This window comes from Rhinopithecus roxellana, chromosome 16, assembly GCF_007565055.1.
Source record: "Rhinopithecus roxellana isolate Shanxi Qingling chromosome 16, ASM756505v1, whole genome shotgun sequence".
Classification (NCBI taxonomy): Eukaryota; Metazoa; Chordata; class Mammalia; order Primates; family Cercopithecidae; genus Rhinopithecus; species Rhinopithecus roxellana.
Genome location: NC_044564.1, coordinates 12912436 through 12983162, shown reverse-complemented (window position 1 = coordinate 12983162; position 70727 = coordinate 12912436). Strand labels below are relative to the sequence as shown.

The window sequence follows — 70727 nt, the reverse complement described above, 5'->3', positions numbered from 1 at the left end:
CCTGAAGCCTGAGACCCGGGCACCCCGGCCTTTGCCCCACGGAGACTGGGGACAGAAAGGCTTTCTCCAGGCTTCGCAGGAGATGAGCAAAACGTCCACAGAGCCAGTGACTGCGGGACCCACGACAAACTCGGGTCACTCCTGCAGGGAGGAGCAGCACCTGGACCTGAGCCCGGGGACGGGCAAGGGAACGCAGCTAGCGAGCGGCCCACAGAGCGGAAACCAGAGCGCCGCGACGGCAACGGAGGCCACCGCGGGCGCCAAACGCGCCCCTTGAGGACAGGCGGCCACGGCGCAAAAGCAGACTGGGCTCGGAAACACGTGCTTTACAAACGGGGAAATGAGTGAGACCGTGCAGGAAAGACCGCAGCTAGACAGAAGGTGAAGGCCACTGCGAAGAGGAAGCTGCACCCAGAGCTGAGTGAGAGCCCGCGAGCGGGAGGGGGCAGGGCGCGCGGGAGCCTTCCCTGCAAACCCCGGGCGTCCCAGGAGCAGCGAGGCGCACGGGTGGAGGACAGGAGACCAAGAATGGCATAACATTTCCCCGGGCAGAAGGAACGCGCAAGTGCTCACACATTCAGGCAAGGCAGGTGAGGAGAGACACAGGCCTGAGCATCCTGGAAAGCTCTTGGACTAAAAAGATGAAAATAAATGATCCTGGAAAGATCTCGAAAGATCAAGAATATAAAGCGTTTTTTTAAATGGTTTTTTTGTTTTGTTTTGTTTTTAAATAAAACGAACTTCTAAATGCTGCCAGAAAGGAAGAACAAGCATCCATGAATTGTTCGGAAAAAAAGGCTGATACCCAAGAGTGCGGCACTGGGCCAGGAACAGAACAAAGCGAAGTGACCTAGGGGGAGACAAGCACTCATCCAAGGAGAGGCGCTCACCAGGAAGTGGATGGGCAGGGACTTGGCACTGAGCACAGTCAGGTCCAAGGGAAGACGCATAGGAGTGATCCTGCAGAGATGGCAGCGAGTGGCAACGGAATCCTCTGCATTGAGAGAATAAACTTCCCGGCTCTGGTTCTGTTTTGAGTCTGTTGGTGGGGTTAGGGGTGAGTTAGGGGAGGGCACTGCCACCATCCTTTGGGTATATTTCTCCTGCTGTTCACTTAATAGACAAACACCAACAAGAAGAGAAGAGGCCAGGCACAGTTGGTGGCTCATACCTGGAATTCCAGCACTTTGGGAGGCCAAGGCGGGAGGATCATCTGAGCCTAGGAGTTTGAGACCAACCTGGGCAACATAGGGAGTTTCTGTCTCTCAACAAAACAAACAAAAAATTACCTGGGCATGATGGTGCACGTCTGTGGTGGCAGCTACTCAGGAGGCTGAGGTGGGATTGCCTGAGCCTGAGATATCAAGGCTACAGTGAGCTGTGATTGCACTACTGCACTCCAGCCTGGGCAACAGAGAAGGACAGTGTCTCATAAAAGAAAAAAAAAAAAAAAAAAAAAAAGGAGAAGAAAAGCTTCCCGGACCTGCCCACACCATGGTGTCCAACAGGTGACTGGGACCCCATGTCCTCTGGCCGGTTCTCACCAGGGCCTCATGGGACTTTCCTGCTGGGGCCTGATCTGAAATGCACCGCTTCTTCAGACAGCTGAGGGTTTCTGCCCACTGAACCTTTGGCAATGCCAGGCGAGACGGGCAGCTCCAGCCCCACCATCACTGGCATCCTCTGGGCAGGTGCTCAGTGTTCCCCAGGGCCCAGGAGCGAGCCAGATGCCACCTTTACTTTTGTAGGTAAATTAGAACTCTTTTAACTTCTGCCCATCTCTCTTTTGTCCGTACAGTGTGATAGTCTTGCTAACCTACTGCCGGATGAGTGAGTCTGGCTGTCACCAAGCAGCAGGTGCACCATCCCATGGGAGGGGCAGAGGGTGGAGGCAAAGAACTCCGGGGTTCTCTGGGCACCCTCTAGTGCTTCCAGGCCTGTGAAGTGGCACAGCAGGAACACAGATCTCCAAGGTGCACAGCCGGGGGCTCAGAACCCTGAAGGTCGGTGCTATCCCACCAGAGAAGCAACCTAGTCCAGCTGAACCCCTGGCCAGCGGCGAGGAGGAAATGATGGACATCAGCCACGCCTGACACCGACTACCACAGCCGGAGCCTCGCCCAGCCCAGGAATGTTTCTGTTCTAAGACTTCTGTCTTTTTTGTTTTTTTAGAAATTATCACAGGCAAATGTCACCTTGAAGACTCGGTGGCAGCTAAGTGTGAGCTCAGTGTGGGGCATGTGTGTTCTGAAGCTGCCAGGGGTGGACTGCAGTGGGTGCCATGGGGTCCCGCTCTCAAATAATATAAACATTTAACACAATTTCTGTCAAAATTCCAGAAGGAATTTTTGTAGATATAGACAAGATTATTCTAACATTTATATGGAAAGGCAAAGGAACTAGAATAACTAAAACTTTTTTTTTTTTTAGAATAAAGTGGGAGGAATCCAGCCTCTTCCTCCTCCTCCTCCTCCTCCTCCTCCTCCTCCTCCTCCTCCTTCTCCTAACACAGTCTTACTCTGTCGCCCAGGCTGGAGTGCAGTAGCACAATCTCGACTCATTGCAACCTCCACCTCCCAAGTTCAAGCGATTCTCCTGTCTCTGCCTCCTGAGTAGCTGGGATTACAGGTGCACACCACCATACCCTGCTACAGGCTACCCTTTCAAGACTCATTATATAGCTAGCAGATGGACAGATGCATAGATCAATGGGACAGACAATAAAGAATCCTCAAACAGACCTGCACACATATACTCAATTAAGTTTTTACAAAGATGCAAAAACAATTCAATGAAAGATAGCTTTTGTTGGAAGCTAATGGTCTGGAGCAACTGGACATCCACAGACAAAACCACCAAACAAAAAGAAGACCCACAACCTAGGTCTCACACCTTGTATGAAAATTAACTCAAAATGGATCATAGACTTAAACATAAAACTGAAAACTATAAAAGCTTTAGAAAACAAAAAGAAAACCTTTGGGATATGGAGCTGGGTCAGGAGGTTTTAGATTTGTCACCAAAAATATGATCCATAAAAGGAAAAATTGTTAAAATAGACTTCATCAAAATAAAAACCTTTTGCTCTGTAACAGACCCTGTTAAGAGAATAAAAGAGAAGCTAAAGACTGAAAGAAAATATTGACAAACTACATATTCAACAAAGAATTCGTTTCTATACTTTATAAATAATTTTTCAAAACTCAACAGTTTCAAAAATAGAATGTAGACAAAAGATGTGAAGGGACACTTGACTAGAGAGGACTTACAGATGGCAAATAAACACATGAAAAGATGCTTAACACCATTAGTCATCAGTGAAACGCAAATAAAAGCCATGATATATCAGTACCTATCAAGGTGGCTGAGATAAGATCATAGTGATCACACTGAAGCTGGTGAGGATGCATGGAAACTGGACAGCTTCTGAAAAATGGTTTGACAGGTTAAAACAAAACAAAACAAAAACAAGCTAACCCTGCAACAAGCATAGAACCCAGCAATAGAACCCCTGGGACTTTGTCCCAGATAAATGAAAACCGATGTCAATGCAAAAACCTGTACATGTGTCATAGCCCAAATCTATAAACACAGACGTCCTCCAACAGGTGAATGGTTAAACAGACTGTGGTACATCCATACCATGGAGCACTACTCAGAAGTAAAAAGGGATAAACTACTGATAAATGCAACAATGGGATGACTCTCCAGAGAATGATGCTGCTGCATGGGAAAAAAAAAAAAAAGCCAATCCCACAATTTTATGATTGCAATAGATGACATTCTTGAAATGAGCAGATTGCAGTAGTGGATAACAGGTCTGTCATTGCTGGGGTTGGGGCTGGAGCAAGCCAGGTGAAGATACACATGATAGCTCTGTGTGGCTTTTTACAACTGCCTGGGAATCTACAGTGTCTCAAGATTAAATGTTTATTTTAAAAACCACAATGAGCATAAACGCTTTAAAAAAAAAAAAAGAAAAACTTAGAGCCAAAGACTCAGCAGCTCCACTCAGAAGCATCATTTCAACAGATGCACTCCCACATACGAATCAGTAGATGGGTTCAATCTTTACTTACAAATCTTGGAAATGCCTCAAATATCCATCAAAATAACAATGATAAAGGTTCATTTTTATGTTTTATTTTTGCAGACTTTCTAGATACCTCTTATTCTTTGGGCACAAGGAATACACAGCAAATAAAACAAATGTCCTGCACTCGTGGGGCTCATATTCTAGGTGCAGGGGACATAAAATGAACAAAATAAATAAGTGAATTGTGGTGCCAGCTATCAATGTCTTGCCTCCAGCTCCACATGCACCCTTCATGGCCGGTTCCAAGGTAATGGAGCTGGAGCCAGCAGGCGCTTCTCTTGTGCACCTGGCGTGATGCTAAGCTTTGTTAGTAGAGGCGTAGGGGAAAGTGCCTCCCAGGCTGGGTCCAGGATGCCTGGTTCTAGGATGCTTCCATTTCTCTCTTTTTCTTTCTCTTACTATACAGATGGCAGTGGCACAAATCAGGAACATCTGGCGGCACTCACCACATTGAATTCAGGGGACCCCCCAAATGGCTTCTTATGGAGATTCAGTGGCATCCGCACATGTGGGCTCCCAGTGACTTTTGTAGGCTTCCCAGCCCCAGCCCACCTGCCTTGGGAGGGAAAAGAGGCTTCCTGCTTGCCAGACGCAGACTGCATTTCCCTGCTTGCTGGCGTCTGCCCTGACCATGGGCCAGCTGTGGCCGGGGCAACCCAGCAAACTTCTCTAGCATCCCTTGGGAGAACCACACTTTTTCCCATGAGATCTGAACCCAGCCTTGTGGAAAGGATCCCCGCCCCCATTTATGTCTTCCTTAGCTGCCCTCCTGCAATCCTGAGCCATTCTTTGTGGTTCTCTTTAAACCTCTATAGCTGATTGTTCATTGTGCAAGCAATCCCTGTTCAATCTATTGTCTCTGGATCCTATGGGTCACTGGTTCATATAATTATATATTACTTTAAATGGTGATCAGTGTTATGGAAAAAGCAAAGTGGACAAGTTGGACAGGGGGTGCCAGGACAAGGGGTTATTTGTCCTTTAAATGAAATAATGAGGAACAGCCTTGCCAAGGTGGCATTCAAACATCGAATTTAAGACATGAAGGAATCAAATTACGAGCTCGTCAGCTGGAAGAGGAGTTTGGGTGGCAGGAGCATCCAGTGCCAGCCTGGAGGTGGGAGAGCACTGGCAGTTTCCAGGAACACAAGGCAGAGCGGCCACAGCAAACGATCCAGGGAGACTGGCCATACGTGAGCCTGGGGAGAGGGCGGAACTGCCGTGAAGGGCATGAGGACCACGACGAGGACTTCAGCTTCTGCTCTGAGTGAAGGACCCTGGGGAGCTCCGACAAAGGCAAAGCTGTGACTTCCGTATCTAAGGGGTCTCTTCAGTTGCTGCACTGAGCACAGATTTGGGGGCCGAATATAGAAGCAGAGAAAGCAGTTAGAAAAGATGCGGCAATAACCCAAGATATTTGGGGGACGAATACAGAAGCAAAGAAAGCAGTCAGAAAGATGCGGCAATAACCCAGGAGGGCGCATTGATTTCTACCTGGGCATCCAGGAGAACAGGGGATGGACCTAACTGTCCCACCACAAACAGAGGGAAACTGGCCCCCAGGTGTGAAACGCTTGTGTTCAGACACTGGACGTAGACAGCACAGGCTGTGATCCCTGAGAGTGGGAGCTAACGACCTCAGCTGGATCATGGCAGCTTTACGCCTGGAGGGAATTTCAAGCCACCAGAGAGAGAGGAACCCAACAGAGCAAGGAGTCAGACGGCGTGGGCAGGATGCAGGTTCGACTCTGGGTATCGCAGACGACTAGAATGTGGGAGACAAGGAAGCAAACAGGAGAGCGCTGTGCAGAGGAAGAGCTCCCGAAGGGGAATCGCAACACCCCTTCACCCCTGCACAAAGTAACACGGAACCACTCTGTCCCTGGCTCTCAGAAGTTGCTGAATAAAACCGGTCCTCACTGCTTTAACTAGCGTCCAGTTTGGCTCGCTGGTGACCATGTATCCAAAATGCTGTATTTCACACATTGACTCGAGCAGGAGAGCAGCTCTCACGATAGCTTCCAGGACTGGCTGAGCTGGCGTTGTGGCCTCATTCACAGGGGCTGGAAAGCCAGGATGGCCCCACATAATACTGAGAAAGGACTCTGTGCTGCAGGCTGGTGGGGGGAGACACAGTCATAGAAATGACTGCGGGACGGAGGCTTATTATACTCAGACCCCCTAGAAACAGGAGGGGCGGGGCCTCACGGAAGCACCAGGGCCTGTCTGGAGGCTCCGGGAGCAGGAGGAGAGTGCGGGCGGAGCCTGCACTGCGGTTCCCACATTTCCCACGGGAAGGAACGGAGGGAGCAGAGTAAACAGGCTCAGGACGGGCTGGTTTCAATAATGTCCCGGGCCCTGGGGTGTGGGGGCTGGCTGTCCCTAGCTGTCTGTTACCTGCCCTGGGGAGGGTGTGGGCTCTGAACTGGTTGGTTTGCATATGGAAGGCACACTTACAGACAAGTCATCTGCTATTTCTAGAAATTAGCCAACTCCAGAAGAAGCACTTCCTCCAGGATTAGCAAGGCCCCAGATATCAGCGTGTCCAAATTCAGAAAGTAAAGGCCGTGGTTGACACAGAGAGGGTGTCGGAGACAGGTCGCACAGTCATTTGAAAGGCAAATTACTGCAAAGAATTCCCAACTGGTAACAGGAGAGGGGCTACCAACGGGTAAAGAGGACTCTAAAACCACAAAAATAACAGAAATGTTATTTCTACCAGTTCTACCCCAGGGCTGAGGCTGAGCACTGGGGTAGGAGTAACCTGGAAGGCGCTGAGGCCTCCCTGGAGAGGGTGTGTCTGTGGTCCTGGGATGGCAGAGAAGTTCGCTGACTTTGGGTACCCAAGAACTCACCCAAAGCCACCCAAGGGTCTGCTGCTGACTTCACTGGGGCTGAGCTCCACCTGGCATCCTGCTTGCCAGCCAAGCCCCTCAGGACAGAGAATGAAGTCTCCTGAATCTAAAGGGAAGCCCCTTCCTCCCTTGACCCCTGTGCCCTCTGTTAACAAGGCCTAACAGTGCACCAGCTATGATGGAGAAACGTCGACAGGGTCCAGCTTCAGTCACACGCAGGATAATTAAGAGCAAATTTGGAACTGAGGGGCAATAAACCCATAGCTGGCATAGAACCCAAATGGCCAAGGATTCAGAATGTGGGGGTGCACACGCGCCCACCACACCTGCTTCCCCCATTGTCAATTTCTTCTCTTTATCATTTCCTTTCTTCTACTTTCTTTAGGCATGATGTGATCATTTCTTCTTAAGGTGGAGGCTTGGGCCATTGACTTAAGCATTTATTTTTCCTCCTAGAACCATTTAAAGCTATAAACTTGCCATCCCTGCAGTCTTAGGTCATGTAAGATTAGAGTGTTAGATTACCAAGAGGGAAAGCTCTGCTACCAGGAAGCAGAGTGAGTGCCCCAGGAAACTGCTGTGATGGTTCCACCAGGCCATGCTGGGATCCTCATGCCCGCAGATGAGCAGGTAACGCCTGTTGTCCCAGCTACTCGGGAGGCTGAGGCAGGAGAATGGCGTGAACCCGGGAGGCGGAGCTTGCAGTGAGCTGAGATCCAGCCACTGCACTCCAGCCTGGGTGACAGAGCGAGACTCCGTCTCAAAAAAAAAAAAAAAAAAAAGAACGGAGTTACTGTATACTATACTGATTACATATATTGGTGGGTAATTGACCCTGATTATGTATTATTGGTGAACAGCTGACCCTGATCATGTATATTAGTGGGTAATTGACCCTGATTATGCCTATTGGTGGGTAATTGGCCCTGATTATGTACATTGGTGGGTAATTGACACTGATCATGTATATTGGTGTGTAATTGACTCTGATTATGTATATTGATCAGTAGTTGACCCTGATTAGGAATATTGCTGGATATTTTACGCTGATTATGTATTTTGGTGGGTAGTTGACCATGATTACGTATATTGGTGGGTAATTGACCCTGATTATGTAGATTGATGGGTAATTATTAACCCTGATTATGCATATTAGTGGGGAATTATTGACCCTGATTGATTATGTATATTAGTGGGTAACTGACCATGATTATGTATATTTATGGGTAGTTGACTCTGAGTATGTATATTGGCGGGTAATTATTGACCCTGATTGTATATATTGCTGGGTAATTATTGACCCTGATTGTATATATTGTTGGGTAATTATTGACCCTGATTATATATAGGTGAGTAATTATTGACCCTGATTGTATATATTGCTGGGTAATTATTGACCCTGATTGTGTATATTGGTGGGTAGTTGACCCTGATTATTGTGAGCTGGTGAAGTGGCTCCTACTTAGGATGAGCAGAGAGGAGCGTGTCTAAAATTCAGGAGATTCAGGGAAGCACCCATGGGTGCCTCCCTGCCCAGTGGTGACCATGACAAAGCCACTACAGTGACCAGAGCCTGACGAGAGCTCTGACTCAGGTCTCAGACACCTTGGAGATGAATGTGCAGCTTCCCCACTGGGCAAACAATCCAGACGGTGAAGGGAGCCCAGAAATGCAATGGCCAATGAAGCTTCAGTGACGGTCCCATGGGGCTGCGTATATCTGTGCGACTTGAGGGGTGGAGGACAGACAGTCATGTGAGACCCCAACCGTGTCCTCCCAGGCGCATCCTCCTCATGTGCACAGGCAGCTCTCGGTTGCATGTCCCATGACTCCTCGCTTGAAGGTTTTCTCTGGATGCTGAAGCGTGCCCAGCCCACACCAGGCAGATTGCATTGCAGGCTGGTAATGTCCCTGTTGTGGCCCTCAACCCAGCACAGCCAGATTGGAGGGCAGAGCAATCTGAGTGTGCTCTACACAGGGCCGAGGGAGACCCCACCTGAGACCCTCACCTCATGTGTTCTCTTTATAGTGACTCTATACACATGATGGTACCTTTTCCCAGTCAAGATAAGCTGAGTAAAAGTTTCCTGCAATGGTAGTAACAAGTGACTCTGCCTGCAGAGTGGGAGACATCGGTAACTTAGGCCATTACTTAGCTCAAGCGTGCCCTCTCCTATCGGGATTGTGAAATGCATTTCTTTTGCTAAATGGTGAGTTCCACTTCCCATTGTGGCAAGGAGCTCCCATCTGACCAAGCCTCCCTCAAGTAGCAATGATTAACTCTGGACAAAATGCAGAAACCACTCTCCCAGGGCAAACAGACACTGCAGGTCGGTCAGCACCTGGAAGAAGGTGACGGCACGGGATGAGTTTCCCATTCTCACTGCTTTTATCTGGAGGGCAGGCCCTGTCTGCACCACATGGAGAAGATCAAACTCTGGTAGACACCCTGCAATTTTGCTGGCTTGAAGAACCAGAGGACAGAGTCCTAGGCAATGATAGCTGCTGGAAAGTGAAGAGAGAAATTCAAGAAAGAAGAGAGCCAAAGAAAGAGCCCCAAGTTCTATGCAGAAACCGTCCAAATCTCAGGCTAACCCCTAAAAAATGAACACACAGGTAAGACATGAAGCGGCCCAGCAAAGGCTAGAAGAACTGACTGAAATGTGAACTGAATTGCTGTGCACCACAGAGGAGGCAGAGCTTACAGCTGGAGGTGAAATAACTTCCTGCTTCAAAACAAAAACCACACCAGGTGTGGTGGTTCACTTTGGGAAGCCCAGCACTTTGGGAGGCCGAGGCGGGCAGATCACCTGAGGTCAGGAGTTTGAGACCTGAAGGGGACCAGCTCCTCCACATCTGTGAGTGTTTCTCTTCAGGTGGGACGAGAGACTGAGAAAAGATATAAGACACAGAGACAAAGTATAGAGAAAGAACAGTGGGCTCAGGGGACCGGCACTCAGCATACAGAGGACCCGCACCGGCACTGGTCTCTGAGTTTCCTCAGTATTTATTGGTCACTATCTCTACTATCTCAGTGAGGGGGATGTGGCAGGACTACAGGGTAATGGTGGGGAGAGGGTCAGCAAGAAAACATGTGAGCAAAGATCTCTGTGTCATAAATAAGTTTAAGGAAAGGTGCTGTGCCTTGGTGTGCACGTAGGCCAGATTTATGTTTGACTTTACACAAACCTCTCAGTGCATTAAAGAGCAGTATTGCCGCCAGCACATCTCACCTCCAGCCACAGAGAGGTTTTCTCCTATCTCAGTAAATAGAATGTACGATCGGGTTTTACACCGAGACATTCCATTCCCAGGGACGAGCAGGAGACAGATGCTTTCCTCTTATCTCAAGTGCAAAGAGGACTTCCTCTTTCACGAATCCTCCTCAGCACAGACCCTTTATAGGTGTCGGCTGGGGAGACGGTCAGGTCTTTCCCTTCCCACCAGGCCATATCTCAGGCTGTCTCAGTGGGGAGAAACCTTGGACAATACCCAGGCTTTCTTGGGCAGAGGTCCCGGCGGCCTTCCGCAGTGCATTGTGTCCCTGGGTACTTGAGACTGGAGAATGGCGATGACTTTTATCAAGCATGCTGCCTGCAAACAGTTCTTTAACAAAGCACATCCTGCACAGCCCTAAATCCATTAAACCTTGAGTCAACACAGCATATGTTTCTGTGAGCACAGGGTTGGAGCTAGGGTTACAGATTAACAGCATCTCAAGGCAGAAGAATTTTTCTTAGAACAGCACAAAATGGAGTTTCTTATGTCTTCTTCTTTATACGTAGACATGGTAACAGTCTGATCTCTCTTTCCTTCCCCCATGGAGACCAGCCAGGCCAACATGGCAAAACCTCGTCTCTACTAAACATACAAAATTTAGCCAGGCCTGGTGGCGGGCACCTGTAATCCCAGCTACTCGGGAGGCTGAGGCAGGAGAATCGCTTGAACCCGGGAGGTGGAGCTTGCAGTGAGCCGAGATTGTGCCAGTGCACTCCAACCTGGGTGACAAGAGCAAAACTCCATCTAAAAAAAAAAAAACAAAAACAAAACCCAGCACTTTTTACAGGGATCTAACAAAACCCAGAGTTTATACATCATTCAAACTGTTCTGGAAACAATCCAAAATTATTATACACATGAAGAAAGGAAAATATGACCATTTTTAAGAGAACTGGCTTTGAGCCAACCTGGAGGCAGCTGACTGGGACATGCCAAAGAAGTGACCACAATACTGAAGCATGTGGGGGAAATAAATGTGCTCAGAATGAACGAAAAGACAGGTGCTCTCAGCAGAGAAACAGCAACTGCAAACAGTAACCAAGTGGAAATTCCAAAATTAAAAATCACAACATATGGAATGAAAATTCACCAGGTACAGCTAAGAGAAGAACTGAGACACCTCCATCAACAGGAAGATATGTTAATAGAAATAATCCAGCCCTATGAATAAATGGAACAAATATTGAAAACAAAAAGAGGTTGAGCTCAGGAGTTCGAGGCTGTAATGAGCTATGATTGTGCCACTGCACTCTGGCCTGGGCAACAGAGCAAGACCCTGTCTCAAAAAAAAAAAAAAAAAAAAATAGAAAGAGAGAGAGAGAATCTCAGAGACTAAGAGACAATATTCAAAGGACTAACACCCATGTAATTGAGTCCCAGAGGAGTGGAGAGCAATCATGGGCAGAAGAATCACTGAATCATTTGAGGAAATAATGGATAGAAATCTACCAAGTTTTGGGCCGGGCGTGGTGGCTCACGCCTGTAATCCCAGCACTTTGGGAGGCCGAGATGGGCGGATCACGAGGTCAGGAGATCGAGACCATCCTGGCTAACACGGTGAAACCCCGTCTCTACTAAAAATACAAAAAACTAGCCGGGCGAGGTGGCGGGTGCCTGTCGTCCCAGCTACTCGGGAGGCTGAGGCAGGAGAATGGTGTAAACCCGGGAGGCGGAGCTTGCAGTGAGCTGAGATCCGGCCACTGCACTCCAGCCTGGGCAGCAGAGCGAGACGCCGTCTCAAAAAAAAAAAAAAAAAAAAATCTACCAAGTTTTATGAAATTACAGAAACCTTAGAAAACCCCATGCAGGATAAACAGAAAGAAAATACATTAGGTACATCAAAGTCAAAGTGTCAAAAACCAAATTTAAAGAGCCAAAAACCAAATTTAAAGACAGAATTTTAAAGCAACCAGAGAAAAAAGATACATTACATACAGCAGAAGAATGAGCTGACTAAGCATTGAGATTTCACTGGAAACAGGCAGGCCAGAGACAGGGAAACCGCATCTATAAACTGTGGAAGGAAAAGAACTGCAGTTGATAATTCTTTTTATTATTATTATTATTATTATTATTGCACTGTCACCCAGGCTGGAGCGCAGTGGCATAATCTCAGCTCACTACAACCTCTGCCTCCTGGGTTCAAGTGATTCTCCTGCCTCACCCTCCCGAGTAGCTGAGATTACAGCCACATCCACCACACCTGGCTAATTTTTGTATTTTAGTAGAGATGGGGTTTCACCATGTTGACCAGGTTGGTCTTTAACTCCTGAACTCAGTGATCCACCCTCCTTGGTCTTCTGAAGTGCTGCAATTACATGTGTCAGCCACCACGCCTGGCTGAGAATTCTGTGTCTGCTGAAAATATCCTTCAAGAGTAAAAGCAAAGTGAAACACATGCGGATAAAACAAAATGGAAACAATTTATGGGCAGCAGCCAGCAGTATAAAAAATGCTATTAGGCTGTGTTGGTGCAAAAGTAATTATGGTTTTGTCATTACTTTTAATGACCAAAGCTGCAATTACTTTTTCATAAAAGTATATATATGTGTGTGTGTGTATGTATATGTGTGTGTATACACACACACACATATATATACACATACACACATACATATAGTTTTGTATAAAAGTATAAAAGAATGCATAAAAGCCATTCTTCAGGCTGGAGGGATGTGATCAGTATGGAAACAGGACACCCAGGACCAAAGAGCACTCGCCGGGGAAGGTCTGCGGGTAAAGAGAAAACACCCTCTCCGTTCCTTTATCACATGTAGGACGGCTTCAGGCAAGCTCTGCAGTGCTGCGTTGCGACGTCTCCAGCATATGTAGATGTGATGCGTGTCAGCAATGACATGAGGGAAAGCACCTGTGCCGTCAAAAGGTCTATGACATAAGGCAGAGTGGGGAGGACGCACCTGTGCGGTCACAGGGTCTATGACATGAGGCAGAGCAGGGAGGACGCATCTGTGCCGTCACAAGGTCTTCACGTTTTTTTTTTTTTTTTTTTTTTTTTTTTGAGACGGAGTCTCACTCTGTCACCCAGGCTGGAGTGCAGTGGCCGGATCTCAGCTCACTGCAAGCTCCACCTCCCGGGTTTACGCCATTCTCCTGCCTCAGCCTCCCGAGTAGCTGGGACTACAGGCGCCCGCCACCTCGCCCGGCTAGTTTTTTGTATTTTTTTAGTAGAGACGGGGTTTCACCATGTTAGCCAGGATGGTCTCGATCTCCTGACCTCGTGATCCGCCCGCCTCGGCCTCCCAAAGTGCTGGGATTACAGGCTTGAGCCACTGCGCCCGGCCTTCACGTTTTAAGTAAAGGACACAGTGCTTGCTCCAAGTCCACTGTGAATTAAGGATGTCATCGTCACCCCTAGAGCAGACACTTTTAAAATAATGCAGAGGGATAACGAAACAGCTGACACATGAATTGAGATGAAATTGGGAAGAACGGAGCCGTTAGGGCTGATGGGACACCCTCTGACCTTCCGTAACATCTTCCAAGGGGCCCTCGGTCCTCTTTCTTCACCACTTTTCTTCACAGCCTGCTTTCTTCCCCACCAGTCCTCCAGGGACACCTCCTCTCCGACGGCCCCTCCGAACCAGACCCTGCGCCTCCCTAAGAGGTGGATTCCAGTCCAACGCCTTCCAAACTCCCTTTCTGGCTCTCACGCAGTCACGCTCTGGTCCACATGAGAGTTCTCCGTATCGCTGCACGTAGCGAAGGGTTCTCTCTTCTGGGGTGCACCCAGATGGGGTGTCTGTCTTCTGTAACTGCTGTCCCAGCATCCTCTCCTCTCTGCACAGTTGCCCAGACTGTCCCTGGGCCTGGGCTCTGGCACTGGTCCTGTGGGAGAGGGGGGTTCTGGCTTCCCCATGGCGGTCATGTGGGGCATGGGGCACTTTCTGAGCTACAGGTGCTCGCACAGGCTCTTTGCAGTCATCTGCGTGGCGTCTGAAGACTGGTGCAGAGACTTGCACACCTGAGATGGGCATGCCGGCCAGCGTGTCCACGTCCGCCTGCTGTAGGTGACACCCGCTGCAGCCATGTCACCCCTGGAGGCCGGCAGATGGGAGATGGAGCTGGGCATGGGTGGCATCTGCTATGAGTGAGAACCTCAGACACCTCATAAGAACCAAGATTCATCTTGAGATGCAGAAAGTGGAACCCAAATGGAATCGGGTTTCTTTTATTTTTTATCTTATTTTTTGAGACGGGGTCTTGCTCTGTCACCCAGGCTGGAATGCAGTGACATGATCATAGCTCATTGCAGCCTCGACCTCCTGGGCTCAAGCAATTTTCCCACCTCAGCCTCCCGAGTAGGTGGGACTACAGGTGTGCACCACCAAGCCTGGCTAATTTTTTTTTTTTTTTTTTTTGGGTAGAGATGGGGTCTCACTATGTTGCCCAGGCTGGTCTCCAACTCCTGGCTTCAAGTGATTCTCTCACCTCGGCCTCCCAAAGTGTTGGGAACACAGGCATGAGCCACCATGCCTGGCCAGAATCGAGTTTTTTTTTTAATGCAGTCTTGATCTATCGCTGAGGCCCTGGTTAGGGGCCGGCCCCTTCCTGAGCAGCTGATTGGTCCATACGGCCACCCTGCCCTATTCAGATGGCCCCACTTGGGGGCCACTCCCCACCAGCCCTCATTGCCCCAAGGCCAGGTACCAGACAATCAGGGACAGCCCCTATGCCCTGCAGCAGAGAAATGATTCATGTTAGCTGGCCACAGGCAGCTGGGTCACCCGCTACCCTTTCCGCTCCCTCCCCTGAGCTCCGCAGGCTATTGTCCTGTCCTGGGGCGCAAGCCACCCCGTGTGGCGCTGCCCGGCAGCCGCCCTCTTCTGGGGAGAAGCAAGTCACTAAGAGTCTGCCTCTCCTCGCTCCCAGCGCCACTGCGATGTTGCGCCTTCGAAAGACACTTTAAATCCTACAAACCGCCAGGGTCAGGAAAGGTGCCTGCGTGAGGTGGGACCTCTGGTGGCTGCCCCCAAGCTGGGAACTTCCTGTCCCAAACCTACCCAGGCACAGAGAGGGACAGCGTGGAGGCAGGCCCTGGCGGCAGTGCTGGTGTGGTTCCCCGGAGGACAGGACTGGCTTCCCCGGTGAGCTCAAGCCTGAGCCACACCCTGCCTTGAGCTGCTGTCTCCTCTCCCCACGTCCAGCCTCACGGACTCAGCGTCAGTGCTGAGGGCCCTGGTGGCCCTGCCCAGTCCCCCTCTGAGGTGGCAGCTGAACTTGGTCCCAGGCCTTCCGGTCTTACTTGTGCAGGACCGAGGAGCAGAGCCCTGCCCCCACCCACCCCTAGAGCCTGAGCTCCGTGGGCAGCTGACCTGCAGGAAGCACCCCGGAACCTTCAGGCCGAGTCGCCAGCACACACCCCGCTGCCAGGCCCTTCCAGGCCCCTCGCACTGTTGGCCTGTGGCACCCACCATGGAGAACTGGGCCCAGACTGGTCCCCTGTCCTTCCTCCCGCTTCCCACCCCCTCCCTGAACCCAAGGAGCACCCAGCCAGCATCCCCCACCCCGAGGAACCCTACAGACAGGTGGAGTCTGAAGCTCTTTATGGAGAACCAGGAGAGGGGATGCAGGGCGGGGGGAAGGTGAGGGGTGGTAGGAAGGGGTGCGGCTGGCCGGGTTCTGCAGGGGTGGGGAGATTTTTCCATGTCCCTGTGAAGGATGGAGGTGCTGGGTGGTGCCGTCCTTGGGCTGTTGAGGAGCCAAGGTGCCCCCTGCCCTGGTAAGCGGGGGAGGGTGAATGAGGCCACGACAGGGAGGGTGGCAGGGGGATGTGACGTGGGAACGCATATGCTCTCGGGTGCTGCAGTGTGGGGGCACATGTGAGCTCTCAGGGGCTATGGTGTGGGGGGCACATGTGGGCTCTAGGGGGCTGCAGGGTGGAGGCATATGCTGGCTCTCAGGGGCTATCGTGTGGGAGGCACATGCTGAGCACGGCTCTCAGGGGCTGTGGCGTGGGGACACATGCAGGTTCTCAGGAACTAGGGTTTGGGGGCAGATGCCAGGCTTTCAGGGACTATGGTGGGGGGGTCACATGCGGGCTCTCAGGGACTAGGGTGTGGGGGACACATGCGGGCTCTTGGGGGCAATGGTGTGGGGGGCACACACGAAGCTCTCTGGCTGTAGGTGGGGTCTCCAGCCTCCAGATTGGAGCAAATGGAGCAGGGACCCCCCTACACACAGGCTGCCCACAGAGCTCCCTGCCAAGTAAAGAGGCATTGGGGCAACTGCAGGCCAAGGGGAGGGTGCGGGAAGAACAGCGATGCTGTCCAGGATTCTGGCTCTGCCCACACCTGGGCAGGTGACCTTGGGCGAGTCTCCGAACCTCTGGTTCCCTCATGCAGCCAGCAAGGGGCCCATCTGACACAGCGAGCACAGGCACGCCTGCCACTTTGCTGAATCTTTGAGCAACTCATCGGGTAAGAGGAATCACAAGAATGGCTGAGGGTGAGGGGTGCTGAGGAGGAACCTGAGTCTCCTGCCTGCTCCTGCCCACGGGGCTGGGGGGTAGACACCGTCTCCACTAGCAGCCAGCAAAGGTGGGCTCAGCGCTGTGGGCTTCTCAGCTTCCCAGGAGTCACTCCCAGGGCAAGAGCAGAGGCTGGTGCCTGAGTGCGGGCAGCTCAGGAGAAGATCTCCCACCTGCCTGGCCTAGGTGGGGCGTCTCCCACCCAGGTAGGAGTGTGGTGGGTGGGAGAGACACCAGGGCTTCTTGAAGCGCCACTGAGCCCAAGGCTGGATTTTCTCAAATGTCCTCTAAAGCTGTTCACTCACCCTAATCGCTCCCTGGAGAGCAGGTTTCTGCAGGAAAAGGAAGCACAGGCGAGTCAGGAGACCACAGGAATGCAGTCAGGACTGGGGCCCCTCAACAGCCACCAGCTCCACCACCCCAGGAAGGACAAAGCCAGAATTAGACGCAGCACAGTTACACACCAATGCAATGCGGCTCTGCTGATGTCCCCACGCGGGGACACGGGGGGCTCTGCAGGGCCATGCCTCCTACTGCTCTACCTGGAGGATGAGGATACTCTCCGTGCTAAGTCTGCAGGCTCCTGTGGCCTTCTCAAAGTCCTCCAAGGCTTCCAGGTTGTTCTCGGGGTCTCTGCAGGTGGGAGCCAGGACAAGATGTGGGCGCTCGAGGCAGCACGGGCAGACGGCACCCCTTCACAGCCTGGAGGCCTGAGCTGGGCTGGGGAGGGGGACCTCGCCCACCATGGGGGGACTTGAACCCAGAGGCCCTCAGGCTGGCAAAGCGGGACCAGGGTGCCATGCACGGCTGAGAAGGCTCCCGTGGCAGCAGAACTGGGAGAACGGGAAGGGCTCTCCGTCCATCCCCAGGCATCTCCTGGAGTGAGGATGGACGGCAGGACAGGTCCGCCCTGGAGGAAGCGCCTCTCCCCTCGGGCGCACCAGGGCACTGCCTGTCCCATTCCTCTGTCATTCGCCCACCCCTGGAACCAGGGAGAACTCAGGAGCCTTCATGGGCCTCGTCCTCAGACAGGGATGGCGCTGACACGTCACTGTCTGTGGCAGCCACCGCATCCGGAATTCAACCCTGGGAGCTGGAACATTCTTTCCACACAGACTCCTGCTCACATCCCCGTTCCTCTCCCCGCTGGACACCCTGCAGGAACGCGCTCAAGGATGACGCTGCAGGGAGCTGCCCCAGGGGAGGGCCTGGCCTGCCCTGGGACACGTGTGACCTCTGAGCCCCTGCGCTGACAGCCGAGGCTCCTTCCTGCCTCCGCTGCAGAGACCTAGGCCGGGACATCCAAAATCTTGAACTCCAGGGGTGGGAATTGGGGCCTTTATCAGGAAAACTCGTCCTAAGGAAACTGCAGCGGGTTCCTGGGTCCCACTGGCTTCTCCCGTGGGGAAGAGGGTGCAGGAGGCCGTGGGAGGAGGGAGGGCGGGTGGAGGCTTGGGCTGCAGGGTGGGGGTGCGGGACTCACCCACAAGCTTCATCCCTCGGATCGGCTTCCCGTGCAGCTGGCCCTCACAGTAAAAGATGTAGTGGTCCTTCACGTGTGATCGGATGATGTGTGTCATGTGCTTGCCCCCGTCTGCAGAAGGACAGCAGCACAGTCCTGAATTAGCCACCGGGGCCTTCAGAGAGGATCCCGGGACAGTGTGCGGCACCCGGCCCAGCAAGCCCCGCAGCTCCTGCACCCTCCCAGCCTCCCAGAGCTCTCCGACCCAGGTTCCCCACCAGGCCTGAGCCCCAGGCCATGGGACCCCCACTTCCCAGGAACCTGATGCACCCGAGAGGCGGCCACATCCCAAACCAGTGAGTCACCAGGGGTTTCTCCGGGTATGAGGTCTGTGGAGGTGGGAGCTGGGGTGCAGGACCCCACAACCAAATACGACTCTGCTCCTGGCCCCACCAGAGCCACAGTCAAGAGCTACAGGGAAAGCCCTGAGGGACCGTCCCAGGACAAACCTGCCACACCTGGTGTTGGGGCCAGGTGTTCACATTTCTAATGCAAATTGACCAGTGGGACAGGAGAGTGGGCTTTTAGTGGAGTCAGAAGGCAGCAAAAGGCTGTGGCTCAGGCTCTGGGACTCACCGGCCATGTATTTTCCCGGCTCGTCAGTTTTCTCCAGGATGACCTTCATCTCCCAGCACTGGCCACTTATCCTGGAAAACAGAAGCCCCCTGGCAAAGCGGCCCTGGCCTGTGTCTCCCCTGGCCCTGGAGCAACCACGCTGCAATGCCTGAGCTGGAACACCTGCTGGAAGTGGGTGGGCAGCCAGTGCCTTCTTGGGGTGGGCTTTTGGCCTGGGAAGCCTTTTGCATTTAAAGGACGCACACATGTTATAAATCTTAAAAAACTGGAAGAAGGGAGAAAATCACTTCCAATCCCACCTCCCCAGTGACTCACTCGCGAGTTGGAACCGTTTCCTTCCTGTCTTTTTTTCTAACAGAGCGTCTTGCGTGGATGCGGTGGCATAGATGTGTCACCTGCAGCAAGACAAGCCGCAGACAAAGCTCCTCAGACACCGGATTAAAGAAAGAAGAGGCTTTTTATTCGGCCAGGAGCATTGGCAGACTCGCGTCTAAAGAGCCGAGCTCCCCGAAAAAGAAATTCTTGGCCTTTTTAAAGGCTTACAACTTTAAGGGATCCACGTGAAAGGGTCCTGATAATTCATGCAAGCGTGGGAAACGTGACTGGGGGCTACATGCATCAGCTAACAGAACAGAAAGTTTTACATACATGCTTTTTTTCATACAGTGTCTGGAATTTACAGATGACACAAGTAGTTTAGGTCAGGGGTTGATGTTATTATTATTACTTTTTTTTTAACTCCTAGGGCCGGGTGGTGGTGCCAAGGTTGTCTGGCTATTTATCTTACTTTTGTTTCTTTCTCTTTCCTCCTGTCTTGTGAACTAGGCAAGGTGGGGGGAGGAGGGCAGCAGGAGTAGTAGTGGCCTCCTTCCTTACACCCACCTGGGACCAAAGGAAGCCACAGGAAGGACACCCAAGGGCCTTGTGGCATCTCTCCTGCGCCCTGCACTTCCCCGGGACCAAAACCAAGGGCAAGGCCAGCCGTGGTGGGCAGCAGCCCCTCTGCTGGATACTCCACCTCCTGTCCCAAGGCCGAGGCTCCAAACTCGGTCCCCCACTGAGCATCCGATTTCCTGAGACCCCTCCGAGGGCTCCGGGATTTGACCTCGAAGTTCCCGCCCGCCTGAGTCTGTGTGTTTTAGGCCTGCGTGGACTTCCCTGTCCATGCCCTGCGTCCACCTGGCCACTGCCATCCTTCAAAACCCAGCCTAGTCCTACCTCCTGGAGGAGGGAGGGGCCTGTCCGCCTGGCCTCCGGGGCATCTTGGGCCAGGGCAGCCGCAGTGGTCCCTGCATGTCCCCGTCCCAGGTGGGTGCCTGTCCTGAAGGAGCCCAGTCAGACTGACAGGCCTCAGCCCTCTCTGGCCACCCAGTTTCCCTCACCCTTCTGGGATGGGCTCAGCAGAGGCTCCTGGGACTCAGCAGAGGCTCTTGAGGGTCAGCTGGGCTGAGTGGAGTCATGGGTGGTGGAAGTGAGGGAATCTGCACTTGGCCATGGGGGCCCAGGGCGTGACAGGGGGCCCAGGGCGCATTCATGGATGGCCTCCTTCCCAGGAAAGGTCGCGCTGTGTTTGTGTTCCGGCTCTTTCCTCTGCCTGAGTTCCTCCAAGGCCCTGGCTTATCTGAACACAGGACCCTGTGTGCCACAGCATGCACCATGTTACGGTGAATGTCACACAAACAGGAACGTGCCTGGAGGCCGCCTGGACCTGTCTTCCTGCCCATCAGCTGCCAAGGTGATGCTGTGGACATGGCCGTCCCCACCTGCTTCGCCACTCATGGAGCTCCTCACGGGCTCGACATCCCCCTTCCAGAAGGCTGGTCCCGGGAGGGGAGTTGCCAGCATCTGGAAGCCGGGCAGGCCTCCGCAGCGCGGCCAGCATGGGGTCCATGAGCCAGGGGGTGGAGGAGGCCCTGTGACACGGGGAACACACTAAGCTCCTAGACCAGCTCTTCTCCTGGAGGACCAGATGCCCTCGCTCTGCAGCTGGAGGAGTGCGCAGAGGGCTTGAGGCCAGCGCAGGAACTGCCCCCCAAATCTTACTCCAGGATTGGCACTTTCCTGGAAGACCCTGGAGTAAGAAGGAAGAGCAACGGGGAGGGAGGGAGCGAGTCCCAAGCCAGGTGCCACAGACAGGGGGCGGCGTGACCCTGTCCAGGTCACCTCCTGGGAAATTGAGTCCCAGCCAGGCAGAACAGGGTCTCCTGGTTCCAGACACCACCCACCACTCAGGCAGCTGCCACCTGGGAGGCCAGAGATGTCAGGTGGGGTCTTCAGACCACTAGCCAAGTGGAGGGAGGCCACGATCTCCGTCCTCCCACCTGCACACACACCCTCCCCCAGGTGAGCTCCAGGAAGTCCCTCTCTGGGGTGGGGGTGGATGCTAATGTTCTGTGCAGCTCTTTGGTTCAGTGAGTCCTTTTTGGTGAAAGGGCTCAGAGATGTGGCTAAAGCCTGTACCAGCCTTGCACTTCCACGAGGGAGGTGTTACCCTCGTGCCCCTTTCACGGGAAGGAAGGTGAGGCTGGAAATGGTGAGTAAGGGGCCGAGCTCGCTCAGAGGCTGCACGACCCCGGCTCACACCCGCCAGCAATGTTAAGCGGCACTGGGAGCTGAGAAGGGCTGAGGGCGCCATGCCAGGGGTGGACCCGGTCCGACCTTCCCCCTCCTCTGAGGCTCTCTCCTTCCTTCCTGTGTTGGCCTTTGGAGCCCACAGTTTCAGCATCTGTCATGGACCCCACTGCATACCCAAGCACTGCTGAGGAATTTAACTCTGGCTTTTGAATTTTCAGTGCTTTCTGATTATTTGTAGACTCAACATCAGAAGAGGCTATTTGCCCTAAACTGAACCCAGTATATTTTCATTGCAGATCATTTTACATTTTTAAGAAAAAATGCAATTTGTCTACAAAGTCACCCCTGTCCAAAAACAAAACAAAACAAAACAAAAAACCTCCCTAGGGATAGTGACTGGGCTGCCGTCAGGTGTGTAACTGATTTGGGGATAATTCCCCCATCCCTTTGCTTTCCACTACTCTGTGGCCCCTGCATCCTTCAGGGCAGGTGGCCTTTGCCTTGTGAGCATCATATATTTTGGGGAGCATTTCCTGGGCATCTGGTAGACCTATAGGTGAGAATGGCCCCAGTGGTCCTGGGCAGATGTGTGCACTGGGACGATGTTAGTGCAGGAAGTCAGGGGCCCATAGGGGCTGTTGGTGGCTGACATGGCATCCATTCCCCTCCCTGTATCCCCCCAACACACCGGCACCCTCATGGATGGTAACTGCACTCCCCACTCCAGGGCTCGTCTGATTGATCTAATGGGGTGCCGTCCCTCTTATCTGTGATTGCTCTGGAATGGGCCAGGGAGCCCAGAGAAGAAACATGCAGAGGGCATCTGAGAACCACAGCAGGGGACCCATTTGGGATGAGTCAGCCCTAAGGACCTCGAGGAGACAGGCAGGAAGCACCCAGTCCTTGACACCATCACGGAAGCCTGCCCCACACCTGGACTCCAGCCACATAGGCATGTAGGGCCAGGTGGACTCAGCAGCTGGAGGCAAAGCATGGTGCCTGGCGTGGATGCCACGTGTGTTGAGCTAGCTGTGCTGTGGACAGGGCACTGGGGACAGGGCACAGCGGACAGGCAGGGGATGTGGGCACCGGGAGGGGGAGTGATGACTGGTGTGAGCGCCCCTGGAGAGGGTGGTGCTGGGTAGCGAGAGGTCAGGGAGGCGTGGGGGCTTGGGACCGCCACCGGCCACGTCAGAGCATCATGGCTGCTGATTCCCAGCAACATGGAATGAGGCCGCTTGGCAAAGCAACAGGACATATCTTTGAAACGGCAGCATCTGACCTTTAAAACAGAGGCAAGCTGTACCTGTCTCAAAACGATTAAACCCTCACCCCAAACCATTATGCGGCTCACTGCACCCACGGAAAGCCAACATCAATACCAGCGTGCACGCTGGTCTCCCTGGGTTGGCTGTTTTATGGGGAAAGGGGTATCAATCATGCAGCTCACTACACCCCTGGAAAGTCAGCATCAATACCTGCATGCACACTGGCCTCCCTGGCGTGGCCGTTCTTTGAGGTCACTGACTCGAAGCCCCCAGCACTGCCAGATGGGGAACCTGGCAAACCCAGGAACTCCAAGGCTCAGCTCAACAGCCACACCCTTCCATAGGCCAAAGGAAGCAAGAGCTTTATTTATTTCTCACTGTTCTCAGAGATTCATTGTCTTTGTTTCTGTTTTTTGTTTTGTCTTGTGTTTTGGGAAGGGAGCCATGTCATAGGTTACTATAGAAACAAGCCCCGAACTAGACGGGTGACAAAGCTATTATTCCTCAGGCAGGCTCTTGGACTTGAACCGATTGCGGGGCCATTCTTTAGAAAACGGCTGTTTTTGCTCTGGGAACATTTTTAAATTATTTCTTCTTCCTTTGCCTCAGTTGGGAGGAGCATCACACTACTGGATCACCTCTGTTCACTTTTTCTTTTTTCTTTTTTTTACTTATCCAAAACCCAGCCCGCCCATCACAGGATCATGTGTGAAAAGAGGGCTTTGTGCAGGTGTTCAGAAGAGTGTTTTCAGTTTGTACTCATTGGATGAACGGAGGCAAGATGGCGCAGTTCCGGGTTCTTCACCCTCAGCTTTCCCGGGCCGGGAAAGACACAGGTCGACTGCCCAGCGGCAACCCGACCTCCGACGGAGAAAAACCGGAACCCGCCTAGCCACGCCTACCGCCCGCCCCCGACCCGCCTATGTCCCGCCCACTGTCCTCCCACTCCCAGGCCCAGGACATAAAAGCCGCTCCCGGCGGGCCCCCTGGGCGCACTTCCTCAGCCCTTACTCCTGTCGGGACTGTAGGAACTCCGCCCGAGAGCCCCACTGGGTGACTCCCCTGGCCTCCCCTGCCGGAGACCCACAGACCTCACCCCTCCCCCACACCTTCTTTCCTGAAGCTGGGGGACCAAAAATAAATGTGCAGTTTTGCTTCTAGCCTTGCGTACTCGCTGGTCATTTAATACTCGCCCTGGTATCCTAGAAAGCAAATCAGCTTCCTAGAAAGCAAATCACTCATCTCAGAAAATGCTTGTGAAATGATGTTAGTAAAGAAAACAAGATGCCAATGTGCACATTCCACCTGGGCCTCACGCAGCCGGGGCAGAATGCGCCAAAATGTCAGCATGGAAAGGATTCACAGTGATCTCTAACTTCCTTCTCATACTTTTATCAAGTTCTTACTATTTATTTGTTTGTTTATAAAGATGGGGTCTCACTTTCTTGCCCAGGCTGGTCTCGAACTCCTGGGCTCAAGTGATCCTCCCGCCTCCACCTCCTAAAGTGTTGGGATTGAAGGTGTGAGCCTCCATGCCAGGCATTGCTTTTTAAGAGCATATATAACTTAGCCATGAGAAAAACAGCAGCATTTTTCAGCAACAACAAAAGGGAGAGAGGTGAGAGAAAGGCCCCCCAGCAGAGCCGGGCCAGGGTTGGGGGAAGAACCGGGGGCAGTGAGAGCAGCGACTCCAAATTCAGCCCCGGGCCCTGCCTGCAGGCCTGGCCAGCTCCTGGCAGGGTGGCCCCACCAGGGTGAAGGGCGGCTGTCCGCGGCCTCCAGGTCAGCAGCAGGACCTGGCTTATGATCTATGAACCCCCGCCCCATCTGGAGGCTAGGGTTCTAGATGGGGAGGGGATTCGGTTAGAGAGGGCAGGGTGGAGGGGAGCATAGAAAGGGACCAGGGAGGTCCAGGCCCAGTGGGGGCCGAGCTGAGCGGGGGAGGAGGGGACGAGATGGGCGGGGCCGAGGAGTGGGAGGAACGTGGTTGGGGCCGGTAGGTGGGACCCGGCGGTGCGGAGCTGCACCCAGCCTGGAGCTGGGCAGACAGGCTGACCCAGGGACGCTGACCACCTACCTGAGCTTCCACTCAGCTTCAAGGCTGTGGGGATCGTTTCTTAGCCAAGGTGAATGGCCCTGAGCCCTCCAATGGGCTCTGAGGGTTTGAATGTTTATTCTAAATGGCCTCCAACACGGAGTGCTCGTGCGCTCAGGAACCAGCTGGCCAGGAGCGCCTTCTCTCCCCAGTCACCCAGTGAGACAGATCTGGAATGTTCATCAGCCGTCTTCCCAGTTGTCCTCTCCTGAGCATCCTGTGGTTGGGGGACTGGGCACGCTTCTTCAGTGCTTGGTGCTTTCTGTCCCTCCCAATGGCATTGGTCTCTCCCAAATTCCCCAGGCACAGGAACAGCCACAAGAGCCAACTCACATTTCCCAAAGCCCTCTAGGGGCACAGCAGCGCCCTGGGCAGAGGGGAGACCTGCCCAGCTCAGCGGGTAGAAATCCCAGTGCTGCTTTCCGTGCCCCCCAGGCTCGATGATTGCCATACTTACCAGCTGGGGGAGCTGGTGAGCACTGCTAGTCTCCAGTGTCCACTCTTACCCCAGGGCAGTGCTGCTTACAGCACCGGGACTCCGAAAGGCAAGGAGTTAAAGGCACACGGATCCTAGCACTTTGGGAGGCTGAGGCGGGTGGATCACTTGAGGACAGGAGTTCAAGACCAGCCTGGCCAACATGGTGAAACCTCGTCTCTACCAAAAATACAAAACATTAGTTGGGCGTGGTAGCAGGCACCTGTAATCCCAGCTACTTGGGAGGCTGAGGCAGGAGAATCGCTTGAACCCAGGAGGCAGAGGTTGCAGTGAGCCGACATCGCGCCACTGCACTCCAGCCTGGGCAACAGGGCGAGACTCCCTCAAAAACAAAACAAAACAAAACAAAAACAGGCACACGGAGCAAGCGGCTGGAAAGCCAGATGGAAGCGAAATGGGACCTTCCTCCACCTCCTGTGGATACAAAGTCAAAGCTGGGCACTACTCCTTGGCTCAACGGTGCTGCCACCCTGAGCCCCTTTCATCATCCTCCCCACAGCCCTGAAAGTTCTGTAACTCCACTTTAGGGATCAGGGATTCTCGGTCCAGGGCCTGAGCTGTTTCTGGAGTTTTCACTCTGGACAGTGTCGGGCAGGGGTCCCTGCTGCTTTCAGGACTGGGCACTGCCCAGGACACCAAGGCTAGCCCCTAGTCGGGCCACCTGAGATTCTAAGGCTGCTCTCTCTTGAGCCCACGGTGCTGACTGGGGATCCTTCGTCTGGCAAACTCAGCACAAAGTCAGGAAAACAAAACGGTGTGCACAGAACGACACATTTCATGTTTTTGAAAACCTTTTGGCCGGGCTCGGTGGCTCACGCCTGTAATCCCAGCACTTTGGGAGGCCGAGGCGGGTGGATCACGAGGTCAGGAGATTGAGACCATCCTGGCTAACACGGTGGAACCCTGTCTCTACTAAAAATGCCAAAAAAAAAAAAAGAAAAAATTAGCCTGACGTGGTGGCAGGTGTCTGTAGTCCCAGCTACTCGGGAGGCTGAGGCAGGAGAATGGTGTGAACCCGGGAGGCGGAGCTCGCAGTGAGCCGAGATCGCGCCACTGCACTGCAGCCTGGGCGACAGAGCCAGAGACTCTGTCAAAAAAAAAAAAAAAATTACAGCTGTGCATGTGTGTGAAAACAGGACGCAGCACTTCTGCCGCCCCATGTGCCAGTAATGCTCCGACTCCTTTACTCCTCATTCCCAGACCCAGGGGCAGGCTCTGCTGTCCTCTCCATCTTACAGGCAAGGAAACTCAGGCTTGGGGTTAGAGACAGAGATGGCCTGTAGTGAGTGGGTCAGGATCCTGCGACCTTTGGCTCCAGGGTGCCACATTCCCCCCACCTACACTCCTAGGTAGAGAAACTTTTGTTGGGAGTGGGTGGTTACTTTCTGCTCATCTTCCTTTTTTTTGTTTTTTTTTTTTGTTTTTTTTTTGAGACACAGTCTGGCTCTGTCCTCCAGGCTGTAATGCAGTATCCTGATCACCGCTCATTGCTTGAGCCCAGAAGTTAGAGACCAGCCTGAGCAACATAGTGAGACTCCATCTCTACAAAACTTTTAAAAAATTAGCCAGGCATGGTGGCACGTGTCCGTAGTCCCAGCTACTCAATAAGTTGAGGTGGGAGGATTTCTTGAGCCCAGGAGTTCAAGGCTACAGTGTGCTATGATTGCACCACTGCATTCTAGCCTGGGCAACAGAGAAAGACCCCATCTCTTTAAAAAAAAAAAACTGATGCCTGGGCCAGACAACTAAATCACAATGTTCAAGTGTGGGGCGTGGCAAAGGGAATTTTAAAAGCACCCCAGGTGACTCTAATATGCAGCCAAGGTTAAAACCATTTTCTAGAGAGAGGGGAACATGGAGCAACAAAGAGAACAGATTTGTTTCGCTTGTTCTTTCACTATTTCTTTAGGTTCATAAATCAGAAATGCTTGGATACAAAGAGAGGGACAACAGATACCGGGGTCTACTTGAGGGCAAAGCGTGGGAGGAGGGAGAGGATAAAAAAAAATACCTATTGGGTGCCATGCTTATTACCTGGGTGACTCAATAACCTGTACACCAAACCCCCAAGACATGGAGTTTACCTATGTAACAGTCCTGCACATGCTCCCCTAAACCTGAGATAAAAGGCTTTTTTGTTTGTATGTTTGTTTATTTGTTTTTGAGATAGAGTTTTGCTCTTGCTGCCTAGACTGGAGTGTAACGGCGCGATCTCGGCTCACTGCAACCTCTGCCTCCCGGGTTCAAGTGATTCTCCTGCCTCAGCCTCCCAAGTAGCTGGAATTGCAGGTGATCACCACCACATCTGGCTAATTTTTGTATTATATATAAATTTTTTTTTTAAATCAAGAATACTTCACCTAGTTTATTTTCATTCCGGATATTGCAGTTCATTTTTCCAGTTCAACATTTCCACCGAACTTTAAATAAAAACAGAGCAAGAAACAGGCACCTGAAAGGATGGCCATTGTTACAGCATTCGCCTGAGACTGCCACTTCTGTTGAGAAGTCATAGAAACCTCCACCCAGACAGGTACCGAGAACTGCAGACTCAGTGATGATGTGATGAGTGACAGCTCCAGAGGCTGCAGAATCTTTCAACCCCTGAGCGGGAGCCCAAGTCACCACCCTCAATTGACACAGGAGGAAAACCAGGCTCAGAAGGTCCAGTGGCTCAGGCAGCAGCAAAGCTGCAATTTCAAGGCTGACTTGTTTCCAAAACCCCAACTTTTAACCATCATGCTATAGGACACCATGCAGTCCTCCAGATTCATTATGTTTTATTTATTTATTTATTTATTTATTTATTTTCGAGACGGAGTTTCCGTCTTTTTTGCCCGGACTGGAATACAATGGCAGGATCTCAGCTCACTGCAACATTCGCCCCTGGGTTCAGGTAATTCTCCTGCCTCAGACTCCTGAGTATCTGACATTACAGGCGCCTGCCACCACACCCTGCTAAGTTGTTGTATTTTTAGTAGAGATGAGCTTTCGCCATGTTGGCTAGGGTGGTCTCGAACTCCTGACCTCTGGTGATCCGCCCACCTCGGCCTCCAAAAGTGCTGGCATTGCAGGTGTGAGCCACCACGACGGACCAGAAATCAGTTTTCTACTCTCCATGCCTGCTTCCCCGTGCCGCCGCTTCTTCTCCGGCCACGCAGAAGGCTGGGAGTCCCCCAGCAACAAGAAGCCACACTCTCCAGCGATTTTGCCCCTTTTTTAAATGTTGCTCTGGTCTTGGTCGATGTTGACGTGGCCAACGCTTCATTATATTTCTTTAAAGCCACTAAAAATCATCTCATCTTCTAGCCATATAACAAAATGATCAAAGAACCCCTTTAGATCACAAATTCCAAATCCAGTCAAAAGCACGTAGCCATTGTCTGAAATTCCAAGTCACTGGTTCAGGTGAAACCCGGGAAGCTAAAAATCCACTAAATCCCATTTTTAGGAAGAAGAGAAAACCACGCTGCCACAAACCAGCAAACTAATCCTACCTGTATGTTCACAGGGATGTGATGTGCAAAGCAAACCCTGACGTGTGAAGGCAGCTAAGACAAAGAGCTGGCCAGGTTCCTGCCTGGCCATCCCCCGTCACAGTACCTGCTGAGGCTGCAGAGCAGAGACACAACGCACAGACACCCAACGTGCAGGCCACGGGCAGGGCTTCTGCCCAAAACCAACTGTGCCAGGCGCCATCCTGACACCTGCCTGCCCTGACACCTGCCCGCCCAGGAGAGCAGAACACAGTGGGAGATCCAGGGGCTTCCTCGGAAGAGCACCGGGAGATCCCCTGTCTCCTCCGCAGGCTCCCTCTCTCCAGGCCAGGCCTGCCCTTCACAGCACAGAGTTCACCCTTGGTGTCCCCAAGGCCCTGCACTACTTGGGTGGGCTGATGTCTCTGTGACTTTCTCCCTTTGGGTTTTCCGGTAACCCTGGCCCTCCAGGGCAGCTCTGGCACTTGGGGAAGCCTCTAGAAAGACCATGGACAGAGGCAGTGATGACCCAGGCCCAACCAACCCCAGAGAGCCCTGAGGACATGCCCTGCCTTCTGGGAGAACTGCCTGGTGCCCCCGTCAAGCAGATCCTGGGGGCCCTGTGTGGGGGTCAGATCCCTGTCCTCAAGGAGTCTGCTTTGGCTCTGGGGAACCAAGTGTAGGTGGTCAGCATCAGCCATTGCCCATGTTGGGACACTGAGGACCACAGGGGCACATCCAGTCTGGGAAAGCCAGACCATGTGAAGCTCTTGGCATTGTCCTCACCTGCTCCGTCAGCAATACCATCCCCCAGGGGGCAGCTGGGTGACCCCATCTCACAGCAGGGCAGACAGGGCTTCGAAAAGCCCCTATGCCAAGCAGAGCTGGGACTTGAGGCCACCGGACTTGGTGCAAAGAAGAGAACTTGGATCCAGGGACAAGCTCTGCCAGCAGGGAGGACAGGACTGGGTGATAGGAGCTTAGTTTTGGAATAAAAATCTGCAAAGGAGCCATCTGTCCAGAAAGCGCCACAGAAACAGAGTTCTCAGTGGCAGCCACCATTCCTTGAGGGCCTCCCATGTGTCTAGCACTTTCCAGAGTGTTCTCTCTCATTCTTCCACACAGAACTAGCAAAGGCAATGACTGCCGGGCCTGGGCTGCAGTGTTGTGGCTGGGCTGCAGTGGTGGACAGGGCTGCAGTGAGGGGGCTGGGCTGCAGTGGTGAGGCTGGGCTTCAGTGTTGGGGCTGGGCTGCAGTGGTGTGTCTGGGCTTCAGTGTTGGGGCTGGGCTGCAGTGGTGTATCTGGGCTGCAGTGGTGTGTCTGGGCTGCAGTGATGGGGCTGGGCTATAGTGTGGGGCTGGGCTGCAGTGGTGGGGTTGGGCTGCAGTGATGTGTCTGGGCTGCAGTGGTGGGGTTGGGCTGCAGTGATGTGTCTGGGCTGCAGTGGTGGGGCTGGGCTGCAGTGATGTGCCTGGGCTGCAGTGGTGTGTCTGGGCTGCAGTGATGTGTCTGGGCTGCAGTGGTGGGGCTGGGCTGCAGTGATGGGGCTGGGCTATAGTGTGGGGCTGGGCTGCAGTGGTGGGGTTGGGCTGCAGTGATGTGCCTGGGCTGCAGTGGTGTGTCTGGGCTGCAGTGATGTGTCTGGGCTGCAGTGGTGGGGCTGGGCTGCAGTGATGGGGCTGGGCTACAGTGTGGGGCTGGGCTGCAGTGGTGGGGTTGGGCTGCAGTGATGTGCCTGGGCTGCAGTGGTGGGATTGGGCTGCAGTGATGTGTCTGGGCTGCAGTGGTGTGCCTGGGCTGCAGTTTTGTGTCTGGGCTGTGGTGATGGGGCTGGGCTAGCACTTCAGGAGTGGATCTCTCAGGCCTGGTAAACCAAATGCCCTGCACCAAGGAATCCACATAGAAGCCTGACAGAGGTGGCTACTGATGGCTCAGGCTTCTGCACCACTTGCCCTGGGATGTGGGGGCTCCGTGAACCCTAGTATTGTTACCAGAAAGGAGTCCCAATCCCTACCCCAACACAGGGTTCTTGGATCTCGGCTGACTATACTAACACTTATTTCTGGATTATATGTTAAACAACAGGTGGACTGTTTGTGAGTTTTCCAAGAAAGGGGAGGGGATTTTTCTGAACTGAGGGTCCCTCCCCTTTTTAGACCATATATGGTAACTTCTGGACGTTGCCATGGCATTTGTAAGCTGTCATGAGGCAGGTGAGGGTGTCTTTTAGCAGCTAATGCATTACAATTAGTGCATAATGAGCAGTGAGGACGGCTGGAGGTTACTTTTGTCGCCATCTTGGTTTTGGTGGGCTTTGGCCGGCTTCTTTACTGCTTCCTGTTGGATCAGCAGGGTCTCGGTCACTTGTATCTCGCAATACTAATCCTGCCAACCTCCTATCTGATCCTGTGACTAAGAATGCCTAACCTGAGAATGCAGCGCAGAAGGTTCAGCCTCATTTTTCCTAGCCCCTACTCAGCATGGAGTCGCTCTAGTTCACTCGCCAGTGACAGCGATGATCTGTCCTTTACTGGGGCTCAGCCTTCACCCACTGAGGGACTCTGGATGGGAGAATGTGTTTGCTTGGTGGGGATGACCAGCCGAATTTCCCAGCCCCTGTGATCCAGAGGCTCTTCCAAGACACTGAGACTGGAGAGGAGTGGGGGGTTTAGATGGGGGTGGACACAAGAGGCTGGTGATGGCTTCTTTTTCAAGAGGGGAGGGGCACACTTGCCAGGAAGAGGCTGAGTGCAGCAGAGAGCAGCGGGAGTGACGTTTGAGGCAAGGTTCCTGTGGAGGGAGGAGGGAAGAAGCTGGAGAGTGATCCCTGGAGGCCAAGGTGGTACCACTGGGACCTTCCACAGCTCCTGGGGGGAACCTGGGATAGGCCCAGGTGAGCAGGAGGGAAGGAAGGGTACACCCTGGGAGCGCAGGGTGGGTGCTGGTTTGGGGTGAGGACCTGAGGAAGCAAGAGAAGTTCGAGAACGACCACACTGAAAGTGAAACCGCCTTTGTAAAAACTCTATCAATTAAGGAAGGAGGCCGCTACTACTCCTGCTGCCCTCCTCCCCCCACCTTGCCTAGTTCACAAGACAGGAGGAAAGAGAGAAAGAAACAAAAGTAAGATAAATAGCCAGACAACCTTGGCACCACCACCCGGCCCTAGGAGTTAAAACAGGTAATAATAATAACATCAACCCCTGGCCTAAACTACTTGTGTCATCTGTAAATCCCAGACACTGTATGAAATAAAAAGCATTGTAAAACTTTTTGTTCTGTTAACTGATGGATGTAGCCCCCAGTCACGTTTCCCACGCTTGCTCGATTTATCACGACCCTTTCACGTGGACCCCTTAAAGTTGTAAGCCTTTAAAAAGGCCAAGTATTTCTTTTTCGGGGAGCTTGGCTCCTAAGACGCGAGTCTGCCGATGCTCCCGGCCAAATAAAAAACCTCTTCCTTCTTTAATCCGGTGTCTGAGGAGTTTTGTCTGCGGCTCGTCCTGCTACAAATGAGAAAAATTATAAGAGTGAGCTGAGCTAACCCGCCCCCCATCTTTCCTTTCCCTTAATGATTCCTGGGCTTTTGGGCTGAGCTAAACTTGGGAGACATTTAATTTATAGTTTAAATAACAACAGGTCTCCCCCAAAGCTCTTCTGCCTGTGTAAAGCTAATGAAAAACTATGAGGCGGCCGGGCGCGGTGGCTCAAGCCTGTAATCCCAGCACTTTGGGAGGCCGAGACGGGTGGATCACGAGGTCAGGAGATCGAGACCATCCTGGCTAACACCGTGAAACCCTGTCTCTACTAAAAAATACAAAAAACTAGCCGGGCGAGGTGGTGGGCGCCTGTAGTCCCAGCTACTTGGGAGGCTGAGGCAGGAGAATGACGTAAACCTGGGCGGCGGAGCTTGCAGTGAGCTGAGATCTGGCCACTGCACTGCAGCCTGGGCAACAGAGCGAGACTCCGTCTCAAAAAAAAAAAAAAAAAAAAATCTATGAGGCTAGAGGGAGGAGCTAAGGTGTAGACCACTCTAGCAAAATACACAATTTTCCCAACTGTAGATTGGTCTTTTGAGATATCTTTTCAGGTTTTTTGCAGGTCTGATACCCATGGTTCTACCTGGATCCGCCAACCTCACTCCTGTGGCACCACCCTAAGAAGCGATTCTTTACTGGGGCTCAGCCTTCACCCACTGAGGGGCCCTGGATGGGAGAATGTGTTTGCTTGGCAGGGATGACCAGTCGAATTTCCCAGCCCCTGCGATCCAGAGGCTCTTCCAAGACACTGAGACTGGAGAGGAGTGGGGGTTCTAGATGGGGGTGGGCATGACAGGCTGGTGATGGCTTCCTTTTCAAGAGGGGATTTAGCCTGCAGGAGGACAGCTTTGACCCTCTATGAGTTCATGTCTGTTCCAACCAATCAGTACCTGTTACTTGGCCACCTCTGACCCCCCAAACTGCCTTGGAAAACCCCTGCCTATAAGCCTTTGATGAAATGATTGGAGTACAAACTCTCTCTCCCATGTGGTGTGGCTTGCCTGTGTCTATTAAACTCTCCCTTTGCTGGAATGCAAGGTCTTTATTTGGGGATGAGGCAGGAGGAACCCCTTGGGTGGTTACAAAAGGCAGGATGAAATCCCTTTGCAATGCAGAACTCCAAAGGAAGAGGTGGGGTCTGTGTGTTTCTCCTGCCACCTGAAATCATTGAAAGGCTGAAAATCCAATTTTATAGAGTTGATTCTAACTCTGAGTTTGAGGACCACCGCTCAGGAAACAGAGACTCTAAAGGAATGGGCTCGGTGTGCTCTGAGGTGGAGGGATTAGGGCTTCACTTAAGTGGGAAAATACAAGGAGGTTTAGCATGATTACGTTTTCCACAGAAGATTGGCTTATGAGTTGCAGCAATTTGTTTGGTTATATCTTGTTTCCTTCGGGAAAAGTATATTTAACATACTGTCTAATGGTATTTGATAGGCACGGTGTCTTCTGTGCCATCCGGTCTGAGTTGGGTGCAAGAAAATAAAGAAGTTAATTCGTAACAAAAGCTCAGGAACTAAGAAAGGAAGGGGTCTTACATCTGGTGCCATTTAGTCTTTCATAACATTTTACAAAACAAGAAAGGAAGAGCGTTAATCTATAATGAGAGAAGCAAAGTTCACAGCGACTTGCTGCTTGACCAGGGTCTCACAATCACATTGCTTTGGGGCTCAAAGTAATTTAAAGTTCCAACAGCTTTCATTTGACGAGCTTATTGTCGACAAAAATAGTCAAACTCTGCAAAATATTTGAAGAGATTTATTCTGAGCCACATCTGAGTGACCATGGCCAGAGACACAGTCCTCAGGAGGTCCTGAGAACATGTGCCCAAGGCAATCTGGGCACCACGCCAGGTGCGGTGGCTCAAGCCTGTAATCCCAGCACTTTGGGAGGCCGAGGTGGGCAGATCACAAGGTCAGGAGATCGAGACCATCCTGGCTAACTCGATGAAACCCCGTCTGTACTAAAAATACAAATAATTAGCCGGGCGTGGTGACAGGCGCCTGTAGTCACAGCTGCTTGGGAGGCTGAGGCAGGAGAATGGCGTGAACCTGGGAGGCGGAGCTTGCAGTGAGCTGAGATTGTGCCACTGCACTCCAGCCTGGGCAAGGGAGCCAGACTCCATCTCAAAAAAAAAAAAAAAAACATTGGTTCCGTCCAGAAAGGTGGGACAACTCGAAGATGGAGCGGGGAGGTTCCAGGTTAGAGGTAGATTCAAATGTTTTCTATTGACAATTGGTTGAAAGAGTTATCACTAGAAAGGAATGTCTAGGTTATAAGGGGCTGTGGAGACCAAAGTTTTATCCTGCAGAGGAAGCCTCCACATAGCACGCTTCAGAGAGAGCAGATTGTAAATGCCTCTTATCAGACTTAAGGTCTGTGTTGATGTTCCACACTGGTCAGCCTTTGCTGAATTTCAAAAGGGAGGAGGACATAGATAAGGCATGTCCACCCCACCCCACCTTCTCTTCACAGCCTGAACCAGTTTTTCAGGTTAACTTTGAGTTGCCCTGGCCAAGAGAAGAGGTCCATTCAGATGGCTGGGGGAGCGGGCTTAGAATTTTATTTTTGGTTTACACTATTTTCAAGCTTCTAACACTATGAGCCATATTCTGCTAGGTGTGGCCCTGGGAAGGGGCCCCTTACCATGTGACGGGAGGTGCTACCACGGCTAGGCAGCTACTCACCATCAGGCCACAGAAGAGCCTCTTGGACCCGGGGAAGGACCTGTGAGACTCTGTGAAGAGGAAAAGTCAGTTTTGAATCAAACCCATTTTATAAATAAGAAAAATTAGAAAACTCTTCTCAGAAGGTGGCGGGGGTTGAGAAGGGGGACCCAGGGCCACCTAAAGGCTAATTCTTGCTAGAGTCATTTACATTTTAACTTAAATTTTCTAATGTTGTGAATAGACTTAATTATCTGCTCACAACTTTTAAAAATGGCTAAACATGGCTGAGTGTGGTGGCTCATGCCAAAATCCCAGCACCTTGGGAGGACGAGGCAGGTGTATCACTGAGGATAGGATTTTGATACCAGCCTGGCTGATACAGTGAAACTCCATCTTTACTAAGAAATACAAAAATCAGTCAGGTGCGGTGGCAGGTGCTTGTAATCCCAACTACTCAGGAGGCTGAGGCAGAAGAATCGCTTGAACCTGGGAGGTGGATGTTGCAGTGAGCCCAGATTTCACTACTGCACTCCAGCCTGGGTGATAGAGTGAGACCCATCTCAAAAAAGAAAAAAAGAAAAAAAAAAAAAAAAAGCAATGGCTAAACATTATTTTTAAAATCAAAACCATTTCAAAGCCCTTACTTCACTGGATTCTCAGCCAGTGTTGCCCCCAGAGCAGAAGGCAGCTGTGGGAAGCAGAGGGGTGGCCTCACCTCCACCTGGAAGATTCCTGCTCAGATCCTGGGTCACCTGCCCCACTGATGATGCCCCAGCTGCTCCTGCTGGGAAGCCGAACCCAGAACCCCCTCAGGTCTGGTCCCCACTCCGCCCCCAGCACCCCTAGTGCGGCCATGTGGGAGGATGGGGCCCGAGGCTGCAGGGGAGGAAGCGGGTGGGTCAAGGCTCATTTCGCCCGCCTGCAGGTGTTGGTCTTTGTTTTTTAAACCAAACAGAGCGCAGAGGGGCGAGGAAGCAAAAGTGACTCAAACTCTGGGCGAGCCAGAGCCCGTGGAGGCGGCACCTCTCCCAGCACTGGGGACATGCCCAAGGCTGGCTTTGGGGTCAAAGAATAATCAAAGATGACACTTTGGGGCTGCCCTCTGCCCAGCCCTCCTGGGCAAAGTTGGTGCATCCGAGGAGTCAGCCTGGACTCGAACCTCTGACACCCGACCGCTGCTGGCCTTGGTGCTGGGACCCAAAGGGGTGCGAGGACACAGGGAGGGGTGTGGAGGGGGAAAGCAGCCGGACTCTGCCCAAGCAATTTAGGCGCCTGCCTCATCTGTGGTCCCCCACACCTCCAGCTCACCGAGCAGTGGAACAGCCCCTGGAAATCCCCAGGGAGACGGGGCCCAGGGATTTCAGTGAGGCCCTGTGCCCAGGCTGGCTGTGCCCCACATGAGAAGAGTCACTCCAGTCCCTCTGGGCTGGTCCACGTGCAACCACAGTAGGACACAGGGCATCTCCAGTGAAACGCAGAGGGAGGAAGGGTGTGCCTCCCTGTTCCTTCCCCACCCTCGCGGGGAGGGGCGGTTGCCCTTAGCAACGGGATGCCCACGTGGGATACTGGAAGTCTCAGCCTACCCCACCCCACCCCTCAGGCCCGGTTTCTCCTGGGTGCAAAGGGTTACTTCAGAGCTGTCGGGCCTCCACAGCAGCACATTAAATGTTCTGGAAACTAGGAGATGTAGCACTGCTATACAACGGTCAGGAACAGCCATCCTGTCCTCCTGACCCGGGGAAAGCCAACTTCTGTTTGGAAGGAGCACAGGGTGGCACCTGGCCTTTGGAGTCAGGAAGAACCAGGCTTAAGTAATAGAACTGCCTGACCTCCAGCTTGTCACTTCAGCTCCCAGGTCCGTGCTTGACTTGGGTTGACCGGGTGGGGCACATAAGAAGCTGCGTTCATTCTTTCTTGCCCTTCAGGCATCCTGTGCTCTCAGGGTGCTGGGCGCTGTTTCAGGTCCCAGTACACAGCACAAAGGGAAGAGAGTGCCTGATGGCATGGTGATTGGTCTTAGTGGGGACAGCTAGACACTAAACCAGGAGTTCTGTCATGCCAGTTGGTGATAAATTGACTTGAAGAAATTTCCACTTCCAGGCAAGGTAGAACAGATGCACCTGTCCCCATGCCCTATACTAAGGACAGTTAAAATCCCTGTATATTTCCCTGGATATTACACATACGTATATAACTACATACGTAAATGTATATATATCAAACACTAAAAGGTGGAGAGAAGAAGGCAGACCAGGTAGGGACCTTGGGACCTGAGAAATGACATGACAGGAGTTCCCTGGATTTTCTTTCTGCCTCATATATCTGTGACTGCGTGCTGGAGAAGCCAGCAACATGAAACACCAAAAGGCACAGACAAACAACAACAACAAACCCAACAAGCTGGCCCTCAGCCAAAATAGCTAGGCAAGAGGAAGAAATAAAAGGTATCCAAATTGGAAAGGAAGAAGCTAAATTGTCCCTGTTTACAGATGACATGATCTTAAAGAAAACCCTAAAGATTCCACCAACAAGCTGTTAGAATAAATGAAATCAGTAAAGTTGCAGGATATAAAATTAACATACAACAATCTGTAGCATTTCTATACCCTAACAAAGAAATCAAGAAAACAATCTCATTTACAATAGCTACAAAAAAATACTTGCGAATAAATCTAACCAAGGAAGTGAAAGATCTGTATGCTGAAAACTATAAAACATTTGTGAAAGACATTGAAGATACAAATAATTAGAAAGTTATCCCATATCTGAGATCAGGTGCCAAAAAAAAAAAAAGACATCCCATGTTCATGAATTGGAAGAATTAATATTGTTAAAATGTCCATACAACCCCAAACAATCTACAGATTTAATGCAATCCCTATCAAAATTTCATTGACATTTTTCACCAAAATAAATAAAATAATCCTAAAATTCGTATGGGGGAGTAACACCCGCTCCACAGTGGCCACAGCACTGTCAGGTGCCACACGCAGCCTGTAGGGACATGTGGGCCGCAGTACTGGCCCCCCACCTAAAGTACTGTAGAGACCCAAGAGACATGAGCCAGGGCCATTTTAACTGTCAGTAATGGCCACAAAGACCCTTAAATAGCCAAAGCAATCTTAAGCTAAGAGCAAAGCTGGAGACAATATACTACCTAACTTCAAAATATACTACAAAGCTATAATAATCAAAACAACATGGGATTGGCATAAAAACAAACAGACCAAAGGAACAGAATAGACAGCCCAGAAATGAATCCATGCATTTACAGTCAACTGATTTTTGACAGAACTGCCAAGAAACACAATGGAGAAACGATAGTCTCTTCAATAAATGATGTTGGAGCCAGGTGCAGTGGCTCATGCTTATAATCCTAGCACTTTGGGATGCCGAGGTGGAAGGACCACTTAAGGCCTTCCTCCAAGCTCCGGAAGAGACCTCCTCCATGATCCCTTGTTTAAGGGGAAGCTTCCTCAGGACCTCACTGTGGGGGCTGAAGGTGGCTGCCCCTCCAGGAACTTATGCCCCAGGCACTGAATTCCAGCTGCCCAAGTCTGTGTGCATGCGTCTGTGTCTGTGTGCATGTCTGCATGTCTGTGTATCTGTGTGTGTGCATGTCTGCATGTCTATGTGTCTGTGTGTCTGTGTGTTTGCATGCATGTCTGTGTGTCTGTGTGGTCTATGTGTCTGTCTGTGCACTTCTGTATGTTTCTCTGTGCGTTTTTGCATGTGTCTCCGTGTGTCTCTGGGCATGTCTGTCTATATGTGTGTGTCTTTGTATCTGTGTCTGTGTCTGTGTGTGTCTGCGTGCATGTCTTTCTGTGTGTGTCTTTCTGTGTATATCTGTGTGTCTGTGTGTCTGTGTGTCTTTGTGTGTCTGTGTATGTAATGGTGCGTCTCTGTGGCAGGAAGAGGTGTGTGCGATTTTGTGTCTGTGTGTCTTTCTGTGTCTGTGTGTGTAATGGTGTGTCTCTGTGGAAGGGACGGGGTGTTATTGTCTATGTGTGTCTTTCTGTGTATGTCTGTGTATGTAACAGTGTGTCTCTGTGGTGGGGACGGGGTGTGTGTGATTGTGTGTCTGTGTGTCTTTTTGTGTGTGTGTGTGTAATGGTTTGTCTCTGTGGTGGGGAGGGGGTGTGTGTGATTGTGTGTGATTGTGTGTCAGTGTATGTATGTGCAATGGTGTGTCTCTGTGGCGGAAAGGGGGCATGTGTGATTGTGTGTCTGTGTGTGTCTGTGTGTGTAATGGTGTGTCTCTGTGGCAGGGAGGGGGTGTGTGATTGTGTATCTGTGTATGTAACAGTGTGTCTCTGTGGTGGGGAGGGAATGTGTGTGATTCTGTCTGTGTGTGCCTTTCAGTGTCTGTGTATGTAATGGTGTGTTTCTGTGACAGGGAAAGGGTGTGTGTGATTGTGTGTCTGTGTGTGTCTTTCTGTGTGTATGTATGTAATGGTGTGTCTCTGTGGCAGGGAGGGGGGTGTGTGTGATTTTGTGTTTGTGTGTGTCTGTGTATGTAATGGTGTGTCTCTGTGGTGGGGGTGTGATAGTGTATCTGTGTATGTAACAGTGTGTCTCTGTGGTGGGGAGGGAATGTGTGTGATTGTGTCCATGTGTGTCTTTCTGTGTGTGTGTGTGTGTGTAATGGTTTGTCTCTGTGGCAGGGAGGGGGTGTGTGTGATTGTGTGTGTGTGTGTCTTTGTGTATGTATGTAATGGTGTATCTCTGTGGCAGGGAGGGAGTGTGTGTGATTGTGTGTGTGTCTGTGTATGCAATGGTGTGTCTCTGTGGCGGGGAGGGGTATGTGTGATTGCGTGTCTTTCTGTGTCTGTGTATGTAATGGTGTGTCCCTGTGGCGGGGAGGGAATGTGTGTGATCGTGTGTCTGTGTGTCTTTCTGTGTGTGTCTGTGTATGTAATGGTGTGTCTCTGTGGCGGGGAGGGGGGTGTGTGTGATTTTGTGTCTGTGTGTGTCTTTCTGTGTGTCTCTGTGGTGGGGAGGGGGTGTGCGTGATTTTGTGTCTCTGTGTGTCTGCGTATGTAATGGTGTGTCCCTGTGGCAGGGAGGGGGTGTGCGTGATTTTGTGTCTGTGTATGTAATGGTGTGTCCCTGTGGCGGGGAGGGGCTGTGCGTGATTTTGTGTCTGTGTATATAATGGTGTGTCCCTGTGGCGGGGAGGGGGTGTGTGTGATTCGAGATAGGGGCGAGACCTAGGCTTCAGTTACTGCAGCAGGACAAAGGAAGCAGCGTTTACTCGTTCTGCTAAAACCAAGGGCGGGAGGGGGATGGGGCTGCCGGCAGCCCTCCCAGAGCCCCTGGCAGCCGCTCACGGGTTCCGGATCGCCTGGTGGTTTTTGGGCACCGCCGCGAACCTCAGCTTCTTCAGGACCGCGGGCCAGCCTAGCAGCTGCTGGTCCCACAAGTACTCGGGGGAGAGCACCTTGGTGGGTTTGTGGCGCAGAAAGTACTTATTCAGGTGGCTCTCGTCGTGCCACACGGCCTCAATGCCGTTGGCCTTGTCGACCGTCATGGCCTGGTGGCAGGCCCTGGTGAGCCGCTGCACCTCCTGCACCGACCCCCCGAAGAACCCCCCCAAGTAGTAGAAATCACCCTCGTCCTTGGGGATGTAGGCCTGGGACTGGGGCCGGCGCTCGTAGGTGAAGGCCTCTCGGTTGCTTCCATAGAAGCCGGGGTGCAGGGTGCCGAACAGCGGAGTCAGGATCTCCACGCCCACGTGGTCGCGGAACTCCATGTCCACGTCCACGCACACCAGGTAATCCACCTCGCTGAGGAAGCGCCGCTCGCAGAAGTCGCTGATCATCTCCATGCGGCGCATGGACACGTCCTGCCAGCGCTGGTAGGCGCGCACCTCAAGCACGGACAGCTGCCGACCGGTCCCCAGCGCCACGCGCGGCACCGCGGCCGGCTGGTCGGTGAAGACATAGTAGTGGACCCGGTGGCCCACCATGAAGTGCTTCTCCGCCGTCTCCAGAAACAGCTTCAGGAAGATCACGTATCTGCAAGGCAGAACGGGGGTCTGGGGGAGCAGCCAGCCGTGTGCCCCTGGGCTGCAGGAGGCCCGCCCTGCGTGCACCCACCAGCGGCCATTGGAAGGCTCAGAGCAGCAGATGCACCACGTTCTGCTGCCCTGTCCTGAGCGAGTCCTCAGGCTCCGACTCGCTTCATCCTCTTCTCAGCGATGGAGGGACCACCAGCACCTCCTCTTAGTAAGGAGGGCTGAGGGCAGGCGGCTGGAGGCTGGCAGCAGGCCGCAGGCTGGAGCCCGCTCACTCCCCCTCAGCCTGGCCTGAGCCATGCCTCCCCACGCAGCTGCCACTCTTACGGCCGGGCCGGCCGCGTGCCCCCTCATTATAAGCTGCACGCGAGGCCCCCACACGCCCACCTCTGCACCCTAGAGCTTCCCCCTCCCAGGCTTGAACTGCACGTATTCCTAACAGTAGGTCATTCCTGGACTCCCCACTGGATCAGGAACCAGGCCTACCATGTGGGGGAAGGGAAGAAGGTGAACCCTGAAATAATAGGGGTAAGGGTTTGTTGAGGCCACAAACCCCGAGTCCATGGTAGAACCTCTAGGCCCAAGTCAGGTGCCTCCCCCACCCCAGGACATTTTCTCCAACTGCCTCAGATGGCGGGTCCCTCCTTGAGGTCCCCCAGGGCCACCACCAGGATGGGGGATCTCCCATCATTCAGCAAGTGTGCCCCTGAGGCCCCGAGTTTATGGAACAGGCATCGTGGCTGCTTTGCCCCAGCTGGCTCATTGGCAAACCACTCACAAGGGGTTTTACCCACCCGGCGAGCCCACGTGAGCTCAGTAAGATGCTGTGTGAATGACCTTTCCCATCTACCTTCTGGGAGGACAAGGCTGGCCGCCGCCCTACTCTGTCTTGAACACAAGGGGAGACCTCAATGTCCATGGTCACTCGTCACTGCCTGGGTCTCTGCCCTCGGCCACCTCACTGACTTACTTTTTGATGGCAAACACAGTTAACCCGATGGTGGTGTTCTGGAGCCTGAACTGCTCGTTGAGGATGTCGATGTTGAACGTGCCCTCCCAGACAATGGGAGCCAGCCAAGGGGTCACGACACGGACGTCCTTCCTACTGCACACGGAGAGAGATGTGGGGTCACATGGAGCTGGCAGGGTGCCACACACATGCGCCTGTGGCACACGGCCACCGCCACCTGGAAACTCCACTCAGCTTCCGCCTCCTCTGACCACCCTTCCAGAGGCAGCCACCCTTCCCCAGGAAACCAGCCAGAGGCAAAGGCGACTCCAACTGGGCAAATCATTCCCAGCCCTCCCTCAACATTGGACCTGCCACAACACAGAGGAAGCTGGGCTTTGCTGACAAAGAGATAGAAACCACCCCTCCCCCGCACCCTCCCCCGCTGCCCCTCCCCAGGAAGGAGGTACCTATCAGGTCTTTGCAGGGGCTTTGGTGAGCAAAGGGACAGGAAACAAGAGACACAAGTCAAAGAAAGCAAAGGGAAAGAGGACAGCCATGTGGGCCTCCGAATTCAGATGTCATGAGAACCTGAGAGGAGAGAATGGCAAAGCAGCCCCAACTTTTTTTTTTTTTTTTTTTTTTTTTTTTTGAGACAGAGTCTCATTCTGTCGCCCAGGCAGATCGCAGTGGCACAATCTCAGCTCACTGCAGCCTCCGCCTCCTGGGTTCACGCAATTCTCCTGCCTCAGCCTCCCAAGTAGCTGGGATTACAGGCACACACCACCACGCCCAGCTAATTTTTTGTGTATTTTTAGTAGAGACGGGATTTCACTATGGTGGCCAGGCTGGTCTCGAACTCCTGACCTTGTGATCCGCCTGCCTTGGCCTCCCAAAGTGCTGGGATTACAGGCGTGAGCCACCACGCCCGGCTAGCAGCCCCAACTGAGATTTACATCAAGGAAACCACCCTCTAATACCTTCAGAACAGCCCCTTGAGCTGCGTTCAGTCTCAGCTTCAGTAACTTTACTCACCAGGGTGTCAACACCTTTGGCTGGGGGTAGACCATCCTGCAAGCACAAAGCGTCGTCACGTGAGTTTGCATGGAAAGCGTGGAACACAGGTAAGCAGGGGGTGTGCACAGCTGCTGAACCATGACTGGGTGTCAACCCTCCCGCCAAGGCCACACTCTCAGGCTGGAATCGCTGTGGCTGCTCAGGACCTGTGTCAGCTCATAATCTCAGGACCTCGGGGAAGGGCCGAAGTTCAGAGTCTCTGATTCAACACTTGTAAACTGGCAAGAGGGACCAAGTGACCTCAGAGGCCATTGCTTTCCACTTAAGGCTGGGAGGGATGTAAGGGGTTGTGTCTTAATTCACTGTGGGCAGAGAGGAGGCTGGGTGTGTGGCCTCTGTCCCTCGTTGTTCCCAGGGAAAGGCCCTGAGATGTGCAGACTGCCCCACCTGGGCCCGAAGCCTGCTGGGCCTCCTTGTGGGCTGGTGGCTTCTAGAGCCCGGCCTCCTGTCTGAGAAGTGGGGGAGTAACACCTGCTCCACGGTGGCACGAAGCACTGTCAGGTGCCACACGCAGCCTGTGGGGACGTGTGGGCCACAGTGCTGTCCCCACCTAAAGTACTGTAGAGGCCCAGGAGACATGAGCCAGGGCCATTTCAACTGTCAGTAATGGCCACAATTTGAATGTCCAAGATGGCCTTTGAAAGCAGGGAGTCAGCAGAAAACAGGAAGGAAATTCTGACACTTGGTACAACCTGGATGGACCGTGAGGACATCACGCTCAGTGATTTGAGCCCGTTATAAAAAGACAGGTACCGTTGATTCCACTTATAAAAGGAAGTTTGAGTAGTCAGACTCGTAACAACAGACCATGGAATGGTGAGCTGAAGCAGGGGAAACGGAGTTGGTATTTTATGGGGACACAGCTTCAGTTTTGCAAGATGAAAAGAGTTTTAGAGATGGATGGTGGTGATGGCTGCACAGCGATGTGAATGGACTTAACAGTACTGAACACTCCAAAATGACTACGATGGCAAATTTTATGTTAAGTGTATTTTACCACAATTTTAAAAAAATCAAAAGCAGTGTGGCCAGCTTGGGATTGATTGCCTCGACTTTCTCGTCAGCACTGATATAGGCCCACATCCTGGGAAACAGGCCCCCAAGGCCCCAGACAGAACAGACCAGCTCGTCATCCTTTTTTTTTTTTTTTTTTTTTTTTTCTGAGATGGAGTCTCACTCTGTCGCCCAGGCTGGAGTGCAGTAGCCGGATCTCAGCTCACTGCAAGCTCCACCTCCCGGGTTTATGCCATTCTCCTGCCTCAGCCTCCCGAGTAGCTGGGACTACAGGCGCCCGCCACCTCGCCCAGCTAGTTTTATTGTATTTTTTTGTTAGTAGAGACAGGGTTTCACCGCGTTAGCCAGGATGGTCTCGATCTCCTGACCTCGTGATCCGTCCGTCTCGGCCTCCCAAAGTGCTGGGATTACAGGCTTGAGCCACCGCACCCGGCCTCGTCATTCTCTTTAAAAGCCAATTTGAAGGCCGGGTGCAGGGGCTCACGCCTGTAATCCCAGCACTTTGGGAGGCCGAGGCAGGCGGATCATTTGAAGTCAGGAGTTCAAGACTAGTCTGGCCAACGTGGTGAAATGCTGTCTCTGCTAAAAATACAAAAATTAGCCAGGTGTGGTGGTGGGCGCCTGTAATCCCAGTTACTCGGGAGGCTGAGGCAGGAAAATCACTTGAGCCCGGGAGACAGAGGTTGCAATGGGCAGAGATGGTGCCACTGCACTCCAGCCTGGGCAACACAGTGAGACTCCATCACACACACATACACAAAAGCCAGCAACACACAGCTGGTCAAAACTGAAGCTCCAGTTCCATCATGCTCTCTGAGTAGCTGCAGGACGAGGGCCAAGTCAGGGCAGAGACTGGGGAACGAACAGCCTCCGCCCTCGGAGCCACAGGAGGAAAGAGGACCTGCCCCAGCTCCCACATGCTTCTGTCCACACGCACACATGTGCCAGGGCTGCAGGACAATTCTGTGACATGGGAGGCACTGACGTTATACCTTGGCAATGAGACACGCTGCAGACCGTCTGGTTCCCTAAAAGCCATGCTGCAGAACGAGAACACAGGAGATGAAGTTTATTCCAGGAGCAGGATTTAGGGCACAAGTGCATGGAAGCCAGCTGAGGGTCCCAGTGGAAGGGACACAGCGTCAGCCTGGAGTGTGGAGCAGAGTCCACCAGAAACAGTCACAGAACAGCCATCACTGTGGCGATGGGCCTGGCATGGGCCCGTGTGCCAGACCCTGTAATGGCCAACGCTGCAGTCTGAGGTCTACGTTCGCGGAGCCTCACAGCCCACACATTCACCAGACATGTAGAAGCCAAGGCCGGGCAGCGTGGAGTTTCAGAATATGTCTGCAAACCATGAGGCCCCCTCCCATCAACAGATGGGGTCTGATATTCCATGTTTCTAAGAAATAAAATGCAGCAGAAGTGATGCTGGGTGACTTCTGAAGCCAGGCCCTAAAAGGCGATCTGGTTTCTGTCTCATCTTTCTTGGGATGTTGGTCTTGGAGCCTCCCAACAAAGCTGAGCAGGAGCCCAGGCCCGGGAGAGAGGCCCTGAGTAGGTGTCTCAGCTGAGAGCCAGCATCATCTGCCAGAGACACAGGGCAGTCTTTGCAATGACCCCAGCCACCGTCTGCCAACGCCTGCTCAGGCCCCAAAGTGAACCACCCAGCTGAGCCCAGCCCGCCCCAGGAGGCCCAGGGAGAGATAGTAATCAATGATTGTGATTGCTTTCCACGGATGGGGTGGTGTGTTCTGCAGCCATAGGTCACTGACACAAGTGGAAATTAGCAGACGCAGCAGGGGAGAGACAAGAGTGGTCTCAGCAGAGGCCATAGCACAGGCAAAGGCCTGGAGTCATGACAGCACGGCAGGTGGATGAGTGACAAGCCACTTTGGCTGGAGCACAGAGGGCGAGGGCAAAGGAGGGAGAGATGAGGCTGGGGAGGTCAGGAAGGCGGGATCAGACCATGAAGAGCCTCCTACCTTATATTCGGGAAAGATCACTCCAGCTGCTGTGAGGAGAAGGGGGACAGGGCTGACGGGGATGGGGAGACAAGTCTGAGGCTGTCACAGAGATGAAGGCAGCCCCACCAGACCCCTGGAGCAGGACATCGAAGGCAGAGAGGCCAGTGGGCATGCGAGCTGCTGAAGAGCAGGGCTGGCAGGATTTGGGAACCCAGTGTAGGGGTGAGGGCAAAGGGAGAATTGAGGATGGCTGGTGGAAGGTGACTCGGGAGAGGGGGTGAGGGCAGGGAGCAGAGACCATGTGTGGTAACTCTGGGGACTGGAGGTCAGAAGGGAGGTCAAGGCTGACTCCAGAGATGTGGAGGCAGACGTATCCAGGTGACCCTTCAAGGCCACAGAGTTGACCACGTCTACACTGAGCAGGGCATAGAGAGGGGGCCTAGGCCTACCCATGTGTGTGCCTAGAAGAGGGAGGGGGAGTTTCCATAGTGGGACCCCAGCCCACAGCCAGCACCCCGGCCAGCATGGATGCTCCACCTGCCCTTCCCTGCACTCACCAGAACCCCCGTTCCAGGCTTCCTGGCAGTAGGCTTCTGGGGCTTAGGACCCCGTAACTGCAGGAAGGAATTGCACCAAGACTCAGGACACAGAACCAAGACTGCCTGTTCATCCCTTCCTCCAAAAAGCGCATGGTGTGGCCAGCAGCATGAGCACAAGAGTTCCTGGTGAAGCTGCAAGGCTTCGAGACAGGCAGGGCAAGTTCTCAGCAAAGCTCAGGCACCTCGCCATGTCCCACACTGGGAGGTGGATAGGAGGGTGGTCCCTGGGATATTGCTCATGTATGGGCACCTGCAGGAGCGGCCGAGCCCCACCCCATGCCACCCGTGCATTGGTTGGTCAGTGTAGTCCCTAAGGCCACCTCAGGCAGTGTTTCCAGGCCATATCCACAGATGCCCCGGTAGAGCGGGCAGGTGACTTCATTCTGTGGTTCTGGGGCCTTCTGTGTCTGGAGGAGACTAACAGCTTGGGACCCAGAATTGCCTTCCCCATCGCCAGCCACACAACTGTGGGCAAGGGGCCTGCTCTCCCAGCCCCAGACTCCCCACTTAGGAAAATTTTAAATGGGAGGGAGGCCGGGCGCGGTGGCTCAAGCCTGTAATCCCAGCACTTTGGGAGGCCGAGACAGGCGGATCACGAGGTCAGGAGATCGAGACCATCCTGGCTAACACGGTGAAACCCTGTCTCTACTAAAAAATACAAAAAAAAACCTAGCCGGGCAGGCACCTGTAGTCCCAGCTACTCGGAGGCTGAGGCAGGAGAATGGCGCAAACCCAGGAGGCGGAGCTTGCAGTGAGCTGAGAACCGGCCACTGCACTCCAGCCCGGGTGACACAGCGAGACTCCGTCTCAAAAAAAAAAAAAAAGGGAGGGAGATGAGCCCATTGCCCAGGTGAGGCTTAAATAAGGGAGCCAGTAAACACACCCTCCACCAGAGCTGGACACGGGCAACAACTGTCCTTAGGACCCTGATGACTGTGATACTTGCAGGACCCAGGGCGGCCCCATGGGTCTGATTGGCTGCTGTGGCCACTTCTCCCCAAACCAGGCCAGCTTCGATGGTCAAATGTGTCTTACCCAAACAAGACCAAGACCAGTATCATTAGGAAAAGGATCACAGGTAGAAGTGTGTAGCATTTTGGTTTTCCTGGAAAACAGGAGTAGAAAAATCAGATTACTCACCTTCCTTCTCTCACCTGACCCACTTTACCTGTCCTGTCTTGTGATTCAGGCCCCACGCCCTGTGACGGGCCTTCATTTGCCAAGACGGTCCCTCTGCCCCACAGGTGATGCTCTGAGCCCCACCTGAGCATCTCCAAACCCAGTCCAGATCCGGCCCTCCTCCCACTCAGAGAAGAGGGAGGCGGTCTGCTCCTCCCAGTTCATCAGCCCGACTGCTCCTGCAGACTCTGAGAGTCACCCTGGCTTCCCAATGACCACCTTCCACTCAGCACCCCCTTCCCCTGGGAGACTGGAACAAACCACACTGAAATGGCACCTCGAGGTCACCGCTGAATCCACTGAGGGAGGCCAGGACAGCCTCATGGCCAGGCTGAGCCAGGAGCCCAGACCAGTTCCTGCGAGGAAGTGGAGCCACCAACTTCCCCTAGTATCTCCCTGCCCTCTCAGAGGCTCCTGCCCTGGAAACAATCATTGTCTTTCTTTTAAGGTGATTTTTATGTATATTAAAGTGGTGTACAGTAGTTCCCTCTTATCCACGCCTTCGCTTGCTGGAGTTTCTGTTACCCATGGTCAACCAAAGTCCAATAATAGGTGAGTACGTACAGTACAGTAAAATATTTTGAGGACAGGTCTGGTGGCTCATGCCTATAATCCCAGGACTTTGGGAGGCTGAGCCAGGAGAATTGCTGGAAGCCAGGAGTTCCAGACCAGCCTGGGCAACATAGTGAGAACTCATTTCTATCAAAAAAAAAAAAAAAATTAACGGGACATAATGGTGCACACCTCGGGTCCCAGGAGGCTGAGGTGGAAGGATCACTTGAGCCTGGGAGGTGAAGGTTGCAGTGAGCCATGACTGTACCACTGCGCTCCCGCCTGGGTAGCAGAGTGATTGCTTTAAATATAAACAAAACAACAACAAAACCCCCACAAACTAAGATATATACACATTTTTTTTAGAGAGACCACATTCACATAACCTTTATTACAGTATATTGTTTTCGTTTTTGAGACAGAGTTTCGCTCTTGTTTCCCAGGCTGGAGTGCAAAGGGGCAACTGCGGCTCACTACAGCCTCCGCCTCCTGGGTTCAAGCAATTCTCCTCCCTGAGCCTCCCAAGTAGCTGGGTTTACAGGCATCCACCACCATGCCTGGCTAATTTTTTGTATTTTTAGTAGAGATGGGTTTCACCATGTTGACCAGGCTGGTCTCGAACTCCTGAACTTCAAGTGATCCACCTGCCTTGGACAGTATATTGTTACAATTGTTCTATTTTGTTATTAATTATGGTTGTTAATCCCACCCTGTGCTTAATTTATAAATTAAACTCTATTGGCCGAGCGTGGTGGCTCAAGCCTGTAATCCCAGCACTTTGGGAGGCTGAGACGGGTGGATCACGAGGTCAGGAGATTGAGACCATCCTGGCTAACACAGTGAAACCCCGTCTCTACTAAAAAAATACAAAAAACTAGCCAGGCGAGGTGGCCGGCGCCTGTAGTCCCAGCTACTCGGGAGGCTGAGGCAGGAGAATGGCGTAAACCCGGGAGGCGGAGCTTGCAGTGAGCTGAGATCCGGCCACTGCACTCCAGCTGGGCGACAGAGCGAGACTCCGTCTCAAAAAAAAAAAAAAAAAAAAAAAGAAACTCTATCATAGGTATGTGTGTATAGGAGAAAACATGCTCTCTATAGGGTTTGGTACTATCCGTGGTTTCAGACGTCCACTGGGGATCTTGGAACGTATCCCCCGCAGTAAGAGGCAACTTCTGTTTTCATGAGGGCAAGGCTGAAGGGCGTCTATCTCCCGGCCCAGTTCCTATTCCTTCCCCCGAAATCAGTCCCTTTCAACTAATTCATCTGTTACTTCTTATCTTATAATGCTTGTGTGTATTTACCTCCACCTTTCTAAATCCTGTGACCATGAAACAATTTATCTCAAATAGCTTCCTGAAACAGAAACGTGGGAGGCAACATTTGAACTTTACATGTCCTAAATTATTTTTACCATTTTTGTAGTTGGTAGATTGTTTGACTGTAGGGAAATCTCAGTGGAAATAATTTTCCTTCAATTTGGCAAAAATGGTTCCATTTTTAAAAACTTTGAAAATCAATTTCATTTGAGGGATAACTTACATCCAATGAAATGTACCCACTTTAGGTATACGGTTTTGATGAGTTTCACACAATGTAGGTACATGGGTAATCAGCACCCCAAACAACATATACACATTTTCATCACCCCAATAAGGTCCCTCCTGACCCCGGCAACCACAGATCTGATTTCCTGGCGTTTCCCGTAAACAGAATCGTCTGACACATGCTCTTTTATGTCTGGCTGTATCACACGACCTGCTGTTTTGAAGAGTTCCCTATATTGTCACGTATATCAATTGTTTGATCTTTTTTATTGCCGAGAAGCACGCCATTGTTAATCCGCCACAATTCGTTTATCCTGCCTCTTATTGACAGACACTTTGGTTTTTTCACTGTTTGGGGCCACTAGCAACAAAGCTTCTGTGAACAGCCATGTGCAGGTATTTGTGGACGTGTGTTTTCATTTCCCTTGAGTACATACCAAGGAGTGGAAAACATGGGTCATATGGTAAGTATATGTTTAACTTTGTAAGAAACTGCCACACTGTGTTCCAAAGTGGTGACTGAATTTTCCATTCCCACCAGGAATGTATGAGAGCCATGGGTGCTCCACTTTCTTGCCAGCACTTAATGGTCACTCTTTTATGCTTTAGCCATGCTAGTGGATGAGTAGTGGTATCTAATTGTGGCCAATGACTAATTGTGGTCAATCATCTTTTCATGTATTTATTGGTCATTTCTTGGCTTCTTCTGAAGCCTGTCCAAGTCTTTAGCTCATTTTATTAGCATTTATTTATTTACTTATATATATTTTTGGGGGACATGGTCCCACTCCAGTTGCCTAGGTTAGAGTGTGGTGGCACGATCATGGCTCACTGCAGCCTCGACTTCCTGGGCTCAGGTGATCCTCCCACCTCAGCCTTTTGAGTACCTGGGACTACAGGTATGCACCACACCTAGCTAATTTTTTGTGATTTTGGTAGAGATAGGGGTTCACCATGTTGCCCAGGCTGGTCTTGGGAACTCCTGGACTTAAGCGATCCACCCCTCAGCCTTCCAACGTGCTGGGATTCCAGGCATAAGCCACCTCACCCAGCCCTTTATTTTTATTTTTTTTAGAGACAAGATCTTTCTCTGTTACCCAGACTGGAGTGCAGTGGCACGATCACAGCTCACTGCAACCTTGAACTCCTGGGCTTAAGCGATCTTTCCCCCTTAGCCTCCTGATTAGGTGGGACTACAGACATGCACCAAAATGCCAGGCTAATTATTTTACCCTTTGTAGACACTGGGTCTCATTATAAATTGCTTCTCTTTTTATTATTGAGCAGTAGAATTTATTTCTGTATTTTGGATACAAGTCCTTTGCCAAATACAAATATGACAAATATTTCCTCGCCAGCCACAGAAAGACAGATACTGCATGTTCTCACTTATCTGTAGTATTGAAACATCACAACAACTAAATTCATGGAGATAGAGAATAGAAGGATCATTCGCAGAGACTTGGAAGGGTAGTGGCAGGGGTGGGAAGGTATGTAGGGATGGTTAATGGGTACAAAAAAATAGAAAGAATGAATAAGACCCAGGGAGACTATAGTCAATAATAATTTAATTATACATTTAAAAATAACTAAAAGAGAGGTCGGGCACAGTGGCTCACACCTATAATCTCAGCACTTTGGGAGGCAGAGGCAGGTGGATCATCTGAGGTCAGGAGTTCAAGACCGGCCTGGCCAACATGGTGAAATCTCATCTCTACTAAAAATACAAAACCTAAGGCCAGGCATGGCGGCTCATGCCTATAATCCCAGCACTTTGGGAGGCCAAGGCAGGTGGATCACAAGGTCAGGCATTTGAGTCTAGCCTGACCGACATGGTAAAACCCCCGCCTATACTAAAAATACAAAAAATTAGCCAAGAGTGGTGGCACTTGCCTGTAATCCCAGCTACTTGGGAGTCTGAAGCAGGAGAATCTCTTGAACCTGGGAGACGGAGGTTGCAGTGAGCCAAAATTACGCCACTATACTCCAGCCTGGGCGACAGAGCGAGACTCCATCTCAAAAAAAAGAGAAAAAAGTTTAAAAATACAAAAACTCGCTGGGCGTGGTGGTGGGCACCTGTAGTCCCAGCTACTCAGGAAGCTGAGGCAGGAGAATCGCTTGAACCTGGGAGGCGGAGGTTGCAGTGAGTTGAGATGGGCGCCACTGCACTCCAAGTTGGGTGACAGAGCGGAGACTCCATCTCAAAAAAAAAAAAAAAAAAAAAAGAATAAAAATAACAAAAAGTAAGTATAATTGGATTGTTTGTAACACAAAGGATAATTGCTCAAGGGGATAGATACCAGTTCTCCTTGATGTGAATTTTCCATTGCATGAACCAAACTATCTCATGGACCCCATAAATATGTACACTTACTATGAACACATAAAAATGGAAAACAAAATACTTCTTAGGAAACAAATATTTTCTCTCAGTCTGTGGCTTATTTGTTCATTTTTCCTTAATTTTTCTTCTGAAGGGAAGTGTTAATTTTGATAAACTCTAATTTATCCTTACGAAAATGAAACCATTTTTAGGGTTTGAGCTTTTTTTGCCTCATCTATTAAATTTTTGCCTACCCCAAGTTCACGAATATTTTCACTTATTTTCTTCAGAATTCCATAATTTTTGTGTATGGTGTGAAAGGCTAAAGTCCCTTTCTTCCCCCAATGGCTATCCAGTCATTTCAGCCATTTGAATTGAAAATACTTTCCTTTCGCCATCACATCACCTTAGCACACTTATCAAAAAGCAACTATTTAAAAATCAATTGACTATATCTGTGTGGGTCTGTTTCTAAACTCTGCATTCTATTCCATTGATCTATCTGTCTATCCTAATATCAACCTATTTGCATTACTGTAGCTGTGTAATCCACCTTGAAATCCAGCCTGGAAGGTAAGTCTTCCAACTTTGCTTTTCATGTTCTAATTCTTTTGACTATTCGGAGACCTTTGCATTTCTATATAAATTTTAGAATCAGCTGTCAACTGTACAAAAATTTCTACTGGAGTTTTAACTGAGATTATGTGGACTCTGTAGAACCATCTGGGGAGAAGTGACAGTTTAGCAATATAAGTCTTCCAATCCATGAGCATGATATATTTCTGCATTTATTTATGTCTTCTTTAATTTTTGTCAGCAATATTTTGCAGCTTCGTGTTTTTTTATGACTTTTTTTTTTTTTTTTTTTTGTCAGGGTCTCACTGTGTAGCTCAGGCTGGAGTGCACTGCAATCTCTGCCTCCTGGGCGCAAGTCATCCTCTCACCTCAGCCTCCTGAGTAGCTGGGGCTACAGGTGCATGCCATCATGCCCAGCTAATTTTTTTCTTTCCTTTTTTTTTTTTTGTAGAGACAGGGTCTCACTATGTTGCCCAGGCTGGTCTCAAACTTCTGGGCTCAAGTGATCTGGCCACCTTGGCCTCCCAAAGTGCTGGGATTACAGGCATGTGCCATGGTTCCTGGTTTGTATTGCTGTTTTAACTGTATAGGCATTTCTCCTAATTTGGTAAATTATTCTCTAAGAATTTCATGTGTTATGATGCTACTATAAATGGTATTTAAAATTTTTCATGGTTCAATTGATTGTGGCAAGTATTACAGAAAAATAATTGATTTATTCTTGTTTTTCTTTCTTTTTTTTAGATGGAGTCTTGCACTGTTGCCCAGTCTGGAGTGCAGTGGTGTGATCTCCAGCCACTGCAACCTCTGCCTCCCAGGTTCAAGCAATTCTCATGCCTCAGCCTCCCAAGTAGATGGGATTACAGGCATGCACCACCACACTCAACTTTTTTTTTTTTTGCATTTTTGTAAAGATGAAGTCTTGCCATGTGGGCCAGGCTGGTCTTTAATTCCTGGCTTCAAGTGATCTGCCCACCTCGGCCTCCCAAAGTGCTGGGATTGCAGGCGTGAGCCACCACACCCGGCCTGATTTACTCATTGACTTTGTATCTTGAGACCTTGCTAAGCTGACTTAGTTGATGGGCTCACAGCATAAACATATATATGACAATAATAGCACAGAGGAGCAAGGAGGCAATGAAGCTATTATATATACCGGAACAAGGAAAGGTCACCAGACAATAACTTGAATATACAGGAAGAAATCAAGAGTAAAGTCAGTGGTAAATATACAGTGTAATATAAAAGACTTGAAAAGTGTTTTTCTCCTTACTTGTCTTACTGAATTGAAAAGAAATAAGATTGTGTGAAACAATAATTATAATACTATGTTGTTGAGTTTATCACATATGTAGATGAACATATATGACAGTAATACCACAAACCACAAGCAAGGAGGAAGGAAATGGAGTTATATTGGAGTAAAGTTTCTGTATTTTACTAAAATTAGTATTAATCTGAAGTAGATCCTGATAAATTAAAATGCATATTGTAATCCCTGGAGCAAACACTAACAAAATAACTTTAAAATATACACTTGAAAAAGGGAATTTAAATGGTACACTAGAAAATACTTAATGCAAAGAAGGTAGTAAAAGATGAACAGAAGAACAAAAAAGGCATAAAACGTAGAAGACAAATTGTGACCTGATAGTTGGAAATCCAACCACAGCAATAATAACATTGAATGTGAATAGACTGAACATGCCAATCAAAAGGCAGAGATCGTTAGACTGGATTTTTTTTTTAAGCTTTGACTGTACGCTGCCTATGAGAGACATACTTTAGAAACAAAGATACAAATAGGTCAAAACAAAAGGATAGTAGATTCACTATGCAGACAACCATAAGGGAGCTTGAGGAGAAATACTAACATCGGACTAAATAGATTTTTTGTTTTTTTAAGACAGAGTCTCACTCTGTCACCCAGGTTGGAGTGCAGTGGCACGATCTCAGCTGACTGTAACCTCGGCCTCCGAGGTTCAAGCAATTCTTGTGCCTCAGCTTTCCAAGTAGGTGGGATTACAGGCTCATGCCATCACGACTGGCTAATTTTTTTGTATTTTTAGTAGAGATGGGGTTTCACCATGTTTATCAGGCTAGTCTCCAACTCCTGACCTCAGGTGATTCATCTACCTTGGCCTCCCAAAGTGCTTGGATTACAGGCGTGAGCCACCACATCTGGCCAACTTTGTTAAGATCAAAAATCTTACTAGAGTTAAAGAGAAATATTCTGTCATCATATAAAGTCAATACATCAGGAAAATATAACAAGCAGAAATATATACACACCTGCCAACCTAGCCCCAAAATATATGAAGCAAAAACTCACAGAACTGAAGGGTGAAACAGTCAATTCAACCATAATGGTTGGGCAGGGCATGGTGACTCATGCCTGTAATCCCAGCACTTTGGGAGGCCAAGGCGGGTGGGTCATTTGAGCCCAGGATTTCGTGACCAGCCTGAATAACATGGCAAAACCCTGTCTCTACAAAAAATACAAAAATCAGCCAGGCATAATGCTGCTTGCCTGTAGGTGCAGCTACTCAGGAGGCTGAGGTGACCTGAGCCTTTGGGGGTGGGGCCGCAGTGAGCTGTGATCACACCACTGCACTCCGGCCTGGGTAACCAAGTGAGACCCTGTCTCAAAAGAAAATCCAAGAAACACTAATTGGACACCAAAATCCTACCCCACTCTCAATTATGGATAGAATAATTAGAAAATCAGTAGATACAGACAACTTGACATCACTAGACACCAACTGACATTTCTAGAACACGCCACCTGGCAAGAGCAGAAGTCATATTTTCCTCAAGTGCACATAGTCTCCAAGGTCAATCACAGGTTGGACCATAAAATAAGTCTTGAGAAATTCTAAAGGACTGATATACACAAAGTTTCTTCACTAACCACAGGGGAATGAAATTAGAAATTAACAAAAGACATTTGAGAAATCTACAAATATGTATAAATTAAACAACACACTTCTAAATAAGCAATGGGTCAAAGAAAATCAAAATATACTCTGAGCTGAATGAAAATGTAAACATGACATACCAAAATTTATGAGATATAACTAAAGCTGTGTTTCAAGGGAAATTTATAGCTGTAAATGTCTAAATTAGAAAAAAAAAAAAATCTTAAATCAGCGTGTAAGCTTCCATTGTAAGTAACTACAAAAAGAAATGACAGAACAAATTAAACCCAAAGTGAGAAGAAGGGAAATTAATAAATACTAGAGTGGAAACCAATGAACTAGAGAACAGAAAGAAAAAGTAAAAAACAATCAAATATCAATTCTCTGAAAAGATCAACAGAATTAACAAAGATTTAGCTAGATTGACCAGAGAGAGAGAGAACACAAATAACTAAAATCAGGACTAAAAGAGGAGACACCAATTCCGATCTTACAGAAATTAAAAGGATTTCAAAGAAATGCTATGAACAACTGTTTGCCAACAAATTATGCAAATTAGGTAAAATGGACAGATTCTTACACATAAACAAGAAAGCAGTTAGAAGAAAATATAAGATTAAATCTTTTTGACATTGGATTAAGATTTCTTAGATATGACGCCAGATGCACCATTAATAAAAGAAAAAGTTAATAAATTGGAATGCATCAAAACGTAAAATTTTGTACTTCAAAACACCAATAAGAAAGTGTTGGCCGGGCGCAGTGGCTCAAGCCTGTAATCCTAGCACTTTGGGAGGCCGAGACGGGCAGATCGCGAGGTCAGGAGATCGAGACCATCCTGGCTAACATGGTGAAACCCCGTCTCTACTAAAAACTACAAAAAACTAGCCAGGCGGGGTGGTGGCGCCTGTAGTCCCAGCTACCTGGGAGGCTGAGGCAGGAGAATGGCGTGAACCCGGGAGGCGGAGCTTGCAGTGAGCTGAGATCCGGCCACTGCACTCCAGCCTAGGTGACAGAGCAAGACTCCGTCTCAAAAAAAAAAAAAAAAAAAAAAAGTTAAATATTTATTTCAATAAATATCTTGTTTCAAAAAAAGAAAAAGAAAATTAGCACCACTATACACTGCTGATGGCAATGTAATGTGGGGCAGTCACTTTGGAAAACAGTTTGCTGGTTTCTTAAAATGTTAAATATTCTTTGGGAGGCCGAGACGGGCGAATCACGAGGTCAGGAGATCGAGACCATCCTGGCTAACACCGTGAAACCCCGTCTCTACTAAAAAATACAAAAAACTAGCCGGGCGAGGTGACGGGCGCCTGTAGTCCCAGCTACTCGGGAGGCTGAGGCAGGAGAATGGCGTAAACCCGGGAGGCGGAGCTGGCAGTGAGCTGAGATCTGGCCACTGCACTCCAGCCCGGGCGACAGAGCGAGACTCCGTCTCAAAAAAAAAAAAAAAAAAAAGTTAAATATTTATTTCCTGTATGACTCAGCAATTCCACTGCTGGGTATCAACCCAAGAGAAATGAAAACATATGTCCACACAAAGTCTTGTACATGAATGTTCATAGCAGCGTTGTGCAATTTAAAATAGCTAAAAAAGGCCGGGGGCGGTGGCTCAAGCCTGTAATTCCAGCACTTTGGGAGGCCGAGGCGGGTGGATAGCGAGGTCAGGAGATTGAGACCATCCTTGCTAACATGGTGAAACCCCGTCTCTACTACAAAATACAAAAAACTAGCCGGGGGAGGTGGTGGGCGCCTGTAGTCCCAGCTACTCGGGAGGCTGAGGCAGGAGAATGGCGTAAACCCGGGAGGCAGAGCTTGCAGTGAGCTGAGATCCGGCCACTGCACTCCAGCCTGGGCAACAGAGTGAGACTCCATCTCAAAAAAAAAAAAAAAAAAAATAGCCAAAAAAGCTGAAAGAGCCCAAATGTCCTTTAACTGATGAATGGATAAACAAAATGTAGTCTACCCACACAATGGATCATTCAGCAATAAAAAGGAATTAAATACTGATACATACTACAACATACATGAATCTCAGAAACATTATTCTAAGTGAAGGAAGTCAGGTGCAAAAGACCATGTAACATAGGACTCCATATAAATTGTCCAGAAAAGGCAAATCTACAGAGAGAAAGTGATTGTCTGAGGCCAAGTGGGAATGGGGAATGACTGCAAAGGAATTCCAGGGAGTTTTGCGGGGCTGGGGATGGAAAAGTTATAAAATTTATTTCACAACTCTGTAAACTAAATGAAAATAATTCATTTGAAACAGGTGAATGTTATGGCATGTCAATGACACATCACTAAAGCTATTTCTTTTAATGGTGCCATTAACCCCAGCCCACTGACCCTAAACTGAAGGAAGACAGATGCTAGATGTGTTCAGTAGGGCTCCACCAAAGTTGATTTTTTGAAGTTGTGGGCACCATTCCAAGTAAGGCCAGGTCAGGTCTTACCAACGCAGGCCTCCATAACAACTGTTTTAGTACTGACTAAGGTAAATATTAAAAGCCAGTGCCCTTATACAAAGGCTGGAATGTAACAAAATCCTACCAAGAGTTTTGCCTAGACCTTTCCTGGGCCTTCAAGCATGACAAAATAACAAAGGAATTCTTAACAGGACCCATTTAGGATTAAACACGTTTTATTGGGGGTCTGAAGAAACTCCCCAGGCCTCCACAAATAGGTTTACTGGGGGTCTGAAGGAACTCCCCAAACTCCCATGATTTAGGAGACAACATAAGGGTTTTAGATTAAGTAAATTTACTGAGGATCCAGAGGAAGGTCTTCAGGACTCAGACCTTAGGTATAGATTAAAAGAAGTCAATTACTTATGTCTTTAGATGAATGCACACTTACACGTAGACACATAGCTTAGAAGGTATATAAGCTCTGGAAAACTGTAATTTTGAGTTGGTCTGGCGATAATTTCCAGGTCTTATCCTTGTAACTGGTTATAGAAATAAAAACTCTCTTCCTCCCCAGTTCATCTGCATCTCATTATTGGACTGTGAGAAATAGCAGCCCACCCTCAGTTTGGTCCAGGAACAGTTTGATCTCTTCTTGGCCAATCTCCGGTGAAACCCATCAGAATGGAGGAGAGCCGGGACCCGGTGCACTGTCAGCTTCCAAAACTCCTTCACGTGGTCTCAGTCCTCCAGGGATTATGATGGGTGTGAAGGAGCTGGGCATTCTCTAAGGGGCCAGCATATGACACCCAGCTCACCACCCACCAACCGCATCCTCACTGTCATCTCCAAGGCTCTTTCATGTCCTCTTCCTGCCTTTCCGGGGCCCACTCCCTCTGAGTCCACCACCCTGCCCTCCTGCCCTCCCCAACAAGCCTGACTGATTTCTGGAGCAGGGCCTTCCCCATGTGAGCTCTTCTCCCTGGCATGTTCGTCCCCTAGATTTCCATACACTGGGTCCCTTGCCACTGGTGTCCCTAGGGACATCTGCTCCCCAGCTCCCGGCTGCAGGCATGTCCTAGCACAGGCCTGCTTGTTCTCATCAGTGTTCAACCAACATTGGTTGGATCACTAAATCAACATGCAGAATGTGGGTAACCTGAGACTGGGCACTCATTTGCCAGGTTTCTCAAAAGACCTAACCTCTTAGTCTTCAAGATGTTTGTCTTGGGTGCGGTCATGGGCCAGACCCAATACTGGAACCCCAGGAGTATGGAGACCAACTGCCAAGTCCCCACTCCTCCAAGGCTCCCTGACATGAGACCAACTAAGACAGCATAACCCGTGGCGCAGGACAGGCTCCTGGGGTGGCAGCTGTGTTCATCATCTTGACTGGGTCAAGATGTATCCAGCTGTTCCTTTTATGTGCAGTTTATTGTATACATATGTTGAAACATATTAAGACAAAAAAAGGGAACAAAAAAAGGAAACAAAGACCACAAAGGAGGGACAGGGAAGAACCCAGAAGGCGCTGGCAGCACAGGGAAGAGGCAGGTGTTTGCAGTCAGACCTGAGTCCCAGGTCCCACTCAGCCCTTCCTGCTTGGGACCAGAGCACTGTCCTGGATCTCTCCAAACCTGTTTTCCCATGGGTGAAAGAATGGCTTGGGAAGGATTTACTGTTCTTTCCTGAGAACTCAGCGGTTATTGAGCACAGTGCTGCTGCCTCACAATAAACACTGATAAATGGTGAGCATTGTTGAGGGCAGGGCCTTGACCTACCACCACACCCAGTTTTCTTTTTCTTTTTCTTTTTTTTTTTTTTTTGAGACGGAGTTTCGCTCTGTCACCCAGGCTGGAGTGCAGTGGCCGGATCTCAGCTCACTGCAAGCTCCGCCTCCCGGGTTTACGCCATTCTCCTGCCTCAGCCTCCCGAGTAGCTGGGACTACAGGCACCCACCACCTCGCCCGGCTAGTTTTTTGTATTTTTTAGTAGAGACGGGGTTTCCCCGTGTTAGCCAGGATGGTCTCGATTTCCTGACCTCGTGATCCGCCCGTCTCGGCCTCCCAAAGTGCTGGGATTACAGGCTTGAACCACCGCGCCCGGCCCACACCCAGTTTTCTTCATGAATTTTCCACTCCTCTGCCTCCCGCACCTCTGGGGCTGCACCTCCCGGGCAGGAGCCCTCACAAACTCAGGCCTCACTGTGCCTTATCCCCAACCTGATTCCAAATCAAAATAAAACATTTCTCTCCCCAAATGTGTACCCAGCACTCCTCTAAATTAAAGGGCTGTGTGCTGGCTCTGAGCACCCCACCTGGCTCTCCCTGGCCTTTGGCACTGGGGTTCACTGGCCTGCAGCCTGCGCCCCATGGTCCTGCGCTCTGCATCGCTCCCTCTGAAGCGATGTCGTTGTCTGGGTAAATATCCAATTCATCTTCTGGCCCCAAGAAAATTAAGGACAGGTGATCCACCCTCGGCCTTTCAAAGTGCTGGGATTACAGGCCTGAGTCACCCCTCCCGGCTGCTTAAATAATTTCTTCTTAACTCCTATATCACCTGAGCGCTCAGGGCGCAGTTCCCCAGTCACGCTTGGGCTTTGAACTTGCCCACCTCGCCTTCTCGAGGCGCCTCCGCGTTTCGGGTATGGAGGCTGTTCCTGGCCAACCCGGGTAGGGTTGGGGGCCGGGCAGGGCAGCCGGAGCCTCGTCCTCGTCGAGGGTCAGGCGGTTGGTGCTGAAAATAGCAGCTCATGGAAGGCGGGGAGCGGGGAGGGTGAAGCGGGAAGAGGCCGGAGACTGCCACGGCGTCGGGGTATCCCGCCCTCACCGGGACCCGGGGACCCCGGAGACGAGCCCCCCGGCCAGGCTGCGCCACCGCGCCCATCCTGCTTTCGGGTCCCAGGCACCCACCGCGCGGCCGCGCCCACCTGCCAGCCGGTTCCCCAGGACCCAGGGTCTCGGAGGCTGGGGCGGCGGCCAGCCTGAAGCCTCGCGGCCCTGAGCGCGCCCCCCGGCCCGGCTGTCGGGTGCACCCCGGATTTCTGGCCTCAGTGGCTCCCTCGCGGGCACCCGGGGCCGAGACCCGCACTCACCAGCCAGCGTCTGCCGCAGCTCGGCCATGGCTCAGCGTCTGGTCTCCGCCGCCGCCTTCCGCCCGGCAGCCCTGGGGCGGGGTGAGCCCCAGGCGCCCCCTCCCGGCCCGCGCCGCTCGCCGCCCCGACTTGCCGAAGCCGGACTCAGGAGGGGACAGCGAGGCGCGAGAGGCGGCCGGGGGTCTCCAGGGACCCCTGCTAGGAACGGACGGCGCCTCCTCGCACGCGCCCCCATGGGACCCGCGCGCCCCTCGCAGCCCTGGTCCCCTGGAGCCCTGTCACTGCATCCCGCCCGGGGCCGAGCGGCTCCGGGTACCCCTGAAGCCCCGCCCCCGGGGGACCCCTTGACGCCCTGTCCCCGGGGCAGGGGCGACCCCCTGACATCCTGCTCCCCCGGGGGTGCGGGGGAGACGAACCCCTGAAGCTCCGGCCCCAGAACCACGACCCCCGGCTTCCCGGCTCGCACGCGCCGGGCCCTCCAGCCCCGCAGGACCCTGTGCCCCGCGCCCGCGACGCCCCCCTGGGCAGAGTCGCTCCCCCGGCCCAGGCCCGCGGCCCCACGGAGTTCTGCGCCCCGCACACTGAGGAACCTTCGCGTTCCGGTTGCGATCGAGTCCCCCTCTGGCGCCCGCCCCGGGGCCCTGAGGGCCCTTTGCGCGTTCCCCGGACTAAGCCCTGCTCCGCCCCGCCACGACCCCAGCCCTTGCCTGGCCTCCGCCCAAGGAAGCCCAGGAGAGGGCGGCGGCGGCGGCGGCAGGGACTGGGGAGAGCGCGCCCCACTGCGAAGAGGTGGAACCTCCCGAAGGCTCCAGGGGACGTCCCAGAAGCTTCTTCCTTCTTTTCCTGGTATCTCTCAGAGGGGTTTACACTGATACACCGTTCACAGGACCCTGAATCCGTCCCGCCCTCCCGGGGCACCGTTCTCATCTCCGTGAAAGCTGAGGGCATCTTTAATGCTTCCTTTCCCTCCCACCCAAAGTCCAGTTCGCCAGCTCCAAGACGTGTCCCTGGTGCAGGCGCAGGAAAAAAGTATGGCAATTCCTCAAAACATCCAACAGAATTACCGTAGGAGGCGCGCTGGCTCACACCTACAATCCTAGAACTTTGGGAGGCAGAGGCGGGCAGATCACTTGAGGTCAGGAGTTCAAGACCAGCCTGGCCAACATGGTGAATCCTCCATCTCTACTAAAAATACAAAAATCAGCCGGTCGTGGTGGCTGTTACCTGTAATCCCAGCTACTTGGGAGGCTGAGGCAGGAAAATCGCTTGAACTTGGGAGGTGGAGGTTGCAGTGAGCCAAAATCGCACCACTGCACTCCAGCCTGGGCAACATAGCAAGACTCCATCTAAAATATATATTTATAAATTATATAATTATTTTATTTTTATTATTATTATTACTGAATGAGCTGGCAATACTTTTGGGTATACACCCAAGGAATTGAAAGGGGGTCTGGAAGAGACATGTGCACACTCGTGTTCCTAGCAGCAGAACTCACTATAGCCAAAAGCTGGAAGCAGCCACAGTGTTCACCAAGGCGTGATGGCTGCACTGAGTGGGTCTACCTGTAGACGGAATACTACTCAGCCTTAGAAAGGGAAGAGATACTGACACCTGCTACAGCATGGATGAACCTTGATGCCTTATGCTAAGCAAAAGAAGCCAGTCCAACAAGGAAAAATGCCAAGTGATTCTATTTACTTTTTTTTTTTTTTTTTGGCAGAGTCTCCCTCTCTCACCCAGGCTGGAGTGCCATAGTGCGATCTCGGCTCACTGCAACCTCTGTCTCCCAGGTTCAAGCGATTCTCCTGCCTCAGCCTCCCAAGTAGCTGGTACCACAGATGTGTGCCACCACGCCCAGCTAATTTTTGTATTTTTAGTAGAGACTGGGTTTCACCATGTTGGCCAGGCTGGTCTAGAACTCCTGACCTAAGGCGATCCGCCTGCCTTGGCCTCTGAAAGTGCTGGGATTACAGATGTAAGCCACCATGCCTGGCCACGATTCCACATATCTGAGGGACTGGAATCATCAAATTCGTAGAAATAGGAGAATGGTGGGTGCCTGGGGAAGACGGGAATGGGAGCTGTGAACAGTGTTGAGTTTCAGTCTGGGAAGATGAAAAGGGTATTACAGATGGATGCTGGTGATGGCTGCACAACGATGCGAATGAGCTCAACACCATGGAACTGTGCATGTTTATATAGTTGAGATGGTAAATTTTATGTGTATTTTACCACAATAAGGGAGGAAGAAAGGGAAGGATGGAGGAAGAAAAGGGGAAAAAGAGAGGGAGAGAGGGACGGAGGGAGGGAAGAAGGAAACAAGGAATGAAAGATGGAAGGAAGGAAAGAAGGAAGGGAGGGAGGGAGAGAGGGAAGTTCCCTGTGGGCAGTCCTTAACTATTCAAAGAGGGACAAGTGGGACAAGCCTGGAGGCTCTGTTCCTGCCCCTGAAGGACTCTGGCCCAAGGCTGCCCTGCCTGCATACCCCACTCCAACAGGCCACTTCTGAGACCGCAGAGCCCTGCTGGTCTCCAGGTCCATGACCAGGGAGCCCCACATGGGGAAGGTGCTCTCTGCTCCACCCACCCATGAGCTGAGGGTTAGGCTGCAGCCCAGCATCCTGGTGCCACCTTCCCTGTTTGTGGGGCTGAGTGTTCTCCCTGGACAGTCCTGGCACATGGAAGGAGCTCAGTAATCAGTTGTGGATCCAGTCCTCTGAGTCTGTGCCCTGTACCGTGAAGGACACCAGAATATGTCACCCCAAAATGAGCCTCAGAAATTATCTTGAGCTGAAGGCAACTAAGATGCAGCAGAAGCAGGGAAATCTCTCTCTGCCCTGTCCCTCTGCTGCCTGAGGCAGGATGGACGTTCTTGTTTGGATGAACGGAGGCAAGATGGCGCACTTCCGGGTTCTTCATCCCCCCCCCCCCCACTTTTCCCGCGCGCGCGAAAATCCAGCCGGCGACCCGGGAAGGTGCAGACCAACTAGGCATGCGCCAGGTGATGTCAATCTGAAGAGACCAAGATTTACCTGGTTGCACCTGCGGAACGCCCCCGGACACGCCCGTGCCCCGCCTATCGCCCTCCCACTCCTAGAAAAGCCGCTCCGGAGGATCGCCACGCGCGGACTTCCCAGCTTCCCCACTGCGGTTGATTCCTCACTGCGGTCGGAACTGTTGGAACTCCGTCCGAGAGCTGTACGGGTGACTCTGGGGGCCCCTTTTGTCGGGGGGGGGGCCAACAGACCTCTCCCTACCCACCTTCTTCCCTTGAAGCTAGGTGACCAAAATAAACTTGCAGTTTTGCTCCTACCCCTTGCCTAGTCGCTGGTTCTTTTGTACCCGCTCTGGTGGTCTTAGAAAAACAAAACAGTTGGTGCCGAAACCCGGGAGGAGACCCCTCCTCAGGCCTCTAAGGGTTGAGGAACCTCCTCCTGCTCCCACGCGGCAGACGGACCAGGACCTGAGACCCGCTTCCCTCACTCCCACGGCCTCTCTGGGGTAAGTGCCCTTGTCTCCTCTTTACCTCCCTCGGCCAGAAATCCTGCGCAGGTCCGGGGTCCATTTGGAGCCACCAAGTGGCTCGGGAGCCACCACGTGGATCGGGAGACCCGTTCAGGACGGAGACGTCCGCCTGAAGGTAATCTCCACTTAGGCTTCAAGAGCCTCTCGTCTGTCTCTGCTGGTTCCAAAGGACGCTTTGAAGCCAGGCAGGGATCCATTCCCATGTCCATTGGGTCCATTGTGTCGGTAAAGAGGAAACAAATGGGAAACCCCCAGTCCAAATTTCCAAAGAGCACCCCCTTGGGGTGCCTCCTAGCCAATTTAAAAACCTTACAGCTTGAACAAGACCTTAGGAGGAAGCGGTTAATTTTCCTTTCCACTGTGGCGTGGCCCCGATACAAACTAGACAATCAGTCTCAGTGGCCACCAGAGGGCACCCTAGAGCGCAATGTTCTGACCGACCTCAGCAATTTCTGCCAGCGGCTAGGCAAGTGGTCTGAAATTACGTACATACAAGGCTTTTGGGCCTTACGCTCTCGTCCCGACCTGTGTAGCCGATGCTCTTTGGCCCAAGTCATGCTAGCCAAGGACGCCGGCTCACAGGAACCCGAAAAAGAGGAGTCTTCATTCCTTTCTGTTCAGCCGGAGGATCTAGGCTTTCCCTCACTTCCGCCCTATACTTCTCCTCCCTCCGCCCGGGCTCCTCCTTCCTCTTCCTTACCTACTAGTAATCCACTCAGTCCCGTGCTTCCTTCGGGGCCCCCAACTGGCTGTCTTGAGTCTCCTGTCTCTGCACACACCCGCTCTAAGTGCCCTGCTGATGTCTCCACTGCTGCCCCACACCCTCCTACAGTGTTAGCGCCTTTGCGAGAGGTGGCTGGGGCGGAGGGGGTAGTCAGAGTACATGTCCCTTTTTCATTGGCCGATCTTTCCAAAATTGAGAAGCGTTTAGGTGATTTCTCAGCTAATCCCACCATCTACATAAAGGAATTTAGATACCTTTGTCAGGCCTATGACTTAACTTGGCATGACCTCCAGGTTATCCTAACCTCCACCCTAAACCCTGAGGAGCAAGAGCGCATCCTAGCGGCCGCCAGGCAGCACGCCAACCAACTACATTTAACTGACGCCACCATCCCACTAGGGGAGCAAGCAGTCCCCTCGGCAGACCCGGACTGGAACTATCAAGCAAACCAGCCTGGGCGCCGTAGGCGAGACATAATGGTTCAGTGTTTGTTGGCTGGTATGCAAACAGCCTCAAACAAAACTGTAAATTTTAACAAATTAAAAGAAATTATTCAAAATCCAGAAGAAAATCCAGCCGCATTCTTAAATAGGCTGACTGAGGTTCTAACCCAATATACCCGGTTAGATCCGGCCTCCCCCACAGGGGCCACCATTTTGGCGTCTTATTTCATTTCTCAATCAGCTCCTGACATTCGTAAGAAACTTCAGAAGGTAGAGGATGGTCCTCAGGCACCAATACAAGACCTGGTTAAATTAGCCTTTAAGGTCTATAACTCCAGAGAGGAGACGGCTGAGGCAGTGCGACAGGCACGCCTCAAACAGAAGGCCCAGCTCCTAGCAGCGGCTTTACAGCCCAGTTGTAACCCCAGACCAGAGAGCACATACTCCGCAGACTCCAAGGCTACGAAAGGAGCCTGCTATAAGTGCGGCAAGGCAGGACACTATGCCAGCAGGTGTCCGCAAGGTCCCCGAGTCCCAATGCAGCCTTGCTATAAGTGCAAGGCGTCAGGACATTGGGCCAGTGAATGTCCTAAGCCTCGTCCACCAGCAACCCCCTGCCCTGCTTGCCAGCAGGGAGGACACTGGAAGTCTGATTGCCCCACCCTGAGAACAGGTGCTGCGTCTCCACGTGACCCCCTTTCCCAGGATCCTGGGAGCTCCTTCCAGCTCCTACATCTGGACGACAACGACAACTGAAGGTGCCAAGACTCGGGGACCCCCATCACCCTCGCCGAGCCGCGGGTAACTCTCCTGGTAGCGGGTAAGACAATTAATTTTTTAATAGATAGCGGGGCTACCTATTCTGTTTTGCCATCCTTCTCTGGACCTAGCCTTCCATCCGATATCTCTGTAGTAGGAGTAGACGGAAAGCCATCCACCCCACGAAAAACTCCACTCCTTAATTGCTGCCTGGCCAACAACTACTTTGCGCACTCGTTCCTCATTATACCCTCATGCCCTACCCCCTTACTAGGCCGAGACATCCTGAGCACCTTAAAGGCCTCCATATACATTCCCACCAACTCATCCACTCCCCTTCAACCCCCTCATGACCTGTTGCTCATGCTTTGTGCAAGTGCACAGCCTCCTCCTATGTCGCCCCCACCCCCCATCTTCCCTATTTCTGTACACCCTCAAGTGTGGAACACTTCCACCCCGGTCATAGCTGCTCACCACCCACCAGTTCTCGTCAAGCTCAAAGATCCCACTCGTTTCCCAAACCGCCCCCAATTCTCTCTCTCTCCGACACATCTACAAGGTTTAAAGCCAATTATCACGCGACTACTTAGCCAACATATTCTTGTCCGCACACATTCCCCCTGTAACACTCCAATACTTCCAGTTAAAAAGGCAGATGGAACGTATAGGTTAGTACAGGATCTTCGGCTAGTCAATGAAGCCACCCGTCCCACGCACCCTGTAGTTCCCAACCCTTACACCCTTCTGTCCCATATCCCCACCAATTCTACTTATTTTACTGTGCTAGACCTTAAGGATGCTTTCTTTACCATACCCCTACACACAGACTGCCAGTTCCTTTTTGCTTTCACATGGGAGGACCCAGACACACATACCTCCACTCAACTGATGTGGACAGTCCTCCCACAAGGGTTCCGGGACAGCCCCCATTTCTTTGGTCAGGCCTTAGCAAAAGACCTTGCCTCCTGCCCTCTCACTAATAGCAAAGTTCTGCAGTATGTAGATGATCTCTTAATCTGTAGCCCTACCAAACAAGACTCTCTTCTAGACACTGCAACTCTCCTCAACCATTTAGGCTCATTAGGTTATAGAGTATCTAAACACAAGGCCCAAATTTCGTGCCAAACCGTCATATACTTAGGAATTGAAATCACCCCAACAACCCGGTCACTAACTACCGACCGCATGGCCCTAATACGTAACCTTCTTCCCCCTCAAGATGCAAAAGGAATTCAATCCTTCCTAGGTCTAATAGGTTTCTTCAGACATTGGATCCCCAATTTTGGAATCCTAGCCAAACCTTTATATGCCGCAGTTAAAGAAACCCCACATGGGCCTTTGTCCAACCCCAAGTTAATCTCGACTCATTTCACCCGCTTAAAAGCTTGCCTTCTCTCACAACCCACTCTCTCACTGCCTGATTTCCAGCGTCCCTTCCAACTCTTTACAGATGAAAGGCAGAAAGTGGCAGTTGGTCTCTTAGCCCAGCCTGTCGGTAACACCCACCGTCCTGTGGCCTATCTATCCAAACAGCTAGACCCAACTGTACAAGGCTGGCAACCCTGTCTGCGTGCGCTAGCAGCAGCAGCCTGCCTGACCCAGGAAGCAAAAAGCTCATTAGAGGTAGTAATCTAACAGTCCTCTCCACACACCGTCTTCAGGATCTCATCTCTCATAAAAGTATTAGCCACTTAACTCCATCCCGGCTCCAACTTTTCCATCTCTTATTCATAGAAGACCCCACTGTTACTTTAGAAGTTTGCTCCTCTCTAAATCCAGCCACTTTACTGCCAGGCTCTCTTAAACCATCCCATACTAAACATTCTTGTCCTGAGGTTCTGGAGGCTCAGCCCCCCAGCCACCTACACTTGCATGACCAGCCCCTTCAGAATGCACAACTAACCCTATTTGTGGATGGCAGCTCCTTTATCAACCCTCAAGGAAACAGACAGGCAGGATATGCAGTAGTTACCTCTTCCACAGTTTTAGAGGCAAAACCCCTACCACAAGGGACCACATCACAGCAGGCAGAACTCACTGCGCTAACCAAGGCACTCCTACTATCAAAAGGAAAAACAGTAAACATATACACAGATTCTAAATATGCTTTTCTAATCGCACACACTCATTCAGTCATCTGGAAAGAGAGAGGGTTTTTAACCACCAGCGGTACCCCTATTATTAACAAAAACCAAATACTCAAACTACTAGATGCACTGTCGGCACCTTCCAAGGTAGCCATTATACATTGTAAAGGGCACCAAACTTCATCTAACCTGGTAGCAGCTGGCAACAATTTCGCTGATGTCACTGCCAAGTCAGCCGCCGGATTTTCCACTCCTAAGCCTCCTTCTGCCTGTTTTCTCTCCCCCCAGTATGCCCCTAATTACACTCAGGAAGAAAAGGCTAAGCTATTACAAAATCCAACAGCCAAACTAGCTACAGGTGACTGGATCTATATTGATAACAAACTAGTTATTCCTGAAACACAACTCCATACCATTCTAACAGACATACATAATTCTTTACATATAGGACCCAAAGCCTTATATGATTTCCTAAATCCCCTCCTCCACTGTCCAACACTACAAAAACACTTACTTACAATCAACCAGCAGTGCTCTACCTGTCTAAAGGCAAATCCTCAAGGTGCATTGCGTAATCCCCATCCCAGCCATCAACTCAGAGGACACCAACCAGGTGAAGATTGGCAAATTGATTTCACACATATGCCAAGACATAAAAAATTCAAATACCTCTTAACCCTTGTGGACACCTTTTCCGGGTGGATCGAGGCCTATCCTACCACAGTAGAAACCGCTAACATTGTTGCCTCTATACTCACTGAACATATTATTCCTAGGTTTGGCCTCCCGGTCACTCTTCAATCTGACAATGGTCCAGCATTCATCTCTAAGGTAGTCCAACAGGTGGCAGCCCTCCTACACATCACCTGGAAACTCCACATCCCTTATAGGCCTCAGTCTTCTGGTAAGGTAGAAAAGGCTAACGGACTCATCAAACAGCAGCTCACCAAACTCTCAATCGAAACCCGGCAGTCGTGGGTAACTCTCCTTCCCTTAGCCCTGACCCGGCTGCGGGCAGCACCTCGAAGCCCAACAGGCCTCAGTCCGTTCGAATTAGTCTACGGACGGCCCCTAACCCTCCAACAAATACCTTCCCTGCCAGCCCCTTTGGCGAACTACCTCCCATATCTCACTCTTCTCAGACAACTCCTAAGACAACACGCTGAGTTAGCACACCCTCCTCCAACGGATGCCTACAACCCACATCTCTCCCTCAGTCCTGGGGACCAAGTATACATAAAAGATATCCAAGCCAAAGACTCACAGCCCAAGTGGAAAGGCCCATACATTGTCCTCCTGTCTACACATACGGCAGCAAAACTCCTAGGACACACGCATTGGATTCATATTTCCCAGCTAAAAAGGGCCCCCACTGGGAACAATCAGTGGACATCAGTTCAACTTTCCCCCACTCGCCTCAAACTTACAAAACTTTCTTAACTAGTTCATGCTTCCTGACCCCTGGCGCTTAGCTCGCTTTCTCACCCTCCTCTACATAAACCTATCAGACTTTCAATATATAACCCCAGACCCATATCTACCTCCAGACAATAGTCCAGAGCAGTGGTTCTCCCGTCTCCTAACCTTCATCGAACATCTCCACTGCCCAATCCTTCCTTTCTGTTATTCAACTCCAAATTCATCCTGAGGTAATCATACTCAGGCACCCAATGGAGGCCAAAACGGCCCCCATTGAAGGCTATTTCTCGTGCAACTGCCCAATCCTTCCTTTCTGTTATTCAACTCCAAATTCATCCTGAGGTAATTATACTCAGGCACCCAATGGAGGCCAAAACGGCCCCCATTGAAGGCTATTTCTCGTGCAACTGCCCAATCCTTCCTTTCTGTTATTCAACTCCAAATTCATCCTGAGGTAATTATACTCAGGCACCCAATGGAGGCCAAAACAGCCCCCATTGAAGGCTATTTCTCGTGCAACTGATCTCTCTCTCTAAAACTCTTAACCATACAGCCACTAACTGATCCCTCTATGTCCCCGTGTCCTTGGTCCCCAGTCTAACTCTATACAGCCAGGCAGA

General features: G+C 51.3%; 1 protein-coding gene and 1 pseudogene across 4 annotated transcripts; both read right to left on the bottom strand.

The window, feature by feature from the left end:
* Nucleotides 1-15792: 15792 nt before the first annotated feature.
* On the bottom strand, nucleotides 15793-20697 carry LOC104669788 (annotated as a pseudogene).
* Nucleotides 20698-38705: 18008 nt separating this feature from the next.
* Nucleotides 38706-61496, bottom strand: ABO (ABO, alpha 1-3-N-acetylgalactosaminyltransferase and alpha 1-3-galactosyltransferase). Of its 4 annotated transcripts, XM_030920265.1 has the most exons (8): nucleotides 61148-61492; nucleotides 60613-60789; nucleotides 47589-47658; nucleotides 46512-46568; nucleotides 44980-45027; nucleotides 42932-42967; nucleotides 41918-42052; nucleotides 38706-40948 (listed from the first exon to the last, which is right to left on the bottom strand). In XM_030920265.1, exons 3-8 carry the CDS (start codon nucleotides 47612-47614, stop codon nucleotides 40258-40260), a joined length of 993 nt encoding a protein of 330 aa, XP_030776125.1. In that variant the 5' UTR covers nucleotides 47615-47658; nucleotides 60613-60789; nucleotides 61148-61492; the 3' UTR covers nucleotides 38706-40257. The 4 variants fall into 4 exon arrangements, with proteins under 4 accessions (XP_030776125.1, XP_030776123.1, XP_030776126.1 ...); XM_030920263.1 differs by lacking the exon at nucleotides 60613-60789; XM_030920266.1 differs by lacking the exons at nucleotides 60613-60789; nucleotides 61148-61492 and adding an exon at nucleotides 58675-58851.
* Between the last annotated feature and the right edge of the window lie 9231 nt (nucleotides 61497-70727).

What these genes read in the sequence shown, in the direction of transcription:
- ABO (XM_030920263.1), bottom strand. Translation starts at nt 61,175, where the DNA reads ATGGCCGAGCTGCGGCAGACGCTGGCTG. An exon ending in CAGCGTGTCTCATTGCCAAG is followed by an intron (nt 42,968 to 44,979) that starts GTATAACGTCAG and finishes TTGTGCTTGCAG; the next exon opens with GATGGTCTACCCCCAGCCAA. An exon ending in ACTGTGTTTGCCATCAAAAA is followed by an intron (nt 40,949 to 41,917) that starts GTAAGTCAGTGA and finishes TCTGCCTTGCAG; the next exon opens with ATACGTGATCTTCCTGAAGC.